The sequence below is a fragment of the Aegilops tauschii genome, chromosome 4 (genome assembly GCF_002575655.3).
Source record: "Aegilops tauschii subsp. strangulata cultivar AL8/78 chromosome 4, Aet v6.0, whole genome shotgun sequence".
In the NCBI taxonomy this organism is placed as follows: Eukaryota; Viridiplantae; Streptophyta; class Magnoliopsida; order Poales; family Poaceae; genus Aegilops; species Aegilops tauschii.
Window position 1 is genome coordinate 444,847,359 of NC_053038.3, and position 71,725 is coordinate 444,919,083.

A 71,725-nucleotide genomic window follows, 5' to 3' on the forward strand; every position below is an offset into this window, starting at 1 on the left:
TTTCCCGGCGGTTCGGCGCTGCTCCGGCGGCTTCGTGGGAAGGGCGGATCAGGGGAAAGGGATATGGCCATGGTTAACTGATCGGCGGCACCTCCAGTCAGATCTGATCTAGCCGGTGCCACTGGCGGTGGTGGCCATCTCCTCCGTCGGAGGTGGTTGGCCTGAGGCTGGATGGTCAGATCTCGAGATCCGCCATCTAGTTCCGACTGCGAGTCGGGAAGACATAGTTTCCGGTGAAAACCGAGCCGATGGCAGGCGATGGCGGCGTTCTGCGTCGTTACCTTGATGAAGGCAACGCCGTGTAACTACTGTCTACCCACTCGTACTGCTCCGGGGGATCGTTTGTGGTACTGCGGTACACTTTTGGCTTCCAGATCGGACGATGGCGGTACTGCGGTGTCGTTTTCTCTTTTGGGAGCATCATTTGTGGAGCAGAGCTGGAAGACAGAGGCAGGAGGTGGAGCGGCTTCATCTTGCATGGAGATTTCGGTGGAGATGTCAAGTCATGCCTGGCCGACAGGTGCTATGTTGTGTCATGCCTGGTCGGCAGGTACTACGCACGACAGATCTTCCAAAGTCTTCGCGTCTGGACGGACAAGCACGGGGTGGTGGCGCCGTTGGGCGCCGTGGTGGCGTTGACGGATGGACGGACTGGCAAGGATGATGCAGATCTCTCTCGTGAAGATGGGTCAGCGGTTCGATGATAATGGTGGCATCTAAAACGTGTGCATGTGGTGTACGCTTTAGGTCTGCTGCACCGGCTGTGCGTTCCGATACGTTATGTGGATGGATTAGTGACGACACCGGTTTTAGATATGAGGAATGAGAGCACTCCACATTATCGAGTTTTGTAGGTGTGAGTGATGGCTTCGGGTGGCTTGATTATATTCTTGTTAGACCTATGTTGAATAATAAATAAATATGGCCGTATGCATCGATTGATGCAGAGGCCAGGGGTCTTAACCTCCATTTTCAAAAAAATACCCTTGTACATGTTGGAAATATTAGCACTTTCCCGATTAGACTAATCCACGAGTAAACAGTAAGCATGGCATAAAAGGTATGCAGCTCATAGCAATACCTAAGCATACTAGCACGTACAGAACATAGAATCGAACCATCTATGAGCAGCACATATACGGCTAGCATAAGTAAGAGTAAACGAGGGATGAACAGATCATACCCTCCGGTTGGCCAGGCCAACGCGGCGGCGGCAACAGCAGCCTTGGCGTCGTCCGTGGCCTTCTTCTTAGCGGCGGCGGCGGCGGCCATGGTGTCGATGCAGTGGAAGCAGAGGAAGCAGGGGCGAACAGAGTTGGGGACGGATCGGGAGCAGTCGCGTCGAGACGCTCCCCAAAAACCTTATTGCCATTCTCCCGGGCAGGATCTCGAACGACAGGGTTTCGGAGGCACCTGCTCTCCCGACCAGCCGTACACGCGGTCGTCGGGATGGGATCGCCGGAGGCAGCACAGAGTGAGGAACAGTAGATGACGGCTAGGTCACGCGAGAGGGAGTGAGTGAACCGAACTAGGTTACTTCACTGGCCAGAGCCTTCTTATATAGTCCGTAAGGAAGAAAGTCGTGGGCCTTGCGGAGGCCCACGACCGAGTCGACCCACTCCCGGCAAGGGAGTCGACGAATCCCGGCAACGCAAGTCCCGGCAAGGGTCGCACTCCTGGCAAGGGAGTCGACGAATCCCAGCAACACAAGTCAGCCCACAATCCAACGTCTCGGACAGTGGCCCACCTGTTAGCGACTCGTTAATTAATCCCTAATTAATTAATTCGTTCCTGAGCGGCAAAAATAAGCTTTGGCTCGGCTCATTCCCGCAACCCGCAACCCGTGGCGCGCGCGCGCGTCGTGACGAGGCGGGCGAGGAGGAGGAGCGCGCGTGTACCACTCCTCTTCCCAAGCTCCCAATGGCAAGTGGTAGAGCAGCCCTTATAAAGGGGTCTCAACTCTCCTCAACTAGCAAGGTGGGACTAAACTTCCCACCACCTGCCATCTCATACATGGGCCTCAAGATTAACCAGGGATTAGTGTCTTATATGGGCCTAAGCCCATCCATAATCCAACAATCCCTCACCAGATCTCGAGGCACATAAGTTTGTCAACTGTTCCAAACAATGTTTGATATATCAGAAATTTTAGTGGAGACTGTTAAGTTGAACTTCCACCTAGAGCAACAGGATTAGACTTCTTCACAACTGAACAATGGACTATGCCTTGAATGTCAGTTTGGCGTGCAGATTTTCGCCTATTGTCAGCTGATACGTGGCTGCCGAAGGCTAAACCCCACGGGTGGAGCTTATTAGTCATACTCCGTACCTTCTCATGAGCTTACTAGAGATTACCCAATCTCATAGACTGTGACCAACAGTCGGGCTCACATAGGTGTGTTCCTCCAAAGAATGTTCTGTAGGTTAGCATCTTGCTTACATAAGCTTTGGAACACATTGAGACAAAAGTCAGCCTGCCTTACAGAATTGAGAGTATTGTGCATCTCCAACGGAGTGGGTTAATTAAGGATACTCTCCTCAGTTGACCGCTGGATTGTTTTCCCAGGTCCTAATTCACGGGATCTCCGACCACATAAGTTGGGTTACCCCCATGGCAACTTACGTGGGTCTCATACCCATCTCCCTCGATGCATTTTCTATCACAATTCATGATAGCCCTTTCGTAAAAGGGTCTGCCAGATTCTTAGCCGTCTGGATATAATCCAACACTATACTCCGGAGTTTCTTGATTTTCTGACAGATTTCAATCTTTTTCTTATGTGCTTTGTGGATTTCATGTTGTCCTTTGAACTCTTAGCCTTGGCAATCACCGTTTGATTGTCACAGTTCATAAGGACAGCCGGCACTGGTTTATCAACCACCGGCAAATCCATCAAAAGCTCTCGAAGCCATTCTGCTTCGACGCATGATGTGTCTAATGATGTGAGTTATGCTTCCATAGTCGATCTGGTTAAGATCGTCTGCTTGCAAGACTTCTAGGAAACAGCACCACCACCAAGTGTGAAGACATGTCCACTTGTGGCTTTCATCTCATCAGCATCACATATCCAATTCGAATCACTATACCCCTCAAGTACTGTCGGGTACCCAGAATAGTGAATTCCATAGTTCGCGGTACCTTGCAAATAACGCATCACTCGCTCAACAGCATGCCAATGCACATCTCCCGGATTGGAAACAAACCGGCCAGTTTGCACACAGCAAATGAGATGTTAGGACGAGTAGCACATGCTAGGTACATCAGTGAACCAACCACTTGAGAATATCTCAATTGATCTATAGTCGTGCCTTCGAACTTTCGAATCCGCACGCTAGGATCATATGGTGTTGCAGAAGGTTTGCAGTCCGAATATCCAAAACGGCTCAAAATCTTCTCAACATAGTGGGATTGCAGAAGTGTAATTCCACCCTCGGAATTTCTCAGTAGCTTGATGTTCAAGATAACATCAGCCACGCCCAGGTCTTTCATCTCAAAGTTATGAGATAGAAAATCCTTGACCTCCTCAATGACCTTGAGGTGGGTCCCAAATATCAGTATGTCATCGACATACAGACACAGTATAACTCCTTCGCCCCCACCATAGCGATAGTATACACATTTGTCAGCTTCGTTCACAACAAAGCCAGCAGATGTCAGAGTAGTGATGAACTTCTCATGCCATTGCTTAGGCGCTTGTTTCAGGCCATACAGAGATTTCACTAGCTTGCACATCTTTCTTCCTGACCATTTACTACAAAGCCATCCGGCTGTTGCATGTAAATTTCCTCGTCTATCTCTCTGTTAAGGAAAGTCGTCTTAACGTCCATCTGATGAACGAGAAGACCATGCGAGGCAGCCAAAGCGAGTAACACTCGAATGGTTGTCAGCCTAGCCACAGGTGAGTAAGTGTCGAAGAAATCCTCTTCTTCCTTGTGGGTATAACCCTTGGCCACAAGCCTAGCCTTGTACTTCTCAACAGTACCATCGGGCCTAAGCTTCTTGAACACCCACTTACATCCTAATGGTCGACAACCATAAGGACGATCAGTGATCTCCCACGTCCCGTTAGCCAAGATGGAATCCATCTCACTACGGACCGCTTCCTGTAGTCAGCATCAGGAGATGCGTAAGCTTCTGAAATGGCTGGAAGTGTCATCATCCACGAGGTACACAAGGAAATCATCACCAAAAGACTTTGCAGTCCTCTGTCTCTTGCTCCTGACAGGAGCTTCCTCGTCATCCTCCGTGGAACTCTTATCACTTTTATGTACATAATATTCCATCGGAATAGCAGGTTCAGGAGTCTCATCAGATTCCAGTCTAGAATTGCTTTGCATATCTCTCATGGGGAAAATATCCTCAAAGAATGTAGCATCCCTAGACTCTATAATTGTACCGACCTTCTGTTCAGGTACCTCAGATTTCACTAGTAGAAATCTATAGCCAACGCTATGCTTGGCATAGCCACGAAAAACACAGTCCACGGCCTTTGGTCCCAACTTGCGCTTTTTGATTATCGGCACGTTGACTTTCGCCAAACAGCCCCAAGTGCGCAAGTAAGAGAGTGTAGTTCTTTTCTTTTCCCATTGCTCATAGGGAGTAGTCTCATTGTCCTTTGTGGGAACTCTATTCAGGACATGACATGATGTCAATACAACCTCCCCCCACCATGCCTTGGATAAACCCGATGTATCTAACATGGCGTTAACCAAATCAGTTAGAGTACGGTTTTTTCGTTCGGCAACCCCGTTTGATTGGGGTGAGTAGGGAGGCGTCCTCTCATGAATAATACCATGTTCCGCACAGAATAAATCAAACTCATTAGAAAAGTACTCTCCACCACGATCAGACTGGACTCGTTTTATTTTCTTCTCAAGTTGGTTCTCAACTTCAGCCTTATAGACTTTAAAGTAGTGTAGAGCCTCATCCTTAGTATTTAACAAATACACATAGCAGAATCTAGTGGAATCATCAATTAGAGTCATGAAGTATTTCTTTCCACCTTTAGTCAACACACCATTCATCTCACAGAGATCTGAATGTATGAGCTCTAATGGTGCCAGGTGTCTCTCCTTCGCAAGCTTGTGAGACTTACGAGGTTGCTTAGCTTGCACACACGCATGGCACTTAGAGCCTTTGGCTAAAGTGAAACTCGGGATTAAGTCCATCTTAGCAAGCCGCGTCATACAACCGAAATTTATGTGACAAAGACGTGAATGCCAAACCTCAGATTCGTTCACATTAGAATGAATTTGGTTCACGACTTTATTATAGAAATCCTCCAGGGAAAGGCGGAACAAACCACCACAATCATATCCTTTTCCAACAAATAGTCCATACCGAGATACGACTACTTTGTTAGACTCAAATACTAACTTAAACCCTTCTTTACATAGAAGGGAGCCACTGACGAGATTCTTCTTTATGGCGGGGACATGCTGCACGTTCTTCAGTTGCACGATCTTTTCCGAAGTAAACTTCAGATCTACCGTGCCAACACCATGAACAGAAGCATGCGAGCCATTCCCCATCAGGACGGAACAATCTCGTGCGACCTGGTAGGAAGAAAACAAAGACAAATCAGCACACACATGAATATTGGCCCCAGTGTCAACCCACCAATCGGTGGACTGACAAACTGAAAGTATGGTAAACAGATTACAATACCCAGATGCCGCATCATTGTTACTCAGAGTGACATTCACAGACTTGGAGTCCTGTGCTGGCTTCTTGTACTTGTTTGGGCACTTGTTTGCCCAATGTTCATCTGAACCACAAGTAAAGCAGCCATCTCTCTTCTTGTCTTTCTTCTTACCCTTCTTCTTAAAGGTAGTATTCTGCTGGACAGAGTTCTTTCCCTTGAACTTGTGGAAGTTCTTCTGCACCACATTGGCGCTAGAAGAACCCTCTGTCCCTTTCACGTGTGAGTCCTTTGCTCTCGAGTTCTGCTCAACACTGAGATGACCAATGACATCCTGAACAGAGAATTCACGTCTCAAGTGCTTGAGAGAAGTAGCAAAGTTCCTTCAACTAGGAGGGAGTTTTGCAATAATGCAACCCGCGACAAATTTGTCCAGCTCCAGCTCCTTAGCAATGCACTCTATCTCATGAGCCTGGTCCAATACAGAACGGTTATCAACCATCCTGTAATCATGGAACTGCTCCATGGCATACAGCTCGCTGCCAGCATCAGTTGCGCCGAATTTGACTTCGAGCGCATCCCACAAGTTTTTGGTAACCCCCATATGAATATAGGCGTCAACCAACTTGTCTCCAATCACACTCAGAATTGCTCCCACAAAGATTGTGGTTGCCTCCCTAAACGCCTTCTCCTGTTCAGGAGCAATCGTTTCTGTGAGGGACACACCACCAACCCAGAACACGTTCATCGCTATGAGCCACAAGGTGGTCCTAGTCTGCCAACGCTTAAAATGCGTCCCGGTAAACTTTTCCGGTTTCAGAGTAGCAGCAAAGCCTTGAATCGAAAAGTGCCTAAAATAAGGTTTTTGGATTGTTGGAAATATTAGCACTTTCCCGATTAGACTAATCCACAAGTAAACAGTAAGCATGGCATAAAAGGTATGCATCTCATAGCGATACCTAAGCATACTAGCACGTACAAAACATAGAATCGAACCATCTATGAGCAGCACATATACGGCTAGCATAAGTAAGAGTAAACGAGGGATGAACAGATCATACCCTCCGGTTGGCCAGGCCAACACGGCAGCGGCGGCAGCAGCCTCGGCGTCGTCCGTGGCCTTCTTCTTAGCGGCGGCGGCGTCGGCCATGGTGTCGATGCAGTGGAAGCAGAGGAAGCAGGGGCGAACGGGGTTGGGGACAGATCGGGAGCAGTCGCGTCGAGACGCTCCCCAAAAACCTTATTGCCGTTCTCCCGGGCAGGATCTCGAACGACAGGGTTCCGGAGGCACCTGCTCTCCGACCAGCCGTACACGCGGTCGTCGGGATGGGATCGCCGGAGGCAGCACAGAGTGAGGAACACTAGATGACGGCTAGGTCACGCGAGAGGGAGTGAGTGAACCGAACTAGGTTACTTCACTGGCCAGAGCCTTCTTATATAGTCCGTAAGGAAGAAAGTCGTGGGCCTTGCGGAGGCCCACGACCGAGTCGACCCACTCCCGGCAAGGGAGTCGACGAATCCCGGCAACACAAGTCAGCCCACAGTCCAACGTCTCAGGACAGTGGCCCACCGGTTAGCGACTCGTTAATTAATCCCTGATTAATTAATTTGTTCCTGAGCGGCAAAAATAAGCTTCGGCTCATTCCCGCGGCGCGCGTCGTGACGAGGCGGGCGGCGGCGGAGGAGGAGGAGCGTGCGTGTACCACTCCTCTTCCCAAGCTCCCAATGGTAAGTGGTAGAGCAGCCCTTATAAAGGGGTCTCAACTCTCCTCAACTAGCAAGGTGGGACTAAACTTCCCACCACCTGCCATCTCATACATGGGCCTCAAGATTAATCAGAGATTAGTGTCTTATATGGGCCTAAGCCCATCCATAATCCAACAGTACGGCGGCGAAGCGATGGGCTGCAAAGAGTTCCAGAGAGAACTGGACACACGAGAAGAAGAGAAAAAAAGGTTATCACCACAAAAATCACACACGTACATTTTTTGCTCCCAGGCGTCACCCATGTGTCAAATTCTTGTAAATAGTGGTGCAGACAAGTTTGACCAGTAAAGAAACAATGACCGGGTAGGACACACGTTATTTTCATAGCAACCATAAAAAAAATCAAAAAATCCACAAAAATCGATCCCTTACGGGCCTAGTATTCAGGTCATTACTTCCTCCGTTCTAAAATGCGTCACTTGTTTTGGAATGGAGGTAATATTAGTTTAAGCAAGCATGCATTACTTCGCGGATGGTCAAATGATATCTTTTCATTCGGGTTATTACTTCCTCCGTTCTAAAATGCGCCACTTATTTTGGAATGAAGGTAATATTAGTTTAAGCAAGCATGCATAACTTCACGGATGGTCAAACGATATCTTTTCATTGTGCACGGAACACTGCACGTATCCTCACGAGGACAAATTCACTCCCTGTTGGCGTTGAGGATGGGTCAAGGAAGAGGAAGGTAGCCCAAACTCTGCAATGGCTCGAGGCGAAGAGGAGGATCCTAGTTCAAGCCTGTTTAGCTAGGATCCCTACCTACCTTATCAGCCTGTTTGGCAAACGAACGGAAGGGGAATGGGAGTTTAACTCTAATTCCCTTTCCCCATCTCAATTACCAGCCCTCCCCCAGGTAATAAATAAATGGGACTTTTACACGTGAATTTCCCTTCCACTTCCCTGTTAAATTCCCATTCCACCTAAACAAACAAAGGAATAAAACTCCCTAAGCCTCAAACTCCCATTCCCTCTCTTCAATTCCACCAAACCAAACACGCTGTATGGGGTACATTAAATTCCCTAAGTGGGCTATTAAGCTTGTTAATTCTCAGCTGGCTCACTGTTTTTGGGATGGGTATGAGGGTCATCACAAATACCATTTGTCAGCTTGGGGTTCCCTCACTATGAGGAAAGAATTTGGGGGGGCTTGGTATTACTGACATTGGGGATATGAACTTGTGCCTGTTGGCCTCTTGGGTGAGTAGATACTATAAGTCTGAGGGTAAAATTTGGAAGAACATTATTGATTCCAAGTATGGCCTCCAGAATAATAACATTTTTGCTTGCTCTGCTGCTGGGGCTTCACCTTTCTGGAAAGGAGTGCTCTGGGCAGCTCAAGCTGCTAAACCTGGTTTCTCCTGGAACATAGGTAATGGCAAGAGAGCTAGATTCTGGGAGAATCATTGGTTTGGTAATGCTACCTTGGCTACTCAATATTGGGATTTGTATAATTTAGCTAATGAGCGTAATATAACTGTTGATAAAGCTTGGGATGGTAGCAATCTAAAAATTACTTTTAGAAGATGCTTTGACCAGGAGTTTATGAATCTTTGGTTTGAGCTCCTGGAGATTGCTAAATCTATCATGTACACTGATGTGGGTGACTCCCTAGTTTGGAATATGAATTCCAAAGGAGTTTATACAGTTGAATCCTTTTACAAATTTGTTAACTTAAGGGGAGTGTGGCCAGTTAGTACCCCTGCTGTTTGGGCTGTTGAGATCCCACCTAGGATTCAAATATTTTTGTGGCTCCTAGCTATTAATAAGCTTCTCACTAGAGATAACCTGGGCAAAAGACAGGATATACCTGATACAACCTGCGTATTCTGCTCAAAGTTGGAGTCTTGCCATCACTTATTTTTTGGGCGTGCCATTGCTGTGGAATTCTGAAAAGTTGTATCTAGACTAGTTGGATATGAAGGGGACATCAATATGGTGTCTTTCTCTTCCTGTTGGTCTAGAGGAGACAGATTCGCTGCAATTAATATCATTCATGCAGCGGGTTTGTGGGCTATCTGGCAAACCCGAAATGACATGGTTTTCAATTATGTTGCTTGGCCTGGAATGCAGGCTATATGGCGAAAAACTGCGCTGAATTTGTCTAAATGGGGATGCCTAACCTCAGGCCATGTCAAAGGCAGGCTGGAGAGATGCGCGGCAGAATTGGAGCTGCTGGCAAGAAGCCCTCCTCTTCTAACGTGGCCAGATCCTGGCTGAAGTTGGGAGGCCTTACGAAGATCAGCCAGAAGCTGGATTGAAGACACGTAAAAAAAACTCAAAAAAATGCTGCCGTCTTGATGTCTTAGCTGTGGGTGCTGTAATATTGAATTTATTTCGCTGTGAGAGCCTTCTTGTGTTGTTGCTTTTGAGTTGACTCTGTCAGGGCTAGTTGTGTGTGTTTTTCTTTAGTGCCTGTGTGGTGCTTTTGGCTGAAGCAGTGAGCTGCTGGCTTCCGCGTGCTACTTCTGCATAAGCATATCTTTGCCTCGTTATGAGTAATGGAGCAGGGGATGTGGCCCCTTTTCCTCTAAAAAAACGTTTCTGTGGAGGAAGTTGGACATTATCGATCGCATGGCTTCAGCATTCTGGATGGAATTTGGAGTTCACTGTATATGTTCAAAAAGGTAAATTGTATGTATGCGTTCAGAACTAGCCATGAAATGGTTTTGTTCACGGTTTCTATCAGGTGCCCTTGGGCAGTGATACTATTTTAGAAGGAAATGAAACAGAAAAAGGAAAATATCTAAAATGGAAGCTGACTATCTTTAATACCTTAATTGGTGATCCTTCCGTATGCAGGGATTTGTGTCTGGGTGTCGCCTATATCTATATGCAGTTATGCACATGAAAAATTAAGGTCAGAACTCCGCGTGAGTATCAGATCAGTTCAACTGATTATTCAGTTACAGGGATCATGAGGATATTGACTCAAAAATGCATTTCAAGAAACTAGATTATTCTCTCAGTGTCATAAGAATCAGTGGAGATAACTGTGCAGTGACCTGACTGCTTACTGTTTATCATAATCTCTAATCCCTGAAGACCACACAGCAAGCTAAAGAAAATCACATGAAACAGAGGTACAGTGGTCCGTAATTGCCAACTGAACAACAATGGTTGCCACACAATGGTAGTTGTGTTCATCAACACTGATACTACTAACTTCGACACTTAAGCTAATCATGTGCTAGAAGAAACAAGAGAACGGGCAAATATTCAACAGTAAAAACAAATCTTAACAACATTAATGTTGCATGCATGATGAAATACATAGGCACCTGCTGTGACTTCAGTAGTTCGCAAAAGGACCCTGAAGAGAAAATTCAGATCCTCTCTTGAAGCTCTGGATGAAACCTCCTTGAGGATCAGACCAGCCAGTGACCCGCACTATGGGGGTTTCACTGGCCCGTTTCCTGGACCCCAGACTCGCCACTTTGGAATGCACCTCCTCCGCCGAAGTGAAGCCAGCGGACAACCGAATCGACACCTCCTTCAGTACCAATGCACTCTCAAAGAAATATTTGAGGAAGGCGAGCTCACTCCGACCCCCTCGGAAATCATGGAAAACCAGCAGCTTGATGCGCGACCGGATGCATTCTATGGTACCAGACTCGTGCCAGAACTTTAGGTTGAGCTTGCCAGTGGATTGATCAGGCTTTCCGGACTGAAAATTCGATCAATTAAAATCACATACAGTTCATCAGCTATCAGCAGACATTAGCAACATGATGCTATTACATTATGCAAATGAAGGCTAAAAGAAGACCTTGATGTGGAGCGTCTCAACATTAGGAAAGCATCTGAGGACATTGGGAATTATTTTGGCATCATTGCGTACTCCGAAACGCACTTCCAATGCCAGGATTCTCACACTTGGTACCATGGTTCTTGGGCTCACCCTTGTCCCAGCCTGCAAACGCAATCGCATTCACATCACAAGCAGCCAATTAACAAGAGAAAGATCACAAATTTAACACTGATCAGTTGGGAATTTACGGTGAACAAGATGAATCACCTTGATGACGGTGTTGCCGACCTCTAGGACCTGATTTCCTGGGTCCAACTCCGAGTATGCCAACAGGCGCAGCTTGGGGGCATGGCCAATCTTGACCTTGGTGCAACTGCTATCATGGGTCCAGCCTTCCAGATTGATGAGCCGCTCAAGGCGTGGGGCGTTCACCACGAAGATTTCTTCGAAGAAGGACCCGATGATCTGCACGCACCGGAGGCTTTGGCTGACAAGGCGGAGCCGGAGCGTGAAAAAATTACCTTCGACACTGAGCGTCTCCAGCACGGGGCTCCTGTCGAGGATGAAGTCCAAATCCCTGCTCTCCACAAGGATGTTGCAGAGCCCGAGCTCACGGAGTTTGGGGAAAGAGGCGGAGCGCGGGAGGCCGGCCGTGTCCGGGAACTTCCAGGAGCCGAGGTGGAGCCGGGTGAGGGTGGCCATGCCGAAGAAGGTGCAGGGGAGGATGACGTCGAACGGACAGCAGCTGTTGAGGATGACGAGTTCCAGTATGCCCTTGGCGGCGAGAAGCTCGATCCAGCGCGTGAGCAGGCCATGGAACTCCTCCCTGCAGCTCTTGATCAGGTGGACGCAGCGGAAGGGCCCCGGGTGCGCCTCGAGCACGCGGGACAGGGCGTAGGTGGCGGGGGCGAGGTCGGCGTCGACGAGGACGAGCGGGGCGGAGCGCCAGACCCCGGGCCAGCGGTGGGAGAGCGCGGCGGTGCGCGCGGCGTCCTTGACGGGCAGGAGGGAGACGATGTGCCGGAGGAGCGCGTCTGGGAGGCGGCTGACGCGGTCGACGGCGTCGTGGGGCGGGGGGGCGGGGCGGGTGTGGTGGGTGCGGTGCGGTTCAGCAAGCGGCGGTAGAGCGCATCCATCTCGTGTACGTTGTTGGGTAAACTTCAAAGTTCAGGTTTAGGGTTTTAGGTGGCGATAGTTTTCAGTTTCGTCAGTAGTTGCGACTTGGTTTTGGTTAGAGTTTTTAGCGGCACCCTGACCCGATCGTGGGATGGCACGAAAGCACGATCAAGGCGCCATGGTGGGCGAAGCGCGAGGGGCGCTGGGATGGCGGCGTCCACTACTCGCACTAGCTCCGCGTTTCGTTGTAATTCAGTTAGCAAACTCTGAATAAATGAGAAGAAACAGAAAAGCTGCAGCAAGTTCGCAGCGCAAAGACTCTCTCCCTCTTTCGCACCCACTCTCGTGTAGAACTCCGGTGATCGCCGGAGCCAGAGCCATCGAGGTCTGCCTGACAATTGGTATCAGAGCCCCGTTGCTCGATCACCTGTGGAGATGGCAGGACCTGACAGCCCGGGCAAGACTGTGGTGGATTCAGGGAATAGTGGAGGCGACGGCGCCATGGTTGTACACCAGCGCGTCGTCCGCGACACCGGCGGGGCCTGGCCCATGCTGACGCGCACTAACTACGCGGTCTGGGCCCTCCTGATGCAAGTGATGCTGGAGGCGCGCCAGCTCTGGGTCGCCATCAATGACGGGACTCCGGAGCGAGAAACAAATCGCACGGCAATGGAGTGCCTGCTGCGATCGGTGCCGCCGGAGATGGTGTCCACGCTCGCCGTCAAGCCCACGGCGAAGGACGCCTGGGGCACGATCAAGACAATGCGGCTGGGCGTGGCGCGTGTTCGTGAGGCCAAGGCGACGTCCCTGCGCCGCCAGTACGAGGCAATCAAGTTCAACGACGGCGAGAGCATCGACGACTTCGGTATGCGCCTATCTTCTCTGGTAACTCAGCTTGAGCTGCTTGGTGACAAGATTGGCGAGCCCGCCGTCGTCCGCAAGTTCCTCTCGGTCGTCCCCAAGGCCTACTCGCAGATGGCGTGTGCGATCGAGACACTGGTCGACCTCAACACTCTGGCGCTCGAGGAGCTCATCGGGCGGCTGAAGGCCGCCGAGGAGAGGTACGATCTGGACGGCACTCCCTCCGGGGGTGATGGCGGCGGTGGCAAACTGCTCCTCACGGAGGAGGAGTGGTTCGCGCGTCTGAAGCTGCGTGAAGGGGACGGATCGTCCGGCAGCAACGGCCGTGGCCGTGGGCGCGGCAAAGGGCGCGGCCGCGGACGCGGCGGTCATGGCCAGAACGGCGGTCGTGGCACCAGCAGTGGGGACAAGTCTAAAGACATCTGCCGCTACTGCAAGCAGGCGGGGCACTGGGCGCGCGAGTGCAAGGCCCGGCTCAAGGAGCAGGTGAATCTCGTCCAGGCCGGCGGTGAGGACGAGGAGCAGAGCCTGCTGATGGCCCAAACCTGCGGGCTCTCCGACCACAACTCCGTCAGCACAGACGCCGCGCCGGTCCACCTCGTCGAGGACGCTGTCCAGGTTCTCCTCGGGCATGAGGGGAGCGGCGGCGCCGGAAGCGGCGTTTGGTACTTGGACATGGGCGCATCCAACCACATGACTGGCGATCGCGCCGTCTTCGCCGAGCTCGACACGGCCGTCACCGGCACCGTCAAGTTTGGCGACGGATCGGTCGTCAACATCTGCGGTCGAGGAACCATCCTCCTGGCGTGCAAGACCGGCGAGCACCGCGCGATCACGGGGGTGTATTACATCCCGCGGCTGTGCTCTCACATAATCAGCCTGGGCCAGCTCGACGAGAGCGGCTGCCAGGTGCTGATCCAGAACGGCGTCCTGCGCGTGCGCGACCGGGAGCGTCGCCTCCTCGTCAAGGTACAGAGAGCACCAAATCGTTTGTACTCTGTTGCGTTACGGATCGCGCAGCCCGTGTGTCTTGCAGCGCACAGCGGCGGTGACACGGCGTGGACCTGGCACGTGCGCTACGGGCATCTCAACTTCGACGCTCTGCGCAAGCTAGCGCGCCAGGACATGGTGCACGGCCTGCTCGTGGTTGAGCATGTGGATCAACTTTGCGACGCGTGCCTGGCGGGCAAGCAGCGGCACTCCGCGTTCACACAACAGGCCAAGCACCGTGCACAGGAGCGGCTGGAGCTCGTGCACGGCGATCTCTCCGGGCCGATCTCGCCAACGACACCGAGCGGGAAGAAATACTTCCTCCTACTGGTGGACGACGCCACCAGGTTCATGTGGCTCGTGCTACTCGCAACAAAGGACGAGGCCGCAGCGGCGATCAAGCGCGTACAAGCTCTCGCGGAGTCTGAATCAGGGCTCAAGCTGCGGACGGACCGCAGTGGAGAGTTCACGTCCGGCTCATTCACGGGTACTGCGCCGAGCTGGGCGTCAGCCGTCACCTCACCGCCCCGTACTCACCGCAGCAGAACGGTGTGGTGGAGCGCCGAAACGGCACGGTGGTGGGCATGGCCCGGAGTCTTCTGAAGGCCAAGCACGTCCCCGGTGAGTTCTGGGGCGAAGCGGTCACGACGGCGGTGTTCCTGCTGAACCGCGCACCCACCAAGAGCGTGGACGGCGTGACGCCATTCGAGGCATGGCATGGACGCAAGCCGAACGTGCATTATCTGCGCACCTTTGGGTGTGTAGTGCATGTGAAGGACACGTGCCCTGGACTGAAGAAACTCGACGATCGCAGCCGGCGATGATCGTCGTCGGCTACGAGCCCGGCACCAAGGGCTATAGAACCTATGACCCAACAACTGGGCGCGTGCACATCACACGCAACGCCGTGTTCGACGAAGGGGCGCACTGGGACTGGGCAAGAGAGGAAGGCGCCGTGAACACGTTCAGCGGGGCCGACACGTTCGTGGTCGAACACCTGGTGAGCAAACCTCCAGGGGCGACAGATGAGGGGGGGGGGTGCAGCCACCTCGCCTCCGACCACACCACCAGCGTCTCCAGCGCCGTCAACTGCAGCTTCGTCAACCCCAGCACCGACAACTCCAGTTTCTGTCAGTCCAGGAGGGGTGGAGCTGGTGTCGCCACCAACGTCGTTCAGCGACAACGTGCTCGACGCGGCAGACGACATAGAGCGAGAGCACCGTTTCCGCACCTTGCAGAACGTGCTGGATTTCGGCCCGGCGGACGACCCAGACGAAGAGCTACATCTGCTGGCCGCTGAGGAGCCGAGCTCGTTCACTGAGGCAGAACAAGAAGTGAGTTGGCGGGGCGCCATGATCGAAGAGTTGAGCCCGATCGAGGACAATCAAACATGGCAGCTCACTTCTCTCCCTCCTGGGCACCGCACCATTGGCTTGAAGTGGGTCTACAAGGTCAAGAAGGACGCGCGCGGGGAGGTACTCAAGCACAAAGCTCGGCTCGTGGCGAAGGGCTATGTACAGCAGCACGGCATCGACTACGACGAGGTGTTCGCCCCAGTAGCGCGCCTCGAGTCAGTACGGATGCTGCTGGCACTCGCGGCGAGCGCGGGCTGGGCCGTTCATCACATGGACATCAAATCGGCGTTCCTGAACGGCGAGCTCCAGGAAGAAGTCTATGTGCAGCAACCACCGGGATTTGTCGTCGCCGGCAAGGAGCATCTTGTCCTGCGCCTGAACAAGGCTCTGTACGGTCTGAAGCAGGCTCCCAGAGCATGGAACACCAAGCTAGACACTTGTCTGAGCAAGCTGGGGTTCACGCGCTGTCCGTCAGATCACGCGGTGTACGCACGGGGCACGGCGACCACATGCCTCATCGTGGGCGTGTACGTGGACGACCTGGTGATCACCGGATCCGACACAAAGGAGATCACCAAGTTCAAAGGAGAGATGCAGAAGCTGTTCAAGATGTCTGATCTGGGTCTGCTGAGTTTCTATCTCAGAATTGAAGTGAAGCAGACAGAGGATGGCATCGTCATTTCACAGAGCGCGTACGCACGGAAACTCCTGGAGAAGAGTGGCATGGCTGGCTGCAAACCTTGTCACATCCCCATGGAGCCTCGTTTCAAGCTATCAAAGGAGAGCACGGCGCCACCAGTGGATGCGACGGAGTACCGCAGCGGCGGCGGCGGCCTGCGCTATCTGGTGCACACGCGCCCTGACCTGACCTTCTCGGTTGGGTACGTCTCGCGCTTCATGGAGGCGCCAATTGAAGAGCACCGCACCACCGTCAAGCACATCTTGAGGTACATCGCCGGCACTCTGCATCTGGGCTGCAAGTACGGCAGAGGAGATGGTGAGCCTGAACTCACTGGTTACAGCGACAGTGACCTTGGCGGCGATGTGGACACACGCAAGAGCACCTCCGGGACCCTGTTCTTGCTCGGAGGAGGAGTGATAACCTGGCAGTCGCAGAAGCAGAAGATTGTGGCACTCTCCAGCTGCGAATCAGAGTACGTCGCAGCAACCACAGCAGCCTGTCAGGGAATCTGGCTCGCGCGCCTGCTCAGCGAGTTCAGAGAAAAGGAAGAGAAGACAGTGAGACTCAAGGTCGACAACAAATCTGCAATCTCTCTGGCAAAGAACCCTGTGATGCACGACAGATCGAAGCACATCGAGCTCAGGTATCATTTCATCAGAGATTGCGTGGAGACGAAGAAGGTCGAACTTGAGTATGTGGCAACAGAGTTTCAACTTGCAAACATGCTCACCAAGCCCCTTGGTCGTGTTCGACTGCAGCAGCTGCGCTCAAGCATCGGCATGATCGAGGCAACACCCTGAACGATCAGTTTAGGGGGTGATTGTTGGGTAAACTTCAAAGTTCAGGTTTAGGGTTTTAGGTGTCGATAGTTTTCAGTTTCGTCAGTAGTTGCAGTTTCGTCAGATAAGCCCGAGCTGCGACTCGGTTTTGGTTAGAGTTTTTAGCGGCGCCCTGACCCAATCGTGGGATGGCACGAAAGCACGGTCAAGGCGCCATGGCAGGCGAAGCGCGAGGGGCGCTGGGATGGCGGCGTCCACTACTCGCACTAGCTCCGTGTTTCGTTGTAATTCAGTTAGCAAACTCTGAATTAATGAGAAGAAACAGAAAAGCTGCAGCAAGTTCGCAGCGCAAAGACTCTCTCCCTCTTTCGCACCCACTCTCGTGTAGAACTCCGGTGATCGCCGAAGCAAGAGCCGTCGAGGTCTGCCTGACATACGTCATGCCCGTGGAGCAGCTTCTCGTTCATCACCGCGACCCCGAAGTTGCCCAAGCTTAAGGCCGCCGCCGGCGGCATCGCCTCGGTGGGGACGAGAGTTTTCAGCAGCGCGTGCTGTCTGTGGAGTGGAGCAGGAACGCAGCACATGGGCAAATAACTCTCCAGATAGCTTTCACAAGAACGGATTATTTGCAAGGGAACAACAACAAAATTAGCATGAGCTGCAAAGTTGCATATATATAAGTAATGTTTCATTACAACTAAAATACTTTGGTAGTCCCTGAAATACTACCTCATCCATCTAAAATACTATAAAAGAGAAATATTTATTGCGCCCATGTTCACTGGGAGGGCGTTTTTTATGATAATTTATGTTGTCATGAGAATGGCAAATTTCTTTACCAAGCACGACGAAACCCAGCGAAAAACTGAACTGAGCGGATTTTCCATTCATACTAAAGAAATTTGCCATCCGCGGACAATACAAATTGACATGAAAACGTTCGATTTGCCATGCCTTCCCAGCGAACTTCACTTGTTTTGAAAATCCAATATAGAATATAGGATGTACTATAATTTTCGAAAGTCAAACTTTTCATGCTTGGTCAAATTTGTAAAGAAAAAGTATTGGATTACCATCATTCCAAAGGTATTTTTCATTATTTCATATTTTATTTATTTGGTATTCCCTCTGTTCACAAATATAAGGTGTTTTGGATATGTCAATATAGAGTAGACATGGACTAAAATGAGTGAATAAACACACTAAAACTTCTCTGTATACATCCTAGAACAAAATTAGAACAACTTATATTTCTGAACGGGGAGAGCATTTTACATGTCGATATTATTTTTCTATGAAGTTGATCAAATATAGAAATCTTTGATTTTTGGAAAAAGATAATGCACCTTTTATTTTGAAACTAAAGGAGTCCAATTATCCCACAAATATGTCCTGAGCATTGCCCTGCCTACCACTTTCCCATCTTGCTTCTTGACGTGCACCGCAAAGTGAGACATTGAAACGTTGTCTCTTGTGATCTTGTACGAGAGAGCGGGAGTAAATAGCATAAAACTACCACTTTTCGTCCTATTGTTCCAAAAAACTACCACATTTTTGTTTGTGACTGATAACTACCAGAATTGGAGTTGGTTGTTTCAAAAAACCCAAATGACCGTATGTTTTACAATTGATTATGATTCTGACATGTCAGGCCCGCACGTAAGAGCTCTAATCGTTTGACCGTTTGTTGACCGTTATGTGGCATAAAAGCAATCAGGTCCCTGCCAAAAAATAAAAAAGCAATCGGGTCCCTGTACTTAATCAAAGAAAGCAATCGGGTCCCTATGGAGGTCGTCCTGCAGCTCACGCACCCGCGTAGTGACCTCGTCGGAGGGCCGGAGCAGGTGAGGAGGGAGCTTCCGGCCGTTGCTGCTGCTCCTTTGTGAGTCGGCGGAGGGCCTGGCGAGGGAGCTCCGTCGCCATCTCCTGGTGCCCAAGCTCCTCCCAGGTGCGTGCACGAGGGCGGGAGCGGCGCTCCTCCCAGGCGTGTGGACGAGGGCGCCGGTGGTAGGCGGCTCGATGCGGAGCAGGGGTCAACGCGGCGATGCGAAGCGGCTGCCGGCGAAGTGTGAGGACGCGGAGGAGGCGTGAGGGGGGGGGGGGGTTGGGGTTGCGCGAGTTCCGGCGGGATGGTTGCGCAAGTTCCGGCGGGATGGTTGCGCGAGTTCCGGCGGCGGATCCCGCCGGGTCGAGGCAGGCGGCTGACGGCGCTGGGACCCCGGCGAGGCGAGGAACGGAGGGGAGGCGCAAGGCGAAGGGTCAGAGCAGATCCGGTGACTTCCAGGCGCGGCGGCGCGCCGCAGGCTCGCGACGGTCGAGTGCATTGGATTCTCTCTGCCCCGATCCGATCGAAGGAAGAAGATAGGAACGAGCAGAGAAGATTTTTCTCATTGGGGATTTTTGAGAGGCTGACATATGGGGCCCATTTGTCAGTTAACGGTCAAACTGACGGTCAACCAGACGGTTCGTTTAGGAGCGGGCCACACCTGTCATAATCTTGATCAGTTGTAAAACACAAGGTCATTTGGGTTTTTTGAAACAACCGACTCCAATTCTGGTAGTTATCAGTCACAAACAAAAATGTGGTAGTTTTTTGGAACAATAGGACGAAAAGTGGTAGTTTTATGCTATTTACTCAGAGAGCGGCGATCAAGTTTTTGATGAGCTCTCTTGCAGGACTGCTGGGCTTTTCTTCGTCGTGGCTGCAGACGGCTGCTCGATTACATGGCGACCAATTCTTCTTCCACCGTGCCATACGTTCTCCTATCCCTTCTATTAATGATTTTTTTTAGATACTATAATACTAGCAATTGATATGGATATGATGTTTGTCTGCTATGTACCCGATGTCATGACTAATTACATAACTCTGTTAAGCTCATCATATAAATTATGGTTATCATGTTTCATCTACTTTTTTTCATTTTATAGATCAAACTCAATGAAAAATTGTTCAATTATTCAACATATTTTGGATGGAAAATTGGACTCTTTCTAAGGGCCTCGAGTACGTTCTGAACTCTTGAACCATCGTTTTCGCGATCCCCACACTCTACGTGCAGGTGCAGCCCAGGCCCTATGAGGTTATGAAGCTGCCAAACGGAAGACAAGGCAAGACAAGAAGAGAGGGTCCTCATTTTTGTTGCGTCAGTTGATGACGTTGACGCCCCTCTAGAAAACTCCCCTCTTTTCCCGTCTGACCGATGCATGGTTGGTTGAAGCCGACGTTGGCCGAAAGTCTACTTGGGTTATCTCGTCCGCGATCAAATCACGGCATCGATCGATGAAGAAGCAATCACGGGGCCATATGTAAATCGAAACCATACATACACTATGCATATAAATGAAAATAATCATACATCAGCTCGAAGAAAGAATGTATACAATGGCCACCAAAGAAGTCGAAGAAGAAGAAAAAGAAAGATCTACTACAGAAGAAGCAATACGAAAGATAAAAACATGGAGTTCATCGCTCAAACACGTCGCAGCATCAAAACTGCACGCCGATCCGATCCGATCCCGACGCTCATAGCTGCACGCCGGTCCCGTTGGCGCCGCCGTGGGCCTGGTTGCGCTTGCGCCGGCGGAGGACGATGGCCCAGGTGATGGCCTCGAGGACGAGCGCGACGCCGGCGAGCGTGGCGAGGATGACGATGTAGCTCGTCTTCCAGCCCGTCACCGGCTTGAGGATGTTGAGGCCCTTGAAGATGTTGACGGCGGCGAGGACGATGACGGAGTAGCCGACGGAGTGGTGGTAGGCATTCCAGTACACCCGGTACTTGTTCTTCTTGTCTGGCCTGAGGAAGAGCGCGAAGACCTGGAGCGTGGCCAGGCAGAAGATGGCGATGCCGATGTTGCGGTGGGTGCTGTAGGTGAGGCCCTTGGACTCGCTGCCCAGCTTCAGCCCCAGGCCCCAGCCGGCGACGCCCAGCGCGTAGCCGGAGATCTGGCAGGCGATGTGGAGGTAGAACCACGCCGGGTCGGCGGACTCGAACACGCGGAGGTAGCGCGCGATCATGGCGCCCAGCGGGATCAGGACGCCCCATCCCACGCCGTTGAGCACTCCGTGGAGCTGTTTGTGGATGAATCACATGGTTAGAAAGAAATTAATAATGAAACTGTGACCTAATTCAATCAAGAAGAGGAACATTGGTCAAAAAATACTAGTGAATTACTCTTCTACTTGCAATGCTTTATGATCAAATGATCAAGTGAGTCCATGATTGAACAGTTGTAGGCGGCTAACTTGCATAATAATATTAATATATTATTACTACTAGTACTAGTAAATCAAGTTGGGGTGGTGAAAATTCAGAGGTTTGGTGCAGGTGCAGCTCCCCCAGCCAGCAGGCTACTTGTTGCTTCTCAGAGTTGAGTTTGACCATGGTTCGTCAAGGAACGCATGAGCAGAACGAGGTATAGGTTTATGGCCATCCCTATCACTATCAGTGGATCAGGTCGCTGAACCCATCAAATCGTATCATTGAAATTCTAGGCCTTCTTTACATGTCACGTCCAAATTATATGAACTGACCAGCTCTCGATCATTATCTCCAACTATAGTATGCTGAATTTTTATGGTCTGAAATAATAATTAGTTGATCATAAACTATGTCGCCATCCGATTGATGGCTTATGATAACTCACCTAACATGTAAACAATTGGACAGCGAATCGAGCATTGAGCCGTTGAAGAAAACCAAGAGCATATTTGTCTTTGTTTACTAGAGTTGTTTGATTAAACTAGCAATCAAGCTGGAGACAGAGAGACTTACGTTTCGGCGGTGCAGCCTGGAGTTGGAGCCGCCGGTGCTGGTGCCGGAGAGGAAGTCGAGGTTCTGGGCGGACTGGAGGTTCTGCCCCGATACGGGGTGCGGCGAGATACGGCCGCCGGAGATGGGCCCGGCCTGCCACACCGTGTTCTGCGACGTGGTGTTGCCCGGCAGCGCCACGGTGGCGTAGATGGTGTAGGCGCCGCCGGCGTACTCGGCGCTGGCCGGGACGGGCACGTCGAAGGAGAGGGCGGTGTTGTCGAGGGTGGGGGCCGTGGTCCTCAGGATGGTGGTGAGCACGGACACGGCGCCGCCGCTCTGCGAGGCGACGAACACGTTGCTGCCGGCCATGCCGCTGCCGCTGGGGTTGATGCCCCAGCCGACCCACCCGTCGGCGCCGGACGGCGCCCGGAAGGCGATGTCGGCCGTGCCGTTCCCGGCGTGGTACGTCCAGTGGAGGCTGGCGCCGAGCACGGGCAGCTGGTTGCACTTGAGGAACGTCCGGCCCCCCGTGAAGGTCGCGGAGAGGCAGCCGCTCTGCGCCGCCGCGCCCGCCGCGAAGAGGAGCACCAGGAGGGGGAGCCACGCCGTGGAGTGGCCTGGCCGCGCCATGGCAGCGATGGAGGTCAGAGCAGGAGGTTGGAGGGGCGAAATGGAGCGCGGGAGGCGGAGGAGGTGGTGGAGCGGAGGGAGCTGGTGGTGGTGAGAGGAGGAGGCGGGGGGAGGAGGTATATGTACCGACCGGCGACGCGAGGGCGCGGTTGTTGGGGAGGCTGCCGTGCGGGTGGAAACTTCCATGCCGGTACGCGGGAGGGACAGAGTCTCCTTGGCTGCTGAACGATAAACCTTCGCTCGTCTAAATCTAAAAAAAGGCGCTGAATAACCGAGGCTGTACGTAGTACAGATACAGTTCATATCTCCGTTGAAAGTTCTAGGCCGGGAGACCGTTTCCTCCTATGATGTCTAGGCTGTATGCCCGCTGCAAAGCGCAAACTGTTTTAATTTTTAATTTTGGGGAGTTGAGAAAGAGGGCGGCAAAGCATATTCGGCAGCGTGCGTGAGCTTGCGAAGCCACCCACTGTTCCAGCACGAAAGGATTGCATGTAGTACGAAGGAATAGATGCCACAATCACACCGATGCTATGCCGTGCAAAGGGATTCATTCCAGTACGGACCATTTTGTGGTTGTTCCATTGCTTTTCCTTTTTTGAGGGGGTTGTTCCATTGCTGTGATTTCCGGTACGGGCATTTTAGCGAGATTAATTAGTACTCCCTCCGTCTCAAAATAAGTGTTTCAAACTTAGTATAACTTTGTATTACAGTTAATACAAAAGTTAAAACATTTATTTTGGGATGGAGGGAGTAGCTTTTTTGAGAAAATAGTATCAGTATACTACTAATAATCTACTAGCGTCATCGATGGTCGTGCACGCGTGCCCTGTGTGCGCCGTCGCGCTGGAGCATGTTGGGCGTAAAGGGTTCGCCTGACAGACAGAGCGCGACAAGGCGCATGGCCTCGAACTTTTTCCACGTTTAGTGGGTCGTGGCCTAGTCGCCTGCGGCCGAGTTGCCAGGAGTTGTTGAAGATTATTTGAGGATTAGGTAGCACACGCAGCAAGTTCAAGGCTGCGCGCCCCTCGGTCAACCTTCCTGCCACCGTCGCCGTCCCGCGATCCTTTTCCTATGCCACAGGCAAGGCAATACCAACATGTGTTCTTTCCAATTGTTTATCCTGCTCTGCTCGGGGCATGCATAGCCGTCGAGTCGACGACGGGTTCCTGCCCCATGCCCACGCAGAACGCGCACTCGGCACACGACGCCGCCGGAGAGACAGCCACGAGGCCCCTCACTTTTCACGGGTATTAAAATACTATTGCAGAGTTTTCACTGTGTTCCTCACTAGGACGGGCGGGCGCGTGCCGTATGGAGGCCTACCACGAGGTTGTGAGTTGTGAGTTGTGAGTTGTGACCGGCTTCCACAACTCAGAGGAGGCACTTGCGAGTGACTCGTTCAACAATGTTCATCGCGGAGACCAGTACGTCCATCGTCTTAGTGAGACTGGTGAGATCTTTTACTTTTTTGCGATGAATCTGGTGAGAGATGTGTGCATGCCTCACATTTCCGCGTGCATTTTGCTGGCTTGTGTATATCTACTCTGCTTTGACTGCGCGTACATTACATACCATCGGCGGATTGTATGCATGTACGTATGCTGGACCAGACGGTGACATTTGAAGCTGCACTGCGGCTTGCTTTGGTTGTGCGGCCAAGGCACAGTGGGTGGGTCGTTGACCCGGTCGCCCCTTTGACCGCTCGTGATAACTCTGGGAAGTGGGGACTCGTTTGCATGCAGGCAGGAGTACTCCCTGTTGCATGGGCGTACGTCGACCGTGTACTGATTCCCCGAATTTGACTGCATGTACTACTTGCTGAGGCAGACTCGAGGGTTCAGACTTCAGACTGCACAAGAATTTCGCCGGGCAAGTCGCCCTTGTTTAATTGCTGGATTTTACAAAGTTTTCATGTTTATTTTTTAGGCAACACTACATTTTGCAGTTGGACGGGATTCCACTTGCACGGTGCAAATCGGTTGCGAGAAGCAAGAAGAAAAACATACTAACATATGGTGCTCAGGAACTGAAAGTACACGTATACTACCACTACTCGCTCGGGAAGAGGTACCTACGCCTGTACTTCAGTTCAAGCATGTTCAGAAAGCAGTACGCTTGTACTTGAGTTCACGCATGAGCAAACCCACTTCGGTTTAAGCAAAGCCAGTACGATCATCGACGGTCATTTTCACCATAATTGAGCCCTTTTTAACACTATAATATAGCTCGGATCGGTCCTTTTCTCCGCGTGATGCAACCACAACACTCAAGAGCAAGTGTCAGGCTGTCAACCGCGCCAGGTAATAAAAGTTCTCCAAAGCCTCCACGTCTACGTATCACGCCACGCTTTGCGCAGGAGACATCCTTCTCCGATGTTCATGTGGCCATCTTTAGTCTTTACCGCCGTTTCACGCAATTGAATTACTCGGCAGACGTCTGTTTCCACCTTCCCTTATTAATTAACTTGCGAGTACTGCCCAATGAAACTCGACGGAGGAAAATGAAGGCCTTGTGACAACCTGCTCGCCTCATCTCTCGGTCAAACCGGAAATCCTAGTACTATATATTTTGGCCATAAATATCTGCGAATTTGATAAGCCAACAGTCTATTATAGCAGCCGCTGTGAAAGCTCGATGCATGCAAATTGCCAACGACGTGTTCAACTATGGAAGAAAACTGGAAAATTTGAAGGATGAGACAAAACTTGAATGGTTGGTGGCTGTATGCACAATCCCTTTGAAGATATGATATCATACCGGTAACTTGGAAAGTAGTACAGTCCCGAAAGAACAAAGGCGGCGCTGAGATGTATATCTGCATAGGGAGAACATCCATGCGTTCTGTTAATCAAATAGTGCTAGGGATATACACTAGTAGAAAATAGGGCTTAGGTCACAGGACAGTTTTCACATTAGTCCCGGTTCAGTTAAGAACCGGGACTAATGTGAGCATTGGTCCCGGTTCGTGCGGCCAGGGACCTGCCGGGCCTCGTGGGGCATTGGTCCCGGTTCGTCCGGACCCTTTGGTCCCGGTTGGTAGGACAAACCGGGACCAATGGGCCACGCTCCTGGCCCACCACCCTTTAGTCCCGGTTCATACCACAAACCGGGACTAAAGGGCTGGTCCTAGTTGCGGCCAGTGTTTCGTCCCACTTCGCCAACCGAAGGGCGCTCACAGCAGTTTATAAGCCCGTCCCCTATGCCTTGTTGAGCTTCTCTTAAAGTAAAAATAGATGCCCTTATACAGGGAATTTGACCTAAATTCACAGTAAATTTCATAGAAATTTACTATGAATTTAGGTTTCATTTTCTCTATAAGCGCATCTATGTTCATTTTTTTATATTTATAAAATAAATAAACCTTAATAAAATAAATAAAACTAAATAAACCTTAATAAAATAAAATAAAATAAACTATAGTAACTACAATAAATAAATCTTAATAAATTAAGTAAAAATAGCAGCAGTAAAATAAATAAAAATAAAATAATTAAAGTAAAATACATAAGTAATTAGAAATAAAATAAATAAGTTTTTTGTTGTAAGTAGAAACAAAACAAAACAAATAAAGCAAAAGAGGAAAAAAACAGAGGAAAAAAAATTATGCCACCTACTGGGCCACAACGGCCTGAATACGACTAGAAACCCATCCATGGGCCAGGATTTAGGCCCGTAGAAGGCCCAGTAGGCCCCATAGGCAAAGAGAACAGTTAGGCCCGAAAGCCTGCAGTTGAGAGGAGTTCGAGAGGGTGGGCGCAGCAGCGCTTATAAACCACTCTCGAGCTCTCTCAACTAGCGAGGTGGGACTAAACTTTTGACGCGGGGCAGCACAAGGCCTTTGGTCCCGGTTGGTGCCACCAACCGGGACTAAAGGGGGCATTGGTCCCGGTTCGTGGCACCAACCGGGACCAAAGGCCTTTAGTCCCGGTTGGTGCCACCAACCGGGACCAAAGTGTTCCCTATATATACCCCATCGCCACAGCAGAGCACTCCACAGTGCTCTGTTTTTTCTGGCCGGCGAGGGGAGGGCATTTGGGTGCTCTAGCTCACCTCCTATGCACATGAGGTGTTCGATGAAATGTCTGAGCCACACTAGTTAATCTTTGTCCTCTCGAAACTCGACCTCCGAGCTCCATTTTCCCCGAGATTTGTTTAGGTTTAGCGGTCCGTCACGTCCCGTCCCCGTCTTCACCGCCGTCGATCGCCCGCGCCGATCTCGTCGCCAGCACCACCGTGGTGAGCCTCTTGTTCTTATATTCTTTCTGAAAGGAAAAAATTCTTACTTTAGATAGTTACTTGTCTAATTTTGTTACTTTTATTATTCCTTCTTATTACATAGTGCGATGGTTTTGGTATCCGCCCCCGTCGGCCCTCGTCCTGTCTATGATTCAGATGTGGTATATATTATCTTTTTATAACTATTTGGTTCATTTATTGTTTATGACAAATATACCGACCAACGTGACATAGATTTTATTTATCTAGGAGGTGGTTGAACCGGAAATTCTAACCGACCCTATTGTCGAGAGGTTAAATTTAGTTGAAGAAGAAAACAATTACTTGAAGAAAAAAATAAAAAAATTGAGGAGGAGAAGATGATATTGGAGTTGCATGTTGCGGATGTCGTCGATGATCACAAGATCAAGATGGATGCAATGCGCTTGAAGATTAGAAAGATTAGAAAATATGCCATTCATACCGAGGCTTGGTATCATTATGCCGTTGGATCAATTGTTACCTTGGTTGCGATTATGATCGCATTTGTTTTCGCATTGAAATGTTTTACATAGTTTCAATGTATGGTTTAATTAATTAGATGCTCTGGAGAGCTATATATATGTTGTTAGATGAGAACTATGTATGTACTTTGGTTCTAATGTGATGATGAACTTCTATTAATTTGGTCACTTAATTATCTATTCATGATGTTCTGTAATGGTTTTTGACACACTTAATTATATATAATGCACGCAGATGAACCGGCAATGGATGTACGGTGACAGACACACCTCCGAGTACATTAAGGGCGTGCATGATTTTCTCGAAGTGGCTGAGGCAAACAAGCAGAATGGTTTTATGTGTTGTCCATGCCCTATATGTGGGAATATGAAGACTTACTCTCACCGGAAAATCCTTCACACCCACCTGCTTTACAAGGGTTTCATGCCACACTATAATATTTGGACGAGGCACGGAGAAATAGGGGTTATGATGGAAGACGGCGAAGAAGAAGAGGACGATGACAACTATGTGCCCCCTGAATACGGTGATGCTGCAACGGGGGAAGCTGCTGAAGATCAAGAGGAACCAGACGATGTGCCCAATGATGCTTCAAGGGGGGAAGCTGCTGAAGATCAAGAGGAACCAGTGCCCGATGATGATGATCTCCGCCGGGTCATAGTCGATGCAAGGACGCAATGCGAAAGTCAAAAGGAGAAGCTGAAGTTCGATCGCATGTTAGAGGATCACAAAAAAGGGTTGTACCCCAATTGCGAAGATGGCAACACAAAGCTCGGTACCGTACTGGAATTGCTGCAGTGGAAGGCAGAGAATGCTGTGCCTGACAAAGGATTTGAGAAGCTATTGAAAATATTGAAGAAGAAGCTTCCAAAGGATAACGAATTGCCCGACAGTACATACGCAACAAAGAAGGTCGTATGCCCTCTAGGATTGGAGGTGCAGAAGATACATGCATGCCCTAATGACTGCATCCTCTACCGCGGTGCGTACAAGGATCTGAACGCATGCCCGGTATGCGGTGCATTGCGGTATAAGATCAGACGAGATGACCCTGGTGATGTTGATGGCGAGCCCCCCAGGAAGAGGGTTCCTGCGAAGGTGATGTGGTATGCTCCTATAATACCACGGTTGAAACGTCTGTTCAGAAACGAAGAGCATGCCAAGTTGATGCGATGGCACAGTGAGGACCATAAGAAAGACGGGAAGTTGAGAGCACCTGCTGACGGGTCGCAGTGGAGAAAAATCGAGAGAAAGTACTGGGCTGAGTTTGCAGCTGACCCAAGGAACGTATGGTTTGGTTTAAGCGCGGATGGCATTAATCCTTTCGGGGAGCAGAGCAGCAATCACAGCACCTGACCCGTGACTCTATGTATGTATAACCTTCCTCCTTGGATGTGCATGAAGCGGAAGTTCATTATGATGCCAGTTCTCATCCAAGGCCCTAAGCAACCCGGCAACGACATTGATGTGTACCTAAGGCCATTAGTTGAAGAACTTTTACAGCTGTGGAATGGAAACGGTGTACGTACGTGGGATGAGCACAAACAGGAGGAATTTAACCTGCACGCGTTGCTGTTTGTAACCATCAACGATTGGCCCGCTCTCAGTAACCTTTCAGGACAGACAAACAAGGGATACCACGCATGCACGCACTGTTTAGATGACACTGAAAGTATATACCTGGACAAAAGCAGGAAGAATGTGTACCTGGGCCATCGTCGATTTCTTCCGACCAACCATCAATGTCGAAAGAAAGGCAAGCATTTCAAAGGCGAGGCAGATCACCGGAAGAAGCCCGCCATGCGTACCGGTGATCACGTACTTGCTATGGTCAATGATTTACACGTAATCTTTGGAAAGGGTCCCGGCGGACTAGCTGTTCCGAATGACGCTGAGGGACACGCACCCATGTGGAAGAAGAAATCTATATTTTGGGACCTACCCTACTGGAAAGAGCTAGAGGTCCGCTCTTCAATCGACGTGATGCACGTGACGAAGAACCTTTGCGTGAACCTGCTAGGCTTCTTGGGCATGTATGGGAAGACAAAAGATACACCTGAGGCATGGGAGGACCTGCAACGTTTGCACGAAAAAGACGGCATGCCTCCGAAGCAGTATGAAGGTCCTGCCAGCTACGCTCTTACGAAAGAAGAGAAAGAAATCTTCTTTGAATGCCTGCTCAGTATGAAGGTCCCGACTGGCTTCTCGTCGAATATAAAGGGAATAATAAATATGCCAGAGAAAAAGTTCCAGAACCTAAAGTCTCATGACTGCCACGTGATTATGACGCAACTGCTTCCGGTTGCATTGAGGGGGCTTCTACCGGAAAACGTCCGATTAGCCATTGTGAAGCTATGTGCATTCCTCAATGCAATCTCTCAGAAGGTGATCGATCCAGAAATCATACCAAGGCTAAGGAGTGATGTGGCGCAATGTCTTGTCAGTTTCGAGCTGGTGTTCCCACCATCCTTCTTCAATATCATGACGCACGTCCTAGTTCATCTAGTCGACGAGATTGTCATTCTGGGGCCCGTATTTCTACACAATATGTTCCCCTTTGAGAGGTTCATGGGAGTCCTAAAGAAATATGTCCGTAACTGCGCTAGGCCAGAAGGAAGCATCTCCATGGGCCATCAAACAGAGGATGTCATTGGGTTTTGTGTTGACTTCATTCCTGGCCTTAAGAAGATAGGTCTCCCTAAATCGCGGTATGAGGGGAGACTGACTGGAAAAGGCACGCTTGGAGGGGGGACTCAATAATATGCAGGGACGGATATTCTTGGTCTCAAGCACACTACATAGTTCTACAGAACTCTACCTTGGTGACCCCGTATGTCGATGAACACAAGAATAGTCTGCGCTCCAAACACCCGGAGCAGTGTGACGATTGGATTACATGTGAACACATCAGGACTTTCAGCAGTTGGTTGGAAACACGTCTCAGAGGTGACACCACTGTTTGTGATGAGTTGTACTCGTTGTCCAGGGGACCATCTTCGACTGTATTGACTTACAAAGGATACGAGATAAATGGGAATACTTTTACACGATCGCCCAAGATCAAAAGAGCACCAACCAAAACAGCGGTGTCCACTTTGATGCAGCAACCGAGAGGGGAAAGGACACATATTATGGTTACATAATGGACATATGGGAACTTGACTACGGACATGATTTTAAGGTCCCTTTGTTTAAGTGCAAATGGGTCAATCTGTCAGGAGGCGGGGTACAGGTAGACCCACAGTACGGAATGACAACAGTGGATCTGAACAATCTTGGGTACACTGACGAACCGTTCGTCCTAGCCAATGATGTGGCACAGGTTATCTATGTGAAGGACATGTCTACCAGACCGAGGAAAAGAAAAGATAAGGAAGCGAATACATCATACGATGAGCCAAAGCGCCACATAGTTCTTTCAGGAAAAAGGGACATTGTGGGAGTGGAGGGCAAGACAGACATGTCTGAAGATTATGAAAAGTTTCATGAAATTCCTCCCTTCAAAGTCAAGGCTGACCCAAGCATCCTGATAAACGATGAAGATTATCCATGGTTACGGCGCAATAAGCAAATGACACAAGCGAAGAAAAAGTGAAGACTTTCTCCCGCAACTATTATGATGATACCATGCCAACTTTGTAATAGACGAGTATGATACCATTGTCCGTTTTGTACAAGAAGTGCATCTAGTTTTGCCGTAACCCTCTCAACTTTTTTGCACATGCTATGTGGATGAAATGATGATACCATGCCAACTTTCAACCTTCTCAGAGTTCATTTGAAATGCTTTTCAATTTTAGGGTCTTATAGCTCAAAATAATTAGTAAATGCATGAAAAATAACAAGCCAAAAATTAAAAATTATGCCACCTACTGGGCCACCACGGCCTGAATACGATTAGAAACCCATCCATGGGCCAGGATTCAGGCCCGCAGAAGGCCATTGGTCCCGGTTGGTGGCACGAACCGGGACCAATTCCACCCTTTGGTCCCTGTTGGTGCCACGAACCGGTACTAATGAGGCTGTGGCCCCACGAGCACCTTTAGTACCGGTTCGTGGCACGAACCGGTACTAGATTTTCTTACTAAGCAGTTTTTTAGTCCCACCTCGCTAGCTGAGAGGCACTACGAGCGGTTTATAAGCCCTGAGTGCAGAGACGATGAAGAAGAGGCGCAATGCTCACGTTGCTTAGCTTCAAGCCTTGAGGAATAAGATAGACTGCATGGAGCTATGTGCAGTGCAGTCTACACTATTCCGAAAGGCTTGAAGCAAATCAATGAGCATTGCGCCTCTTTTTTATTTTTAATAACTTATTACAACTCCGGACTTCTTGTGTTTCGACAAAATAAAATAAACTTTAATAAAATTTATGAAACTAAAATTAACAAAGTATTTTCTGTTCAAAACATTATAAGAAACCTCTATTATTATTGAAACTAAAATCATATAAAATTGATGCAACTAAAATTATCGAAGTATTTTCTGTTCAAAATCATTAAAAGCAAAAAGAATTTTCATAAAGAACTTTTTTTGATAGAAACTTTAATAGCAAAAAGAATTATCATAAAGTAAAATAAATAAGTAATTAGAAACAAAATAAAATAAAATAAATAAGTTTTTTGTTGTAAGTAGAAACAAAACAAAATAAATAAAGCAAAAAAGAAAACAAAAAAAACTAAATACAGCAAAAAAAATTATAAAGAACTTTTTTTGATAGAAACTTTAATAGCAAAAAGAATTATCATAAAGTAAAATATTAATTAGAAATAAAATAAAATAAAATAAATAAGTTTTTTGTTGTAAGTAGAAACAAAACAAAATAAATAAAGCAAAAAAGAAAACAAAAAAACTAAATACAGCAAAAAAATTGTTGGGGCGCTGCCCGCTTAGCCTTCCAACCCTCAGGTTTGCAAATACAGGCCCAGAAGGGCTAGGAGGCTAAACGGGCAGCACGCCAAAGTTAGGCCCATTGATGCCTCACGGGCGGCGCAGTGAAGGCGTGACGACGCGCGTCCCCGCGCATGCCACGCGTAACGCGGCGGCCACGCGTGCACGCGGCGCCTCCGCCTATATAAGCCGACCCGCAGCGCCCCGGTGGCACGCACAGAGTCTCCACCGCCGACGCGCCCTCTCTCCCCCTTCCTCCCTCTCCCCTCGCCGTCCCCAGTTCAAAGAAATGGCCGAACGCTTCCCAGGCGACGGCGCGGCCGCCGTCACCTTCACGAGTACGAAGCTCGGCTCCTCTTCGAGGTCGAGTACCCGGTCCCGCCGGACATGTGGGTGCCCGGGGCGTGGAGAATCAGCGCCGGCGGGGTCCCGGTGCCACCACCGCCCACCGGGGCGGCGCGGCGTGCGGAGATCGCGCGTATCCACACCTCCCTGCCGCGAGCGGCGAGGAAGGGGCCGCGCTTCCCCGACAGCCCGCTCTGGGAGCCGTACTTCCGCCGCAGTCACGCCGAGCAGCTCGAGGCCACCAACGGCGTCGTGCCCTCCGGCAGGCTCAACTCCGAGGGGCGGCGCCGATGGTGGGGCGTGCCCGGCCGCACGCTGGAGGCCGTCCTCGAGTACATCGAGGGCAGCAACACGCCGAGGCTGGAGTACCCCGAGCCCCCATCCTTCTCTCGCCGCCGTGGGAGCTCGTGGACGCCGAGGCACATGGACCCCGGGGCGTCCTCCTCCTCGTCCGGTCGGTCGGCCGGCTCTCCTGCCTCCGCCCCGTCAAGCCGGAGCCCCAGGACACGCCTGTCAACCGGCGCACCCGCAGCTCCGGCGCCCGCATCGCCGACTCCACCCCCGCCCCGGAACGCCTCATCCTCGTCGCGCCCAAACCGGAGCCCAGCCCCCCCGGAGTACGAGGAGATAGCCGGCGCGGCTTCTCCGACGAGGATGCCCTACGGTGGGCGCGCGACGACTACCTCCGCGACGAGATGGTCCGGCAGCGCCGGGCCCTGGAGGAGATCGCCGCCCGCAAGCGTGGGCGCGAGGACGAGCACGGCGTCGTGATCCTCGACAGTGACGACGACGAGGACGCCGCCGAACCGTCCAACCCGCCGCGCCAACCAGGGGAGGGTTGCAGCAGGGACGGCGGCGGCGGCGGAGGCGACGACGACGGCGGCGGCGACTACACGCGGTTCTACAGCCTCATCGGCATGTAGAACTGCAAGGGCGGCGGGCGGCGAGGCGAGGGAGACGGCGGGCGGGGCCTAGTAGTGTGTTTTTTTCTTTTTCGTAAAATATTTTAAATATGTATGAGTGGGCGTGTTTGTGCCGTGTTTGGTTGAATTTGGTTTGAACTCGCCAAAAATGATTGAATTTGCGCCATGTTTGTGCCGCACTTTAGTTTTCCAAAAAATCCGTGGGCGCCGCGACTGGGTGGCATCACGCCCCCAGCGCGCGTTTTGCGCCGGTGCGTCCCAAAAGACGAGTTTTAGCGCCTTCTGGGAGGCCAACGGCTGGAGATGCTGGATGAAGCTCGAGCAGGAGGAGCAGGGGCCGAAGCCGGGGGGAGGAGGGTCTGGCGAGAAGAGCGAGGTCTGGTGCGCTCAGGATGGACGAATCTGGGAATAAGGAGAGAATCACGCGCGGACGTTGCCAGGTTATCTCCCGGCCAATTGTTTCTTTATTATTTCCTTAATTACAAAAGAAGGACAAATCTTGAGCGTCGGATTTCAGTCGACGAAGAAGGAATGGTCTGACGCTGGAGAGTTATCAGACTATAGATACAAAGCGTTTCCCTTTTAAGATTGTGAGCCCTCCGAGGAACAATAAAGTATGGAGCACCAAATAAATCTGAACAATTGTACACACTCCTGGAAATACTCTATAATTTAAGAAATATACGACAGAATAAAAATCAAAGTTTACTCATGAAAAAATAAATTCCATTCAATAAAACAAATTTAAACTATTGATAATAAAGCATAATTTTTGTAAATGTCACTAAAAGTATATGTTTTTACATTAAAATTCATAAGCACAAGAAATAGTTTATATAAATATGAATTTATGATGGTATATAATTTCTTTAGCATTTGTCATTAATTGTGGAAATTTTACTTTTAATATTCATAGCAATATATGCTAGGAATCAGTTTACCTCATGAAAAACTTATATTGCCACCACCTCAATAATTTCTGAATACATTATTACAAAACTATTTCCAAATAATGTTCTCTTGTGTTTTGCTATGACCCAAATTGTTTCCACCATATTAGATTTCCACTTGTTAATCCACCATATAAATATCTTTTATAAAACTAATGGGATGAGTTGCATAACATCCATTGGTTTGTAACACTTTTGCTGATATAACTAAGTTAACCTTTAAGCACCCGTCATAAAAGTTATAGGTAACTTATTTCTATTTGACTTCATATTTTTATTTTCCATTTCTAACATCTCCATAGAGAACTTTTGGCGATCCACTACATCCCATGTGAGGATATGCACACTATTAAAAGGTCACACTCTTACTAAGGAAGAACCGACTTAATTCGATGGTACAAAAGTAGCTAACTATTTTAACTTTTACATATTCATGACCATACCTAGCACACTCGTGTACTTATTAGAGCAACTCTAGCACACCCCGTAAAACGTCCCGACCCGCAAAATAACCGCCAAATTGCGGGTCGGGGCCGAAAAATCTGCACGAGCAGACACCGCAAAACGCCCCGGCCCGCAAAATTTTCTGCGGGGCGCGGCAAATCTTCTCCCCCAACCTCTATCTTCACGGGCTGGGAGGCCGACCCGAGCTCAAACCCCATCCGGCGCGAGATTTGGCGGGAGGGACATTTCCGCGCCCCCTTTCCCGCTTCCCGCACCCTCCGCCACCATTGCCCCCCCTCCGAAAGCTCCGGCTGCTCCTCCCCAGCCGTCCCTCGCCGCCATGGACGACCCCATGCTGCCCCCGTCACCGTTGAGGTCGCGCACGCCCCTTCCCCTCGGGCGGATCTCGTCGCCGGCCATGTAGGCCCCGCCGGCGTCGCCCAAGCACACGCTACGCCTGCCCGCAAGCGGCAGGGAAACATGCTTGTGCAAGGCGGGAATCCGGCTGCCCCCGCCGCGATGGCCCGCGCTCCGGGCGGCAATGCCGCTGTGCGATCCCGGCCGGCGGCGGAGAAGGCCGGCATGGCCGCGGGCGCAGAGCGGAGGAAGGTTCCAACTTCAAGGAACAAATCTTCTTCAACCTCTCACTCCATCCCCCCGCAAGGAGGTGCTCCGGCGATGCCGTTCAACAGTGCCGCTCCCCCCGCGAGCGAGGTGTTCGACGAAATGGCCGGAAGGTATATCTCTTCGGACTTTGGTGATTCTCTTTCATTTTCGCCATTGTTTTTCGATAGCTCGTGACTTGTTATCGTTCGGTATAGCGGTGGTTCGAACAATGCAACAACCGAGTTCGTGAACTTGTTGGACACGAACGCGGTTGACATTGATCAAGCCCCCTTCAAACCTTTCGACTACAATGAAACAGAGTGCGGCGTGGACGATCATGGTTGTGCGGACGACTTGGCGGAGATCGAAGCGGAAGCGTTTGAGAATTTACAAGCAAAAGCTGGGAAAAGCCAAAGATCAAAGAACTACACCATCTTGGAAGATCAAGCTTTGATCAAAGCATGGATTGCGGTGTCTCTTGATGCATGCACGGGTACTAATCAAACCTCCAAGAGATATTGGCAAAGGATCGAAGATCAATACTTCCGCATTATGAAAAACTACCCCAACAAGACTCCACGCACATTTCGGTCGCTTCAAGGTCGTTGGGAGAACATCAAGCCTATGTGCAGCCGTTGGGCAGCTTGCTTGGAGCAAGTACGCAATGCACCTCCAAGTGGCACCGTGGAGTCCGATTATGTGAGTTTGCTTTGCCTTTGTTCAAGTTGTGCATTATCATTATGTATCATGAAAAATGATTGCAACATCTTGTTCGCATTGTGTAGGACAAGATTGCTCAACATAGATACAAGGACATGGAAGCTTCGGAAGGCAGATTCTTCAAATTAGAGCATTGTTGGGAGTTGCTCCAAAAGTGCGACAAGTGGAAGTTGATCGACAAAGAGTCCCCACCAAAGAGAGTCTCACTTACAAACATGGATGAAGATGAGGATGATGATGGCCCAAGAAATTTGAACAAGCCCGATGGCGACAAGAAGACTAGAGAGAAGATAAAGAGAGAGCAACAAGCATCGAGCTTGAGGGAGAAGATTGATGCCATGGTGCAATCAACCGAGTTAATGTTGTTGAAGTCGTTGGAGATCAAGAAAGAGTTGGCCGAAAAGAAGGCAAAAGAGAAGCAAGAAAAATGGCAAATGCTCAAGGAAGAGGGGCTGCGCAGAGCTGCCATTGAGGAGAGAAAAGTACACGCCTCTGAAAACAAATCGCTGTCATTGTTCCTCGCCGAAGAGAACAAGATCATGTCAATGAACCGCAATGACATGGACGACGTCACCAAAACATGGCATGATATGGCAAGGAGAGAGATCTTGAAGAGGAGAATGGTCGCCTCGGCCGGTCCGTCTGCCAGTTCCGGTGATGTTTTCTCTGCTCCATACAGTGGCAATGTGGATGATTTCGGTGCGGGAGTTGGAACAAGCGACGGAGGTGGCTACGGTGGCGCCGATGAACTTCAAGATGGACTCCATGGCGCTGAGTGAAGATCGACCCCAAGATGATGCCGGACATGGGCGCATACCTTTGCATGCCCTCTTTTGTGTAATGAACTTCGCTTTTATTCGCGCGCAAACTGTTTATGTCATTTGAATTTGAACTTGTTTGTGAAGCCCTATGACAAATTTCAGATTTGCAGTTTTTCTGTTTGCGGGTCGTTGCGCTGTTGCCCGAGCAAAACCCGCATAGCCGACCCGTAAAAAAGCATATTCCGCGAATATACTTTTTTACGGGTCCGTTTGGGGGGTCTGCATCTGTGCTAGCCCTCGCCGGCCCGCAAAAGCGGTTTTGCGCGAACTGCAAACGCGTTTTGCGGGCCGGCGTTTTGTGGGGTCTGCTAGAGTTGCTCTTAGATCCTCATTTGCTCTGTAGGTTGGCTAAATGAGTGGAGGGGGTGAGGGGGGGACACCTATTATGAATACAACACCGATATTCGTAGATTAGTGACAAGTTCGACCTTGGGTACTTTATGATCAGAAATATCTACTCGATTGAATTCTCTTGTAAAAAAACCTAAGCCTACATGTTTCCTACTTATCCATGGAAAATTATCTGCAGCATTTTCCATGGTACATGTCTAGCTATAGATATTTCTTTGTTGCCATGAAACTTGCTAACCGGATATTCTAAAACCCACATGAATCAGTATCTTGTTGATTTTTCAGTGTTAGAAGCTTCTCAAACATGCATTGCACATTTCTCAACGGTTAAAGAAATAGCAAACCAAAAAGTAAATAAATGTGATGCATGCGCTAAGATGACATGTTAGTTATTTCAAGAAAAAAGGTACTGTAGTATTTCTTTTTTTGCATGCCCAATCTATATATACTTTCACATATATTTTCTCTGTACACAAATGTAAGATGCTTTGACAGTTTAAATTAAACTTCCAAAAAGGTCTTCAATTTGTGAACAGAGGGAGTAATTATTAACCATAGGCATATACTCATGTGTCTCATATTCTGGAATTGAACAAGGACCTGATACTTTTATCTTATATTGCACACACTATCCATTACTAAGTTTTTTGTTGTTGTTGCCTGAAGATTGATGCAGGCCCCTAGTCCTAATGATTGACTTGGACCGGCAGGTAAGCCTGGTAGTTAGTCTCCGAACAAGCAGTTTGTGCCATGTCTATATCCTGTCAATCCTCTGACCAAAAACCCAACAGCTGATTTCAACCCTAAAATAACTTGCAGCGATCAAACTACGGAGCAAAGCGCTTTCATTCATTGCCCCTAGTCGCCCGAGGCACCGTGTTCCTATTTTTAAATTGCTGGGCCGTGAACAAATATGCCGAGTGTTGCTTTCGGTTTCAGACATGAACTGCGTTTTTTTTTCCTATCAGTTGTATATTTTGTTGCTTGCTCGTGGCTGCTTGACTGCTTCCCTTTTCGCTTCGTCCTTGGTGACCGCGGAAGAGCAGTTGGTTCACCTACTCCTAACGAACCTTAACTAAGCTATAAGAATTTTCTGCAGACTCGGACTCCTCAGACATCTGATAATTAAAATATTTCCCTGTGGAACTCGAAATGGAAAAGAAATCGATTAACGTAGTCCTCATTTGGAAGGCAAGTTATGTGAGCTTCTCGAAGGATTTTTGTTCTCTCGACACCTGCAGCCTACAGAGCTACAGTGGTGCTGTGCACGATGACTTCATCTGTCATATCGTGGCCACGTTTTTCTCCATCATGGCTGCAATTGATCTAGGTCATCTAGCATCGCCGCAAAAGATCTCCTGCTGCCGTGTGCCCGTCACGTAGTCGACGATGCTTCACACAAGCGACCACGCCAGCTCCCATTTTTTTCAACACCGGCCAGGGGTATCCTGCTGTACGTGGCGGCAAAATGACGCATGAGACGGAGAAGTGAATTTGCCTTTGCCACACGGTCATCAATTGCCTTCGGCGGTAAGACACGAACCTCGCACCATCATGCTTTGATTCACACGTGCATGAACCAGAGCGCAAAGTTTAATTTACAGGTGCTGGAAACATATCCTATCGGCCCCCTTGCTGCTTTTTTCTAATGCTTAAGCTTGCTGCTTCGATCCAGGCTGCTAGCGGTTGGATCTTCGTCAGTGGGGATAGGATAAAGGTGGCGGCTTCTCGCGTTGCAGCACGCGGAATGATGCTTCAGTCACGCGACGCGACTAGACCGTGCGCGCTTTGGGGGCGCCCCAGTTTCTTTCCTTTTGTTTTGTTTTATCTTTCTGCTATTTTGGCTTTTAAAAAAGGTTTGGTATTCAATATATTTTTTGAATTTCAAAATTTACTAAAATTTGGAAAAAAAATCGGGAAATATAAAAATTCATGAATCTTAAAATGTGCTTACTACTTTGAAAAATGTTCTGAATTACAAAAACTGTTCAAAAAATTTAAAACAATGTTCGTGAATTCAAAAAAGGTTCAAAATTTTTATAAAATGCTCGTTCATTCAGAAAATCGACTCTAATTTCAAAAATTGTTCCCAATTTTCATAAAAACATTATTGATTCAAAATATTCCCAAATTTCAACATATGTTCATGGGTAGAAATTTTCAAAATTTTGAAAAAAGTTCTCTAATCTAAAAAAAATTCATGAATTTGAAAATTGTTCACATATTTTACAAAAAGTCCATAAATTCTAAATTATTATGGTTTTGAAGAATATTCACAAATTTAAAAATTCTTCATGATTTTCCAAACGGTTCACGAATTTAGAAAAAGTTCACGTATTTGAAAAAAGATCATTAGTTTGAAAAAAGGTCACGAGTTTGAAAAAAATCACATATTTGAAAAGAAGATAAAAGGATAATGGAAAGGAAAAAAAAGAAGAAAAGGATAAAGGAAAAAAATGAAAGCCCGAAAAAAAAACAATTCAGGGAAGGTTCTACAATGGTGGGGACGAAAATTGGAATGTGCCGGGCGTTTATACCTCGCTTATAACGAGGTGAAGGCAACCGCTCCTACAGGCAGCACGTGCTGGGCTGTCCAGTAAGATTGTGGGTTCGCCACGCTGCCGTCGCCCTAATTTAATTTCTTCTTCCTTTATATATATATATTTGAATTTAAGTGAATATATTTAAAAATATATATATTTTTAAAAACCATGAATTTTAAAAATATTAACACAAAAAAATATTACCACAACTAAATATTTTGACAGCTTACAAAATAAATGTTTGTGCAATAAAAAATGTCCCTGTGTTTCAAAAAGTTATACTTGATTTTTTTAAATGTATATACAGCTATAAAAATGTTTGCATACTATAAACAATAATCCGTACCATTTAAATAAAATTACGTGACATTTAAAATAATATTCATGTTTCAAAACAAATATTTTCAACATTTAAAAAATGTTTATACAATGTAAGAAAATGTCTGTGTAGCTTTAAAAAAACTTATTACCACAAAAATAGTCAACCTGCTTTTGAAAAAATGTTGACCATGTTTTAGATGTATATAAAAATAATATAAAATGTGCCTGAAACAGAACACATCAAAGAGTGTATATGAAAAATGACAAAACAGTATTAATATAATATTTGAGGTGTATACCAAAAATGTAAATTGTGTTCGAAAAAGAATAGACATCAAAACAAGCATTTAAAAAATTAATCATGTATAAACATAATGTTTCAGCTGTACTAAAAATTGTAAAATGCGTGTGAGAAAAGTCGACATGAAAACATGTATTTTAAAAAATGTTAAACCAGTATAAAAATAATGTTTCAGGTGTATAGAAAAAATATATAATGTGTAGTAAAAAATTGACATCAAAACATGCATTAGAAAACTATGTTAGCGTGTATTTAAAAAGTAAAACATGTCTAAAAATAATGTTTCAGTTATATAAAAAAAAATATACAATGTGTATGACAAAAATTAGACATCAAAACATGTATTTAAGAAATATGTTAATCATGTATTAATATAATGTTAAACATGTATTAAAAAATGTTTCTGATGTATACAGAAAATGAACATTGTGTGCAAAGAAATAGACATGCGTTGAAAAAGCGGCCAAGAAAGAAATGGAGAAAACAATGAAAAAAAGAATGGAACAATGAAAAACGAAAAAGAAAAACTAAAGTAAAACCACTGGAAAACAAACGAAATATGGAAAACCAAAGAAAATCATAGAAAACCAAAGCAAAAAAGAGTGGAAACAATGAAACCAAAGAAAATTCACTAAATCCAAAAAGGCCAAAGAATATCAGTACAAAATAGTAAAAATAGTGAAAACGATGCCATAGTACCGGGTCGGCCAAGTACTATAGCGAGAGGAGAAATGCTTCAAGTGAGGGGAGGGTATATCTTGCTATAAGCGAGATATAACTCCCACATGTCTCATTGCGGAGGGAAGTGCTTTGAGTGTTGAGCTATCAGTTTGAAGTTGGAAGTTGGCTATTAATGTGGCATGTTGCTTTCAATTTCTCACTTAACGAGAACTAACATAATAGTATTCACTCTTGTGGTTTCCTCTTCCTCGGTTTCCATTTTCTTATTCGGGATCTTGCTTTACATGGTTCTCACCTCCGCAACTCGTGATTTTCGGGAGAGAACAAAATCCAAGTCGGTGAAGATCATGATTTGGGCTGGCATGGTAGCACGAGAGAAAGAAGCGAAGAATTATGTTTTCAACTCTGACTCCCCCACTCCAGATGCTGCATTTCTTTCTGTTACTTCAAAAGTAGTTGCTTCCGCTTCAGGCACTAGAATTCTCGATATTTATTTTTATTTCTCATCAAATGAATGGATCTTCTTCTGAAAATCCTATCGATTCTTAGCATGATTTTGGGAAAATCTCCTTGCTATTACTCAAACAAGCATGAAATGTATGCTTGCATATTCGTCCACGGGGCAAATCGGATATGTACTTATTGGAATAATTGTTGGAGACTCAAATGATGGATATGCAAGCATGATAACTATTAGGTGGTGGTAGTTTTAACGGGCCAATTCATAACCCATTTTGAATTAATACCAGAAATAATAGAAATCACCCCAAACCCACCCCAAATGGAGCCATGTCATCGTGGAGTTAGTTCTGGTATTGTTTTTACCATTAAATATATAAAACCATATAAATCACTCCATTAAGTGGTTTTGAAGCTAACATGTCCCATTTTGGACGATTTTGGCCATTGTTTGAAACGTTGTCTCCCTCCTTTTTCCCAAAGCTTTCCCAAGGCCGATCTCAAGCGAGCCGAGGACTCCGCTACCCAAGTGATCAAAGTAGAGACCCTATAACTTGTAGTGGCTAACAAACCTCAATAATGAACAGACACAGGCTCCGAGGACGTGTACCTGAGGAGTTGATGACTTCATCACCCAAGTACCAGAAATGACACCCGGCAGCACAAAGGCGCTCTCCGGAGCCATAACTTTGGCTTCCACACTGGTCCTGATGGCTGGAAGTTGGAGTGCGACACATATGAAATAAAATATCTCACTTCTTCACCAGAGTTGAGTATATGGTTATCATAGCTTATCCCATGAAGCCGTTAAGAAACTCAATAGTTTGTTTCATTGTCTTTCTTTCACAAATCATACTTCTACAAACAACTATCCAACGTGAAGTAACTTTTGAGAAACTTGCCTTTCTAGTGCACATCTCAGGTCAATCATAGTGCGTTTAAATGATATTAGGTTATCACTCTTACTGTCGGTGGCTCATTTAGATTTTCAAAAATTTAAGAAGTCTTTGCGCATGTTTGGTTTTCTACAACTTCATTGCGGAAGATATGGTGGAATGTTGAGGTGTGAATTACGAAACTAGAAACGAGTACCTAACTAAGCCCTATTCCCGATTTCTCTGAATTTTCATAACTTTTTTTTTTGTAAGAAAAGCGCAAGAAGCGCCCGACTTTAGATCAGTAGAGCCAAAACCGACAAAACTACATAGTTCAAATACGGTAGAAAAATAAGGTAACCCCGTATTAAAGACCAGGGCTCAATCAAGGAGCAAATGTCTAGTGGAAGATAAAAATTAATATCAATAGATGGCACAGAATTTTAAGCTTCATGCCTGTTCATGGGATGGATTGTTCTAATCTTGCTCAGCCCGACACTCGTTTCGATTTGTCCTTCGTCTTTCCCAGAGGCAACCACAACTAAAAGATAGCAGACCATTTAAAGATGTAGCTAGAGGGGTGATTCAAAATAATACCTTCAATCACAAACTTTTTATGACACATCCAAAGAACCTAAGATAAAGTTGCAAAGTCCTTTCAAGCCATTCTAGGGTTTTACCCATTAAAGCCATGAGCAACTCTAGATCCTGAGAAGAGTGGAGTCCTGTTTGCACCCAAATCTCTCCCTAATGCAACTCCATAGAAATTTGGTCGACGCATAACTGAATAAGATGCGGCTCACATCTTTCGGTTCTCTACAGAATGTACAAGTACCATCGCCAAGAGGTATTGTCGTCGACCAAAGGAACTTAGCGTGACAGATGGAAGGGCCTATAATAAGATTATGGTATTTGTGTTTTATGGTGTCTCCTTTTTTTGATAATAACCTCGACCTAATCTTATTAAATTGGTGGTGAGTCCCTTTTTTTCCTAAAAGCAATAAGTCCATTGTGTATGATGGGATGACCGAGAGACAAGGTTTCAAAGAATAAATCTAGCGCCCGAAGACATCAGCTTTCATTGTCACATGTCAACGCTTTTAGCCACACCTTCTAGCCATGGGCTCCAAGTCCAGGCTAAATTTCCATAACTCGTGTTTGTTTATGTTTTATTCTGGTCTATTATACCGAATATCTTTTAATCAATCAAATCAAATCTAAAAAAAGGAAAAATGATAGGAGATAAATGTTCGAACATATTTGTAACCGGAATCATGTCCTAAATTTGGTGGCTGTGTATATACATTGCTAGCACGTACTTTATTGATATACACGAAGTGTAATAGCAGGAATCACGAGAAATATGTCGTGTGATTTATTTATAAATGAGACCAACCCAAGGGTTAACCTTTGTTGGTAATTTTTTATAGGAGAAACTCCACGAGCATCGCGTGTCCAAACCAGGACTCGAACTTAAGTGGGCTGGCAGCAACACCAGCTGCCCAGACAATGGGCCGACGCCCCGTCCTCGTGATTTATTTATATATAGTACTACATGATGTTGAGGATGACACTAACGGATAATTACACCGTGACTATGCGGCGTGGCGCGGAGACCTCGACCTCGGCGCCGAGGGTGCTCTAGCCGGACAGGAAGTCCAGCCTCATAAGGCTCTGCAAGTTGGGCCCGGACGTCGGGTGCGGCAATATGTCCCCGCCGCTGAGCGGCCCCGCCTGCCACACCGTGTTCTGCTGCGTGGAGTTCCCCGGCAGCGCCACCGTGGTGTAGATCGTGTACGCGCCGGCCGCGTACTCCGCGGTGGGCGGCACCGGCACGTCGAACTGGAGGGTGGTGTTGTCCAGGGCCGGGGCCGTGGACCTCAGGATGGTGGTGAGCACAGACACGGCGCCTCTGCCGCCCTGCGAGGCGACGAAGACGTTGCTGCCGGGCATGCCGGCGCCGCTGGGGTTTATGCCCCAGGCGACCCACCCGGCGCTGCCCGACGTCGCGCGGAACGCGAGCTCGGCGGTGCCGTTCGCCGCGTGGTACGTCCAGTGCAGGCTGGCCCCGAGCACGGGCAGGGTGTTGCACCGCTCGAACGACCGGCCGGCCGGGAACGTCGCGTTCTCGCAGCCCTGCCGCTGGGCCGTCGCGCCGGCCACGAGCAGCAGCACGGCGGTGGCCACGGTTACGAGGAGTTGCACCATGGTATGGTAGTAGAGCGCACGCCCTACGGGGAGTCTTGCTCGTGCCGGGGTTGCTTGGTTTCGGCCCCGGTCGAGCTGGCCGGAGTTGCAAGCGCGGCGTGTGGTGGAGGCGTGAAGGTAGAGAGAAGGATATTTGTAGTGTACGGCGAGGTGAAAGCTGGGATGTTGGAGTAGGTTCGTGTACGGGTGGAAAGCTTCAGAGTTGACGGCCAGTTATCCCTTTCGCTAAGCATCCCATTTTGACCAGCTCAAAAACATGTCCCGTTTTGACATTTCGCCGGATGAGTGAGTGACCACGTGTGAGAAATGAGATCTCTACCGTATGCACGTACGCCGGTTTCGTGGCAGGCAGTCAGGCAAACGAAACGATGTAGTGGTCGGCGAATTTCGCAGCCCGCTGTCGCGGTCACCATAAGAAATTCTCTGCAATACACGAGCCGCGTGTCCAGAAAAATGGAGGACGACGATCGGCAGGTGCATGCCTTGCCGAAGCAACCCATTCGTCCTGATTAGGTCTGGAAACTGAACTCTAATTAGCTCATGAGCTAAACGAGTAGCTCGTGACTTGGGTCGACTGGTTTGAACTCGTGGACTAACGAGTCCAGTCGATGTAATCCGAGCTCGTTAACAAAATAAGCTTAATGACTCGAGCTAACAAGTTACTCATTTAACTCATTAATATTAGTAAGAAGGGACAGGAGATAACCAAATATCCGATTCGGTTCCCGAGCTCATCTACACCTTATGAATAATACATTAAAAAGGAAAAAGTATATTTTTCGTCCCTCAACTCTTTCGAAAGTTTAGATTTAGTCCCTTAACTTTAAAACCGGCAATACTTAGTCCCTCAACTCTTCAAACCGGGTAAGTTTAGTCCCTCAACTCTTCAAACCGAGTAAGTTTAGTCCCTCGTCTCAGCCAAGCCAGTACTGATGCTGACTCAACACGGTTTTGACCGGTCTTCGCTGACGTGGCAAAAGTTCTCTCTCCTATTCATCATATCTCTTCTTCCTCTCATCTCCCTCTAGTGGGAATTTGATCGAACAACTCGTGTGCGCGCCTGCACTTACGCCACCGGAACCACTTCGTCGTCCGACTAGGCAAGACCAGCTAGGAACACGCTGACGACACCGCCGACCAGATCTACACGTGTTGGCTGGTCGTCGACGATAGCCGCCGGGTCCCAGGGCTCGGCCTCTCGGCACGTCTACGATGGCCACCTGTTGTACTTGTAGACGTTGCGGAGGCACAGAGCACTCTTGCGTCCTCGACAAATGTCACTGCGGCCAGCCTTCCACACCGCATCGCAACTAGCGCTCCTCGTGACCCTGCAAGCGGGCCGTCTCAATGGACACCACGCATGGTATAACCTCCAGAAGCACGCGGCCAACAGCTCCTCAACAAGATGTACACGAGGCTGCACCGGTGCTTCGTGCCTAATAAGGAACAAGGAGTCGACCTCCAACACTCTGGACTTCGGCTTGGCCGATATGAACACAGTTGTGCAGGTCTGTCGGGGCTCCGAACTGTCCCCGGAGTCGCTGGCTCATGCGTCTGCTGTCTACTGACGAGCAAACCATCGCCATGCAGCGGCCTCTGCAGTCTGCACCTGAAGTCTCCGCTCCGCGGGGCCGAGGCTTCTCCGCCGAACCGGCTATCCCCGCGCAGCACTCGCCGCTGCCGTAGGTGCACCCGCGGTTGCCATTGCCGTGCCACAACTCTCATCCGTTACCGCATGCTGGAGCGTCGCCGCTGTCGTTTTCATGTCGTCTCCATCACTGGATGGAGCGCCCAGGAGGGTGCAGCCAGGCCTGTGCCTACGCTGCTGGAAAAGTACAGGGCATGTCTCAACAGTGGCTGGGTCAACGGGTCGTCCCTGGCTGCAGGGTTGGTCGTGAGTGCAGCGCTTCCGTCGGTGCTGGCCTGGACTGTCCAATACCGCTTTGACCATGCAGCTAAACAGGGTTTGACCGAGGTAAGGACTAAACTTATCCGGTTTTAAGAGTTAAGGGACTAAGCTTTGTTGGTATTGGAGTTGAGGGACCAAAGCTATACTTGCGAAAGAGTTGAGGGAAAAAAAATATACTTTTCCCTAAAAAAAGCTAGAAATATTCAAATATTAAAACAAAATTATGGTATAAGATGCTTGAGTGTGTGATGTCTGTGCCAAGTTTCAAGTCATTCGGACATCTGAGTATCTCTAAAAAAAAGTCTAAACAGTGCAAAACACTAAACTTTTTTGCAGACCGCAAATTTGTCTTTTTTGCTGAGAGTTCGTCAGATGTTCAAATGCGCTGAATTTTTTTACTTCCTCCGTCCCATGATGTTCAAATGCGCTGAATTTTTTTACTTCCTCCGTCCCATGATGTAAGCCGTTTTATATTATGGGATGGAGTACTACTATTTTTGGTGAATTTATCGCTCACTCTCAGGCTCATCTGAGCATGGGTGCCAAAACGCCCCGTCCGTGTCGATTGCTATCATTTGTAGATTGCATCATGCGCCCTTTCGATGTGTACTGTTATTGCTATGATTTGTCGAAAAAAAAATACATGGCCATGACTATCTTTTATAGATTATTGTGTATATCTTCTATCTTCGTATATAACACACATACTTTTTTGCCCATGTTTATAATGAGTTAAACGAGCCAACTCGTATGTTAAATGAGTCGAGCCGAGTTAGAATTTGAATTGGTTATGTTAACGAGCCGAGCCAAGCTAGCTTGTTAGCTTGACGAGCTCTAGCGAGTCGAGTCGAGTCGAGTTCGACTCAGCTCGAATTCCAGCCCTAGTCCCACTACTGCCACCTTTGCCAGACGTTATCTACTAGTGACCGAAGAAGATGACATAGAGCTCTTGTAGGAGATCCTCACAGCTAAACCATAAGAGAGCAGTACCCGATCACGGCTTGAATCCGAGCCCATCTTCTTGCGAGAGGTACTCATGGCTCATTGCTCTAAGCAACCTAATTCCCCTTCGCAGGCCTAGGCATCACCCGCTGATCAGCATGTGAACCGACTGCTAAGAGCATTGGTCCACTCATGAGCAGCCCATGGTACGGTCTACTATCATTGGTCATCAGCTTGTGCCACTGTATGCTCGGATGGTGCCCACTGTTGAAGCGACTACCGATCAACAGGTCGACGCAATGACGCCGCCTATCACAGTGGAAACTCACAACAAGGGTATTGGTCATAGTGCGACAAAGCCGGCGACCAAGCACAAATAGAGCCATAATGAAAAGACCACACAGCAACACAACAACATAGAGATTATCTAAAATAACAGTTAGATGCTCCATCAACAAAACTGCTCAAACAGCGGATCAATGTAGAAGCTCTCACATGTTCGTAGTACGCCAAATATTTGCCCGCTAGAATATAGTGTGATTGTGCATGTCTCTACATACGTGTACACCCAATTTTTTTCTTGAAGAAAACGTCAAGAAGAAAGGTAAAAATTGCAAGAGGTTACACAATTTTAGCATGAAGATACGGGTCTTGTGGCGTACTACGAGTCACATTTCCTTACTAAACCAAGTTTTACCGATATGCACTTTGAGGAGTTGCCTCTCCATTATAACTTTAGTAAAATCAATGTGTCTCTAAACCAAGTTTTACCGCTATGCACTTTGAGGAGTTGCCTCTCCATTATAACTTTAGTAAAATCAATGTGTCTCTTGTGCGATGCTTCACATACTGAGTACTTCAAAACTCTATCAACTTTTCTCTAAAAGGTTGTAAATGATAGACGATAACTCTTTTTGTTTTTCTATCATGATATCGGCCGATCAAAAAGCAAAGAGGGAGATGGTGGGTTCCTTAGACCCACAATGAATCGGGCGTATAGTAATCTATAGCGATAGGGTTGGTACCTTCAACTATGTCGTGAAGGCATTCGTCCACCTACAATGGGCAAATTTCATTCTACTTCCATACTACAAGAAGTAAGTTAATTATACAACCATATCAAGTTGATTGTGTTTGATTAACATAGCTTGTAAGTTCGTGGTTTTCTTCTTTGTAGGGACCATTGGTTTTGATTGCCACCGCAGGAATGACTTGAGAGGCACATGGGGGCAAACCTCTGGAGCACGTGTTCAGTATAGACAAGTGGATTGTGAATCCACCATGCACGGGTTCAATTGCCGTCGATCGCCCATCGCATTATTGCCAATTACAAAAATGCAATTTTCCATATTCCACATCTGCTAGACCAAGAGCCTCCTTAATGGCTCAAAGTGTAGAGTTGCCTGCTAAGAGAAGAAAAAAGCCATGTTCTCTAGTGGTCAAGTTCCTGCTTCTGATAGTGAACTTCCACAGTCCTCTGCTCAGGACATAAGGGTCATGATGACTTGGCATCATCCTCTCCTTCCTCCGCCTTAATACCGGTGATCTATTCAGGGTTTTTAACTCATAATTGTTGGTGAACGTAGCATGCAATTTCAAAAAATTTCCTACGATCACGCAAGATCTATCTAGGAGATGCATAGAAACGAGAGGGGGAGAGTGTGTCCACGTACCCTCGTAGACCGAAAGCGGAAGCATTAGGTTAACACGGTTGATGTAGTCGAACGTCTTCGCGATCCAACCGATCAACTACTGAACGTACGGCACCTCCGAGTTCAGCACACGTTCAGCTCGATGACGTCCCTCGAACTCTTGATCCAGCAAAGTGTCGAGGGAGAGTTTCGTCAGCACGACAGCGTGGTGACGGTGATGGTGATGTGATCCGCGCAGGGCTTCACCTAAGCTCTATGACAATATGACCGGAGGAGTAAACTGTGGAGGGGGGCACCACACACGGGTAAGAAACAACTGTTGTGCTTTGGGGTGCCCCCTGCCCCCGTATATAAAGGAGGAGGGGAGGAGGCCGGCCCTAGGGGCGCACCCAAGTGGGGGGAAACCGACTTGGACTCCCAATCCTAGTCGCCCCCCTTTCCTTTCTTGGGAAAAGGGGAAGGAGAGGGAGAGGGAGAAGGAAAGGGGGCAGCGCCCCCTCCCCCTTGTCCAATTCGGACTCCCTGGGGGGGGGGGGGCACCCCTTGCGGGCTCCCTTCTCTCTCCCCTATGGCCCATGTAGGCCCAATACTTCCCCGGGGGGTTCTAGTAACCCCTCGGTACTCCGATAAATATCCGAAACGTCCCGAAACCATTCCGATGTCCGAATACCATCGTCCAATATATCAATCTTTACCTCTTGACTATTTCGAGACTCCTCGTCATGGCCGAGATCTCATCCGGGACTCCGAACAATCTTCGGTCACCAAAACACATAACTCATAATACAAATCGTCATAGAATGTTAAGCGTGCGGACCCTACGGGTTCGAGAACTATGTAGACATGACCGAGACACATCTCCGATCAATAACCAACAACGGAACCTGGATGCTCATATTGGTTCCTACATATTCTACGAAGGTCTTTATCGGTCAAACCGCAATGACAACATACGTCATTTCCTTTGTCATCGGTATGTTACTTGCCCGAGATTCGATCGTCGGTATCCTTATACCTAGTTCAATCTCGTTACCGGCAAGTCTCTTTACTCGTCCCGTAATGCATCATCCCGCAACTAACTCATTAGTAACATTGCTTGCAAGGCTTATTGTGATGTGCATTACTGAGAGGGCCCAGAGATACCTCTCCGATACTCGGAGTGACAAATCATAATCTTGATCTATGCCAACCCAACAAACACCTTCGGAGACACCTGTAGAGCATCTTTATAATCACCCAGTTACATTGTGACGTTTGATAGCACACAAGGTGTTCCTCCGGTATTCGGGAGTTGCATAATCTCATAGTCAAAGGAATATGTATAAGTCATGAAGAAAGCAATAGCAATAAAACTTAACAATCATTATGCTAAGCTAACGGATGGGTCTTGTCCATCACATCATTCTCTAATGATGTGATCCCGTTCATCAAATGACAACACATGTCTATGGTTAGGAAACTTAACCATCTTTGATTAACGAGCTAGTCAAGTAGAGGCATACTAGGGACACTTTGTTTGTCTGTGTATTCACTCATGTATCAAGTTTCCGGTTAATACAATTCTAGCATGAATAATAAACATTTATCATGATATAAGGAAATATAAATAACAACTTTATTATTGCCTCTAGGGCATATTTCCTTCAGTCTCCCACTTGCACTAGAGTCAATAATCTAGATTACATTGTAATGGTTCTAACACCCATGGAGTCTTGGTGTTGATCATGTTTTGCTCATGGAAGAGGCTTAGTCAATGGCTCTGCAACATTCAGATACGTATGTATTTTGCAAATCTCTATGTCTCCCTCCTTGACTTGATCGCGGATGGAGTTGAAGCGTCTCTTGATGTGTTTGGTTCTCTTGTGAAATCTGGATTCCTTCGCTAAGGCAATTGCTCCTGTATTGTCACAAAAGATTTTCATTGGACCAGATGCACTAGGTATTACACCTAGATCGGATAAGAACTCCTTCATCCAGACTCCTTCATTTGCTACTTCCGAAGCAGCTATGTACTCCGCTTCACATGTAGATCCCGCCACGACGCTCTGCTTGGAACTGCACTAACTGACAGCTCCACCATTCAATGTAAACATGTATCCGGTTTGCGATTTAGAATCGTCCGGATCAGTGTCAAAGCTTGCATCGACGTAACCATTTACGACAAGCTCTTTGTCACCTCCATAAACGAGAAACATATCCTTAGTCCTTTTAAGGTATTTCAGGATGTTCTTGACCGCTGTCCAGTGATCCACTCCTGGATTACTTTGGTACCTCCCTGCTAAACTTATAGCAAGGCACACAACAGGTCTGGTACACAACATTGCATACACGATAGAACCTATGGCTGAGGCATAGGGAATGACTTTCATTTTCTCTCTATCTTCTACAGTGGTCGGGCATTGAGTCTGACTCAACTTCACACCTTGTAATACAGGCAAGAACCCTTTCTTTAACTGATCCATTTTGAACTTCTTCAAAACTTTATCAAGGTATGTCACTACTTCAGGATGCTGCTAACGCGACACTACGATTAGAGACCGTTCGATGAAACTGTGTGCAATGCCATAATCGCAAACAGTGGTGTAAAAAACCCGTCAAAAAAGGTGCAAAACGTTTGCGATGATGGATGCATCAAACACGGTTCAGATTTTAGTTCCGTGTGCGAAACAGGGCATACAGTTGATCCAGACGAACTGTTTGCCATTCGACAGAACAACAGAAACGGGCAGCCATATCAATGCGTGTGCGATATACGGCATACGGTTCGCTCCGATGAACTGTTTGCTATTAGGAAAAGCAACAGAAACGGTCAGTCAGATCAAGGCGTGTGTGATATACGGCATACGGTTCAGTCGCATGAACTATTTTCGATTAGGGAAGAGAACATAAATGGTTCAACTTAACAAGATGTGTGTGATACGTGGCAAAAAGGCCCGGAGGTTAATTCGAGAACAAGTACACAGAGGTTAATTTGACATACATGACTTATAAGTTTAACAGAAATCATATCACTTTTTTTGGAAAACATTTAATTGCGTTGAATGTATATAATGCTCCGTCCTATTAGTTGAATTAACCTCGAGGTCCATGTTTTGGAAACATGTCGTAAAGTAACGGGATAGACCTTCATTCAAGCCAATCAACATGCGTTCAAAAAACAAAAATTATCAAAAATTAACGAGATAGACCTTCTTCAAGCCAATCAACATGTGTACAAAAAATGAAAAAATTTACAAAACAAGGACCTCGAGGTTAATTCAACTAATATGATGGAGCACTATATACATTCAACGCAATTAACATCAGTTAAATTAACATCGAGGCCACTTCCCATCCGGTCACCCATCTGATGACTACTCCAGTCTCAGCACACTTAACTTGAGAGTTCTGTTAGATGAGCTATCGGTAGGGAAGCTGGTCCTTGCTGCTGTAGGATCCCTCTTTGCATCCTTTATTGGGCACCCGGATGGCCGACTATTGCCACCCAATGGTCAATGCCACGTCCCCCGCATGGCAGTTTTTGCAGGGGGTAAATAACTGCATCGTCGCGCCGCGCCCGGCGCAACTGCATGCACACGAACGTGCGTGATTGTGCGCCGGCCCCAAACACTGGCAGCACAACTTATAAATTGACGGATGGAGTACTAGTTACAGTGATGGATATAATTAAGCAAAGGGATCACACATGTCTGTATTGACTAGAACGAGAATGCAATAGCACAATAAGAATTAAGGCCACGATGATGCAATCGCAGTGGTGGTTACAGGAGGCAAGAAGAAAGATGCATCCATCGACGTACGACCTCCTCCTCCTCCTCAACTCAGTGCGCCGGGCCACCGACCGGCGGCTAAGGAGCGGCGGCTTTTGTGGCGAGGTCAAGGTGCTTCTCAGCAATGGCATCCAAGGCTTCCAGCCGGTTGAAGAAGACCAATGTCGTAGCGTCCTCACTGGCCTTGTAGATACCTATGTACACGATTCGCTCGTACACATGGATGTGTAGGTCGACGATTTCTTGCAGGGCGAGGCGCCTCGCGGCGAGCGCGACCTCCAGGTGGGCATTCTTTGTGGCGTCGACGTGCAGTCGTAGGGCCACCAGTGCTTGAAAGAGGTTCCGACCATGGAGGCCGATTAGGGTGGCAGGCAATGAGGAGCCCGGGCGCGCGAGCTGGAGGAGTACGACGATGTTGTCCGCGAGCTTCTTGACGACGGTGAACCAGTTGGTGGTGCCAACGACCATCTGGTCGTACTGAGAATCGTAGCTGGCGTCGACGGCGGCCATCCACTAGCCGGTCGCCAACACCGTGTGGAGACGATCCACGGTGCCATGTGATGTCTACTACGCAACCTTCTTCTTGTAGACATTGTTGGGCCTCCAAGTGCAGAGGTTTGTAGGACAGTAGCAAATTTCCCTCAAGTGGATGACCTAAGGTTTATCAATCCGTGGGAGGCGTAGGATGAAGATGGTCTCTCTCAAACAACCCTGCACTAAATAACAAAGAGTCTCTTGTGTCCCCAACACACCCAATACAATGGTAAATTGTATAGGCGCACTAGTTCAGTGAAGAGATGGTGATACAAGTGCAATATGGATGGTAGATATGGGTATTTGTAATCTGAAATTATAAAAACAGCAAGGTAACAAGTAATAAAAGTAAGCGTAAACGGTATTGCAATGCTAGGAAAGAAGGCCTAGGGTTCATACTTTCACTAGTGCAAGTTCTTTCAACAATAATAACATAATTGGATCATATAACTACCCCTCAACATGCAACAAAGAGTCACTCCAAAGTCACTAATAGCGGAGAACAAACGAACAGATTATTGTAGGGTATGAAACCACCTCAAAGTTATCCTTTCTGATCGATCTATTCAAGAGTCCGTAGTAAAATAACACGAAGCTAGTCTTTTCGTTCAATCTATCCTAGAGTTTGTACAAGAATAACACCTTAAGATACAAATCAACCAAAACCCTAATGTCACCTAGATACTCCAATGTCACCACAAGTATCCGTGGGTATGATTATACGATATGCATCACACAATCTCAGATTCATCTATTCAAACCAACACAAAGTACTTCAAAGCGTGCCCCAAAGTTTCTACCGGAGAGTTGATAACCCACAAGTATAGGGGATCAATTGTAGCCTCTTTCGATAAGTAAGAGTGTCGAACCCAACGAGGAGCTAAAGGTAGAACAAATATTCCCTCAAGTTCTATCGACCACCAATACAACTCTACGCACGCTTAACGTTCGCTTTACATAAAACAAGTATGAAACTAGAAGTACTTTGTAGGTGTTGTTGGATAGGTTTGCAAGAATATAAAGAGCACTTAAATAAAAACTAGGGGCTGTTTAGGTAAAGAAGCAATAAAGTTAGTATAGCGAGTGTGGAAAAGTGGTGGTAGGAGTTGCGAAATTGTCCCTAAGCAATTGACTACTTTACTAGACCGATAGCAAGTTTTATGTGGGAGAGGCCACTGCTAGCATGTCATCCCTGACTTGGAATTCTATGCACTTATGATTGGAACTATTAGCAAGCATCCGCAACTACTAACGTTCATGAAGGTAAAACCCAACCATAGCATTAAGATATATTGGTACCCCTTCAATCCCGTATGCATCAATTTCTATGCTAGGTTGAAGCTTCTGTCACTCTTGCCCTCCAATACATAGACCTGTCAACATACAACTAACCCTATGGTGTGATCCACGCGCGCGCTCATATGATGGGTACCAAAGGACAGCAACATAACCACAAGCAAATTAAACCAACCATAGCAATTCACCAATTACCGATAGGACAACGAAAATCTACTCAGACATCATAGGATGGCAACACATCATTGGATCATAATATGAAGCATAAAGCACCATGTTCAAGTAAAGGGTACAGCGGGTTGCGGGAGATTTGACCGCTGTAGATAGATGGGGGAAGGTGATGAAGATGTTGGTGAAGATGACGGAGGTGTTGATGTAGATTGTGGTGACGATGATGGCCCCGACAGTGTTCCGGCGCCACCGGGAGAGAGGGGGAGAGAGGCCCCCTTCTTCTTCTTCTTCTTCTTCTTCTTCTTCTTCTTCTTCCTTGACCTTCTCCCTAGATGGGAGAAGGGTTTCCCCTCTGGTCCTTGGCTTCCATGGCATGGGAGGGGCGAGAGCCCCTCCGAGATTGGATATGTCTCTCTGTCTCTCTCTGTTTCTGCATTCCCTGATTCTGCCCTTTCACCGTTTCTTAAATTCCCGGAGATCCGTAACTCCGATTGGGCTGAAACTTGGACACGATTTTTATCCGGATATTGGCTTTCTTGCGGCGAAAGAAGGGCACCAACCGCCTTATGGGGTGGCCACGAGGGCCCAGGACGCGCCCCTCACCCTCGTGGGCCCCTCGGGCATTGTTTCACGTTGATTCCACTTCCCAAAATTCACATATATTCCAAAAAAAATCTCCGTCAGTTTTTATCCCGTTTGGACTCCGTTTGATATGGATTTTCAGCGAAACAAAAAATATGCAACAAACAGGAACTGGCACTGGGCACTAGATCAATATGTTAGTCCCAAAAATAGTATAAAAAGTTGCCAAAAGTATGTAAAAGTTGTAGAATATTGGCATGGAACAATCAAAAATTATAGATACGACAGAGATGTATCAGCATCCCCAAGCTTAATTCCTGCTCGTTCTCGAGTAGGTAAATGATAAAAAAGATAATTTTTGATGTGGAATGCTACCTAGCATAATCTTGATCATGTAATCTAATCATGGCATGAATATTAAGACATGAGTGATTCAAAGCAATAGTCTATCATTCGACATTAAGACAATAATACTTCAAGCATACTAATAAAGCAATCATGTCTTTTCAAAATAAAATGGCCAAAGAAAGTTATCCCTACAAAATCATATTGTCTGGCTATGCTCCATCTTCACCACGCAAAATATTCAAATCATGCACAACCCCGGTGACAAGCCAAGCAATTGTTTCATACTTTTGACGTTCTCAAACCTTTTCAACTTTCACGCAATACATGAGCGTGAGCCATGTACATAGCACTATAGGTGGAATAGAATATGATGGTGGAGGTTGTGTGGAGAAGACAAAAAAGGGAGAAAGTCTCACATCGACGCGGCTAATCAACGGGTTATGGAGATGCCCATCAATTGATGTCAATGTGAGGAGTAGGGATTGTTATGCAACAGATGCACTAGAGCTATAAGTGTATGAAAGCTCAACAAAAGAAACTAAGTGGGTGTGCATCCAAGTTGCTTGGTCACGAAGACCTAGGGCATTTGCGGAAGCCCATTGTTGGAATATACAAGCCAAGTTCTATAATGAAAAATTCCCACTAGTATATGAAAGTGACAAAATAAGAGACTCTCTATCATGAAGATCATGGTGCTACTTTGAAGCACAAGTGTGGAAAAGGGATAGTAGCATTTCCCTTTTTTTTTCTTTTTTTGGGCCTTTCCTTTTTTTATTTGTCCTTTCTCCCCTTTTTTTATTTGGCCTTTCTCTTTTTTTTTCATGGGACAATGCTCTAATAATGATGATCATCAAACTTTTATTTACTTACAACTCAATGTTACAACTCGATACTAGAACAAAGATATGACTCTATATGAATGCCTCCGGCGGTGTACCGGGATGTGCAATGATCTAGCGTAGCAATGACATCAAAAAACGGACAAGCCATGAAAACATCATGCTAGCTATCTTACGATCATGCAAAGCAATATGACAATAAATGTTCAAGTCATGTATATGATGATGATGGAAGTTGCATGGCAATATATATCGGAATGGCTATGGAAATGCCATGATAGGTAGGTATGGTGGCTGTTTTGAGGAAGATATAAGGAGGCTTATGTGTGATAGAGCGTATCATATCACGGGGTTTGGATGCACCGGCGAAGTTTGCACCAACTCTCGAGGTGAGAAAGGGCAATGCACGGTACCGAAGAGGCTAGCAATGATGGAAGAGTGAGAGTGCGTATAATCCATGGACTCAACATTAGTCATAAAGAACTCACATACTTATTGCAAACATCTATTAGTCATTGAAACAAAGTACTACGCGCATGCTCCCAGGGGGATAGATTCGTAGGAAAATACCATCGCTCGTCCCCGACCGCCACTCATAAGGAAGACAATCAATAAATACCTCATGCTCCAACTTCGTTACATAACGGTTCACCATACGTGCATGCTACGGGAATCACAAACTTCAACACAAGTATTTCTACAATCCACAACTACCCACTAGCATGACTTTAATATCACCATCTTTATATAGCAAAACTATTGCAAGGAATCAAACATATCATATTCAGTGATCTAGAAGTTTTATGTAGGATTTTATGACTAACCATGTGAATGACCAGTTCCTGTCAAATCTCTAAATAGATATAATTGAAGAAAGAGAGTTTAATTATTTCTACAAAATATATGCCCATGCTCTAACAAATATAAGTGAAGAAAAAGAGCATTCTACAAATGGCGGTTTTCTATGTGAAGAGAAACAGGCAATCCAGACTTCAAATGATATAAGTGAAGCACATGAAGCATTCTATAAAGCCATACTCAAAAGATATAAGTGAAGTGCAAAGAGCATTCTATAAGTCAACCATGGACTGTCTCATACCAGCATGGTGCATCAAATAAAAGTGAAAACTAAATGCAAAAGACGCTCCAAGATTTGCACATATCGCATGAACGAAACAAAACCGAAAACATACCGATACTTGTTGAAGAAAGATGGGATGCCTTCCAGGGCATCCCCATGCTTAGAAGCTTGAGTCTCCTTGAATATTTAATTGGGGTGCCTTGGGCATCCCCAAGCTTGAGCTCTTGCCTCTCCTCCTTCTCCTCACATCGAGACCTCCTCGATCTTCGAACACTTCATCCACACAAAACTCAACAGAAAGCTCGGTAAGATCCGTTAGTATAATAAAGCAAATCACTACTCTAAGTACTGTTGCAAACCAATTCATATTTTGTTTTTGCATTGTAGCTACTGTAATATAACTTTTCCATGGCTTAATCCACTGATAGAAATCGATAGTTTCATCAAAACAAGCAAACAATGCATCAAAAACAGAATCTGTCGTAAACAGGACAATATGTAGTAATCTGAACATTCACCATACTTCTGGTACTCCGAAAATTCTAAAAAATAGGAAAAATAAACAATTTGTATAGAAAGACAGTGCAAAAAGTTTCAGAACCGTTTAACGTTCCAGTAAAAAATGTAAAATCGTGCACTACAGCCAAAGTTTCTGTTTTGCACCGCACAAACCAACAAGCAATGTAAACATCCTAAAGGCAAATCTTGGCACATTATTTTTGTTTTTAAACTTTATAAAAGCACACAACAGAAATAAATGACTCTCTAAAACTTCCAGGTTGTCTCCCTGGCAGCGCTTTCTTTAAAGCCATTAAGCTAGGCATATAGTGCTCAAGTAATGGATCCACCCGGATCCCAAGGTATATCAAAGCCAATTTTAATTAACAATGATTTGTGATTTAGTAGTGAGCACAAAGTAACATATAGCATGCAAAAACGAAGTCTAACTCTCTTCCTATGCATCGGCATGTCATAAAAGAACAATTCATGCACACATAGTAAAGGCAAATGCATAGTATAAACAGTTTCTTGCAATTTTATCATATTGGAAACATGGAGAGGCGGAGATTTAGTTCCTCTCTCATAATAATTGCAAGTAGGAGCAGCAAGCACATGCATATTATATCTATCAAAATCATCATGTGTAGTAGTGAAACGCAACCCATCAATATAATCCTTAATAAGGGCAAACTTCTCTGATATAGTGTAGTCGGGAGAATTCAAAATGATAATAGGACTATCATGCGTGGGTGCAATAGCAACAATTTCATGTTTAACATAAGGAACTATAGCAAGTTCATCTCCATAAGCATAATTCATATTGGCATCTTGGCCACAAGCATAGGAAGCATCATCAAAACGGGATATTTCAAAAGAATCAACGGGATCATAACAATCATCATAGCATTCATCCTTCGGTAAATTCGAAGGGAAATTAAACAATGTATGGGATAAAGAGTTACTCTCATTAGATGGTGGGAACGGATGATCAATCCGCTCTTCCTCCTTTTGTTCTTCGCTCTCCTCCTCATCTTTTTCATCCAATGAGCTCACAATGTCATTAATTTCTTCTTCCATAGACTCCTGCAAAATATTAATCTCTTCTTGGACAGCAGAGACTCTCTCAATAAAATCATCAATTTCGGAATTGAATTCATAATTCTCATAGCAATATTTAAGTATAGCAAAATTTTTAGGTCTGTAAACAGCATCATCAAGATTTTCACACTCTTTAAACAAAGATTCAATTTCATAAGCACCCATAAAAGCAACAAATTCTTCTATTTGTTCCACATCATTGTAATCATATATACCATTAGCATAAGAAGCCAAGGTTTCATCATCATTAAATTTGCATGAAAAGGGAAGGTGCGGAGCCTTCATCCTAGAGCAACAAGTATAATCGTATCTCAAGCATAGTTCCCGAGCATACCACTTCAATATTTGAATTTGATCCCATAATAGTTTCCCTTTTTGAGTCAAGCGATAATCCCTAAAGTATTCACGTTGATCCAACATTACTCCCATTATAAAGTTGAATGGGGTTTTCTCAGGATTATCAAAGCAGAACATAATATCTTTCACATAATGAGCATCGAGGGTTTTAGGAGGTTCCCCATCTCCATGAGCAGCAAGTAAACCTAATTTTTTGGTATTTCATGTTTCATACCCATAACTAAAGATAGAGAAAAACTTAGAACAACAAATAAAAACTAGTTAGTGATAAAGCAAACAAGCACACACGAGAATATTCACCCCATGCTATAACTCCCCGGCAACGGCGCTAGAAAAAGGTCTTGATAACCCACAAGTATAGGGGATCAATTGTAGCCTCTTTTGATAAGTAAGAGGTGTCGAACCCAGTGAGGAGCTAAAGGTAGAACAAATATTCCCTCAAGTTCTATCGACCACCGATACAACTCTACGCACGCTTAACGTTCGCTTTACCTAAAAAAAGTATGAAACTAGAAGTACTTTGTATGTGTTGTTGGATAGGTTTGCAAGAATATAAAGAGCACGTAAATAAAAACTAGGGGCTATTTAGGTAAAGAAGCAATAAAGTTAGTATAGCGAGTGTGGAAAAGTGGTGGTAGGATTTGCAAAATTGTCCCTAAGCAATTGACTACTTTACTAGACCGATAGCAATTTTTATGTGGGAGAGGCCACTGCTAGCATGTCATCCCTGACTTGGAATTCTATGCAATTATGATTGGAACTATTGGAAAGCATCCGCAACTACTAACCTTCATTAAGGTAAAACCCAACCATAGCATTAAGATATATTGGTCCCCCTTCAATCCCATATGCATCAGTTTCTGTGCTAGGTTGAATCTTCTGTCACTCTTGCCCTCCAATACATAGTCCTATCAACATACAACTAACCCTATGGTGTGATCCACGCGCGTGCTCATATGATGGGCACCAAAGGACAGCAACATAACCACAAGCAAATTAAACCAATCATAGCAATTCACCAATTACCGATAGGACAACGAAAATCTACTCAGACACACTACAAGAAATATGTCAACTAGTGACCTTCTGTCAGTGGCCCTGGAAGAATTGGTCATAGATCTACGACCATTTGAGACCAATTGGTCAAAAGCTGCTCGGGGGGCTCCAAACCCTCAACTATATCGACCATTTTGGCCATAAAGGTCGTAATTTCCTTACACGAAATGGTCATAAAGCAGACAACACTGATCCGCTGCCTTATTTCTAGCTGATCACGACCAATATAGATGGTCATAACCTTGTAAGTTGTGGTGGATTGCTATGACTAGGCGCCACCTCATCAGTTTTGCCAATGTGTCAATTTTTGCCCTAGGTTGTGAAGCAACCTATATTTTTGTCATTCCCAAAATTCCCCAAAAAAATTGGGCATTCTTTACTATCCAAATCATTGCCTCATGACAATATTCAACTCCATTTGCCTGGTAAATCTTCCTCGGCAAATTTCCAAAGTTTTTGTTCAACTCGAACTGTTGTGAAGGATGTACTAGCTAGGCATATCCTAATTAGCTGATTTTTTTTCCAATCTTCTATATTCCCAAATCATTGCTCTCCACAAAATTTGAGCCCCATCTAACAATACATGTGAGTGTGGCTTCAACATTCATATTTCCGTCCAATGTGGTACGTTGCAAAGCAAGTGACACCTAGGCTCCTCCATTTGAGTTGCAAATTTTCCAAGATAGTGTCCTTAGTAGATGATCATCCTCGGCCAAAACTCAGGCCCATTGGCCATGTGCATTTCCCATACCACTAATCAAACACTTGGGTGCTAATTCATGTTTGAGCATTGTTCAGTCTCCTCGTGAGATTCTTTTGTTGTTATTTTCTTCCAAGTATCTACCTGGGGAGTGCCAAACCTACTAGACATGCCTAGGCTTCCCAGAACGCATGGCAATGCCACGGTCACGCGGTGACCACGCGGCGGGCATGCGAGTCTACGCGCTTTGGAGTTGGGGCCCTGGGCCACCGTCCAAACCTCAACATATCACCACCAAACCATGTATTTATGCTTAAATAGATACTTATGTACCTACAAATGATTTTTGGAAAAAATAAAGAGAAAACTATAAGGCAGTTGCAGTTCAAATTTGACCCGCTTCCTACTAAATCAGCGAAAATTTGTCTTTTTCACCAAAGGTGGATAATTTTTTTTACACCCAACCATTTTGTCAACTATGCATTAAACATGGCCTAGTATTTTATAAAAATGATTTGGTCCGTTTCTGCAACAATTATTTGGTAGTTCCTTCACAAAAAAACCTCATTTCGGGCACTCGAAAAATGGAAAATGAATTTTCCATGCAAAGAAAATGAAAACTCCCTTAGGCAACATTGTTTGGAATTCCAAGATGCACCCTTGTGCACAATATGAGATCATTTGAACAAACTATGCCATGAATGTGGCCATAAGATTGATCATTTGGCTTGAAAGCCATGAATCTTCACACATGATAGCTCATTTCTGATAACACTTTTTTAAACTAATTGCCATATTATAAGTTTATTATTTTTCCTGGAAACTTGGCCACATATGATGAGACAATGCGAAGGTTTTCCAATTTTTTGTTTTTTTTTGAATTTTTTATGCCCGTTTCAAAATGCGGTCAAAACGGCGGGCTTGACCGTTCCTAGCTAGTTGTTGAATCTTGGAAACCTTTTGATGTTTCTCTGATTAAATAGATAGTTATGTATCTAGAAATGTTTTTTGGAAAAAATAAAGATCAAACTATGAGGCAGCTACAATTCAAATTTGACCCGCTTCCTACTGAATCAACGGAAATTTGTCTTTTTCACCAGAGGTGGATCAAGGCTTTTGACACCCAACCATTGTGTCAATTGTGAATTAAACATGGCCTAGTATTTAGAAAAATGATTTGGTCCATTTTTACAACATTTATTTGGTAGTTCCTTCACAAAAAACCTCATTTCAGGCAATCGAAAAATGGAAAATGAACTTTCCGTGCAAAGAAAATGAAAACTCCCTTAGGAAACATTGTTTTCCATTCCAAGATGCACCCTTGTGCACAATATGAGATCATTTGAACAAACTATGCCATGAATGTGGCCATAAGATTGATCATTTGACTTGAAAGCCATGAATCTTCACACATGATAGCTCATTTCTGAGAACACTTTTTTAGAAGAATTGCCGTATTACAAGTTTATTATTTTTCCTGGTAACTTGGTCACGTATAATGACACAATGCGAAGGTTTTCCAATTTTTTGATTTTTTTGAATTTTTTATGCCCGTTTCAAAATGCGACGGCGGGAATGACCGTTCCTAGCTAGTGGTTGAATCTTGGATTTTTTTGGTGTTTCTCTGATTAAATATATACTTTTGTACCTAGAAATGATTTTTGGAAAAAATAAAGAGCAAACTATGAGGCAGCTGCAGTTCAAATTTGACCCGCTTCCAGCTGAATCGGCAGAAACTTGTTTTTTTCACGAGAGGTGGATAAAAACTTTTGACACCCAACCATTTGGTCAATTATGCATTAAATATGTCCTAATAATTTATAAAATTGATTTGGTCGAATTTTACAACAATTATTTGGTAGGTTCTTCACAAAACCCCCTCATTTTGGGCACTCAGAAAATGGAAAATGATTTTTTCGTCCAAAGAAAATGAAAACTTCCTTAGGCAACATTGTTTTCCATTCCAATATGCACCCTTGTGCACAATATGAGATCATTTGAACAAACTATGCCATGAATGTGGCCATAAGATTGATCATTTGGCTTGAAAGCCATTGATCTCCACACATGATAGCTTGTTTCTGAGAACACTTTTTTTAAAATAATTGCTGTATTACAAGTTTATTATTTTTTCTGGCAACTTGGTCATATGTAATGACACAATGCAAAGGTTTTCCAATTTTTTGTTTTTTTTTGAATTTTTTATGCCCGTTTCAAAATGCGGTCAAAACGGCGGGAATGACCGTTCGTAGCTAGTGGTTGAATCTTGGATTTTTTGGTGTTTCTCTGATTAAATAGATGCTTATGTACCTATAAATAATTTTTGGAAAAAATAAAGAGTAAACTATGATGCTGCTGTAGTTTAAATTTGACCCGCTTCCTGCCGAATCGGCAGAAATTTGTCTTTTTCACGAGAGGTGGATCAAAGATTTTTGACACCATTTGGTCAATTGTATATTAAATATGGACTAGTATTTTATAAAATTGATGGAGTCCAATTTTGCAACAATTATTTGGTAGGTTCTTCACAAAAAAAACCCATTTTTGCCACTCGAAAAATGATTAAAAATAGCTAGAAAGATCAGAAATGCATACAAATTGGTACTTATCCATAAAATATGGTGTAACTCTAGTGAAAATTTTTGGGATGCCCTTTTGCAAAATATTTTTGATAGCTACTTCACAAAATCCCTCTATTTTTTTGTACTTGGAAACTATTTAAATCACTGGTTTTCCGAACCAATCAGAACTCTTCCCACGGATCGATGACATGGCGCCCATCCATCCATCCATCTCTCCATCCCACATCCATCCATCCATTTATCTACAGAAAAAAGAAAAAAATGAAAAAGAGATACCCCACCCGCAGCCCAAACCCTAGCTCAGATCTCCCTTCCTCCGTCTCATTCCCCTCGTCCCTGGCGGCGGCGCACCACTCGTATCTTCCTCTCTCCACCAAACCCTACCCACCAACGTGAGCTCCTCTCCCCCGCACCACTCCTCGCCGCCGCCACCACCACCACCTACGGCGCCCGATCCCTTTCTCCGGTGGCGCCGAGCTCACCACGGTGACCCCATCCCTCTGCTCCTTCCTCTCATCGGGCCAGATCGGGCGCGCGCGTCCTCCAGTGGCCAAGCGCGACCCCTGATTCAACCGAGCCCGCCGCCCGCGCCCGCGCGCCACCACCCGCTCCTCCTCGCCTCCCGTAGGACGCAGACCCCACACCGCTCTTCCTCCGTCCGCCCCGCGCGCCACCACCCGCTCCTCCTCGCCTCCCGTAGGACGCAGACTCCACGCCGCTCTTCCTCCGCCCGCCGACCCACCCTGTCCCTGATGCCTCACTCGCCGCCTTCCGTCGAAGGGCCGCCGCGCTCATCCCGCCCTCGGCGCCCGCACCTCCACCGCCACCTCCGCTGGCTCCTCACCGACGCCCCCGCCTCATGCACGAGCGGCCGGAGCACATAGTCCACCCCGCGCATGCGGCGCTCGACGCGCTCGACGTCTTCGGTAATGGAAGCGCCCGGATCCCTCGGTTTCCTTCTTTGGTTTTTTCCTCCATTGATTGGCTTAGCTTCACTGACTGACGGGGAACTGATTTGGGCGTTTGCAGATACGGTGCAGGACATCAAGGACCCGGAGCACCCCTACTCACTGGAGCAGATACGGTGTGTGCTCTCCCAGGAGTCTGCCTCCGTCTCCCAGTAGTCCGTCTCCGTCTCCATATCTGGTACGTATACTTGCAAGAATGTGCTGCTCAAGGTTTCTAGTGATTATTAGGAGTTCGGTTTGGGACTAGAAGGTGCTGCTCAAGGTTTCTAGTCCGTCTCAAGGTTTCTAGTGTTAATTTTCAATGTCAATTGCTTAGTTGCAGGCGTTCTCTCCTGCAGCATCTTGCACTCATCCACCTATGAGCCCTCCAATCTCTTCTCTATGATCCCCTTCCATTATAAGAAGCCAGAATCATTGTGGGTTTGTGGTGGAAATGCATATTTACATTCATGATAAGATAATTAGCACAAATGGCCATTTCTCATCGATATCACAGTAGAGATTCGGAGTGTGATCTTGAAAGCACGGTGCATACAGAAACACAATGTTGAGTGCCTTTATTAAATAGATTAAAAATAAGTCGCGCGAGTTTGCTTTCTTGTTGGGATTATATTTCCCCGTAGCTTGCTGATCCTACATAACTTCATTCTGTATACGGATCTGCGACCTTCAGGATGCATTTACTTATTGCGAGCAAAGCATCCTATATTATTCTCATTGCACTGTACACAGTCTGCTCGCACGAAATCTATTTTGTTTCATGCAAGAAGTCAAGAACTATCATCCAACTTGAACTTTTGGGGATCACTGTTCACACCTTACAATTGCTTTGCAGGATAACCTTCACCCCGACTGTGCAGCACTGCAGTATGGCTACGGTGATTGGCCTGTGCCTCAGGCTTAAGTTGATGCAAAACCCGCGAGACTACACCACTGGTCCTCGACCTGCCCCACAGCAGGCAGACCCTTGACATCATTTTCGTCATGGCCGGGACGCCAGGTGAGACGCGCCATTGCCAGCTTCCTTGTTCCTATTGGTCGATACTCTTTGCTGCATTGACATGACCAGCTTGTGTTGGAAGACAATGTAATGAAACTGTCTGAAGAACAATTTACTGAAACGGAACTGCTGCTAATCTTCAGTTAGAAATTGCAAGCTGTCTGGACTCTTGTAGTATTATACATAAGTAGAAGGAGTTGAATGGAAACAGTTGGTATTTGCATTATGCCTACTGTAAAGATGCTAGAAGGCAATCTGAACCAGTTTGCGAGAAATTATTTCATAGTACTATCCTTGATACAAATAATTCAATTTTCAGATACATATTTACACTACAGAACTCTGGCTAGTTCGCTCGGAAATGACAGTAGGATTATGCTGAATAAACTGAATGTATGTATGATGGCTGCAGGCTGGATACAGGCATGTGGACACAGCCACGGCCACAGCTCTACGGCAACCAAGACGGCGACAGCGTCGACGGGATCCTCAGACGACCTGCGTCCTTCCCCGACCACGCCCACGACCTGCATCCAGCTGCTCCTGCCCCGGCCCTCCTCAACTTCGCTCCTGTTGAGCTGCTATAGGTGAGACAATTGACTCGATCTATTGCTACCGGTAGAACTGCTGATGTAGTTTGGGTGTAGCCGCAACTGCTGTAGGTTGGGTGTATAGGAGGCTGACCTACTGCTCTTCTTAGTACCATGGCTGCTGTAGGTTGGTTTTATCTGCAATACATACTATCTTGGTTTAGTTTAGGGGCAAATAGAGATGTTTCTGTTGGACTGTGTTATGTGATTGATAGGTCACTGTCCCATTACATACTATCATGTAAACCTCATGTTTTCCTGAAATGCTATTATTGATAAGTCACCGTCCCATGACATACTACTCTATTTGAGCAGGAACAGGTGGTGCGAGCGGTGCTGGATGCAGCATGAGTGGTTTAGGTGAGTTTTTTGGTCCCTCCCCTTTCTTGCCTACGTGGTCTGCGATACCATGATCGTCTTGGCATGGCTGGCTTTTGTTACACTGTTATTTAAACGCATTGAAACTGTTATAACATCCAAGTAGTTCTCTTGAACTTTCAGTCTTTATGACCAGATAAAGTAAAACATTAAAGGGACCAGTGTCATTATAACTTAGTTCCTGTATTCGCAGCCATGACTTGGTTTCAACCTATTGTTTGCTAGCAGAAAATATGTGGCTTATTTTTTATCTTATCTTGTATTAAGCTGCCTTGTCTGTATTGAACTCTGTAATTTCGGCAGCGACCACCACATCTGCTAAAAGAGACACTCTCTCTGCTGTATTTTCTGTTTATTGTTTGTAGTGAATGACTTTCTATGTCTTAGTAGGTAATTGGTATCATGTCCATGTTTTTGTTGGCTAGATGGTAATGGTTATCAGAATATGTACACATGAGTGTATCATGTAACAAATGACAGGGTCACAAGAATATAAACACAGTAAATCCATTGTTCTATTTTATCATTATGCTTCATATGTTAACGTGTTGCAGTCAAGTTTTGGAAGTTTTGCTATGCCATGCTTAGTGCTTGCTGGACTGAGGCATTTGGGCATTTATGTATAATTTTTATTCTCTTGAATGGATATATTTTATTGGCAATGATTTAACTTCCACTGTATCTCACTAATAATTTATGTAGATCAAGATCTAATGTCGTCGAGGTGGCTGCTGCTCTAACCGAAGATCAAAAGAAGCCTGGAGATCTGCACCATAGTTTTAGTTGATGGTGCATGTGTATTTGCTTTTTATTGTATCGTGCAGACATGTATGTGTTGTTGTGAGTTTGTGGATTTGATCATTTAATTGAGATAATTATTGATTGTTTGCATTTGAAATGTGTAAAATGAAATATGTGAATGAAAAAGATGAATGTTCTACTGGATCGAATAGTATTTGGGCTCTAAAAAGGCTGTGGCCCAAACTATAGTGGACTGGAATATTCTGCATTTATGAAAAACCTGTAAAAAAGGCTTAATGAAATGGACAGCGAAATGGAATGAAATAAAAAGGCTGAATTGTTGGGTCAGGCCCATGTAGGTGATCATAATTGACTGGAAAAATAATAATAAATGGGCTGAATTAGTGGGCTCGGCCCATATAGACATCGAATCGGACCGGGCTGAATCTTATCAACGACCTTTTCAATTGGTCGCATTTTTGCCATGTCAGATTGTCACGTCGGATCCGACGTGGCCTGGGCAGACAGCCAGTGACCAAAACAGAAGGTCATGGGTTCAACGACCTTTTGTTTTGGTCGAAAACATCTACGACCTTATCCCGAAGAAGGTCGTTAATTTCAGTTTACGACCGCCAGCTTTTGACCTTCTGTTTTTGGTTAAAAAAAGGTCGCAAATGAAAAACAATGACCTTTCAGTGACCAATAGTGATGGTCGCAAGTTGACATATTTCTTGTAGTGACATCATAGGATGGCAACACATCATTGGATCATAATATGAAGCATAAAGCACCATGTTCATGTAGAGGGTACAGCGGGTTGCGGGAGAGTGGACCGCTGTAGATATATGGGGGAAGGTGATGAAGACGTTGGTGAAGATGACGGAGGTGTTGGTGTAGATTGCGGTGACGATGATGGCCCTGGCGGTGTTCCGGCGCCACCGGGAGAGAGCCCCCTTCTTCTTCTTCTTCTTCCTTGACCTTCTCCCTAGATGGGAGAAGGGTTTCCCCTCTGGTCCTTGGCTTCCATGGCATGGGAGGGGCGAGAGCCCCTCCGAGATTGGATCTATCTCTCTGTCTCTCTCTGTTTCTGCGTTCCCTGATTCTGCCCTTTCACCGTTTCTTAAATTCCCGGAGATCCGTAACTCCGATTGGGCTGAAATTTGGACACAATATTTATCCGGATATTGGCTTTCTTGCAGCGAAAGAAGGGCACCAACCGCCTTACGGGGTGGCCACGAGGGCCCAGGGCGTGCCTGACCCCCTGGGGCGCGCCCCTCACCCTCGTGGGCCCCTCGGGCATCATCTCGCGTTGATTCCACTTCCTAAAATTCACATATATTCCAAAAAAATATCCGTCAGTTTTTATCCCGTTTGGACTCTGTTTGATATGGATTTTCTGCGAAACAAAAAACATGCAACAAACAGGAACTCGTACTGGGCACTGGATCAATATGTTAGTCCCAAAAATAGTATAAAAAGTTGCCAAAAGTATGTAAAAGTTGTAGAATATTGGCATGGAACAATCAAAAATTATAGATACGACGGAGACGTATCAAGAGTCAAGACGAAAACGTGTGCCAACCCCTATGCATAAGTTCACAAGGTCCCTGAACCCGCAAGTTGATCACCGAAACATACATCAAGTAGATCACATGAATATCCCATTGTCACCACAGATAAGCACATGCAAAACATACATCAAGTGTTCTCAAATCCATAAAGACTCAATCCGATAAGATAACTTCAAAGGGAAAACTCAATCCATTACAAGAGAGTAGAGGGGGAGAAACATCATAAGATCCAACTATAATAGCAAAGCTCGCGATACATCGAGATCGTGCCAAATCAAGAACACGAGAGAGAGAGAGAGATCAAACACATAGCTACTGGTACATACCCTCAGCCCCGAGGGTGAACTACTCCCTCCTCGTCATGGAGAGCGCCGGGATGATGAATATGGCCACCGGTGAGGGATCCCCCCTCCGGCAGGGTGCCGGAATAGGGTCCCGATTGGTTTTTGGTGGCTACAGAGGCTTGCGGCGGCGGAACTCCCGATCTAGGTTATGTTCTGGAAGTTTGGGTATATATAAGAGGTGTTGGCGTCGGGAACAAGTCAGGGGGGTCTCCGAGGCGGCCACGAGGTAGGGGGCGCACCTAGGGGGGTAGGGCGCGCCCCCACCCTCGTGGGTGCCTCGGGACTCTTCTGGCCCATCTCCGATACTCCGTGGGCTTCTTTTGGTCCAAAAATAATCTCCGTGAATTTTCAGGTCAATTGGACACCGTTTGGTATTCCTTCTCTCCGATACTCAAAAACAAGGAAAAAACATAAACTGGCACTGGGCTCTGGGTTAATAGGTTAGTCCCAAAAATCATATAAAATATCATATAAATGCATATAAAACATCCTAGATGGGTAATATAATAGCATGGAACAATAAAAAAATTATAGATGCGTTGGAGACGTATCAAGCATCCCCAAGCTTAATTCCTGCTCGTCCTCAAGTAGGTAAATGATAAAAACAGAATTTTTGATGTGGAATGCTACGTAACATATTTATCAATGTAATCTTATTTATTGTGGCAAGAATATTCAGATCCATAAGATTCAAGACAAAAGTTTAATATTGACATAAAAATAATAATACTTCAAGCATACTAACCAAGCAATTATGTCCTCTCAAAATAACATAGCCAAAGAAAGCTCATCCCTACAAAATCATATAGTTTGGCCATGCTCCATCTTCGTCACACAAAATGCTCTCATCATGCACAACCCCGTTGACAAGCCAAGCAATTGTTTCATACTTTAGTATTCTCAAACTTTTCAACTTTCACGCAATACATGAGCGCGAGCCATGGACATAACACTATGGGTGGAATAGAATATGGTGATGGAGGTTGTGTGGAGAAGACAAAAAGGGAGAAAGTATCACATTGACGCGGCTAACCAACGGGCTATGGAGATGCCCATCAATTGATGTCAATGCGAGGAGTAGGGATTGCCATGCAACGGATGCAATATAGCTATAAATGTATGAAAGCTCAACAAAAGAAACTAAGTGGTTGTGCATCCAACTTGCTTGCTCACGAAGACCTAGGGCATTTGAGGAATCCCATTGTTGGAATGTACAAGCCAAGTTCTATAATGAAAAATTCCCACTAGTATATGAAAGTGACAAAATAAGAGACTCTCTATCATGAAGATCATGGTGCTACTTTGAAGCACAAGTGTGGAAAAGGATAGTAGCATTGTCCCTTCTCTCTTTTTCTCTCATTTTTTTGGGCCTTCTCTTTTTTTATTTGGCCTTTTTTGGGCCTTCTCTTTTTTATTTGGCCTTTCTCCTTTTTTTTCCTCACACGGGACAATGCTCTAATAATGATGATCATCACACTTCTATTTATTTACAACTAAAAGACTACAACTCGATACTAGAACAAAATATGACTCTATATGAGTGCCTCCGGCGGTGTACCGGGATGGGCAATGAATCAAGAGTGACATGTATGAAAAATTATGAATGATGGCCTTGCCACAAATACGATGTCAACTACATGATCATGCAAGGTAATATGACAATGATGAAGCGTGTCATAATAAACGGAACGGTGGAAAGTTGCATGCCAATATATCTCGGAAAGGCTATGGAAATGCCATGATAGGTAGGTATGGTGGCTATTTTGAGGAATATATAAGGAGGCTTATGTGTGATAGAGTGTATCATATCACAGGGGTTGGATGCATCGGCGAAGTTTGCACCAACTCTCGAGGTGAGAAAGGGAAATGCACGGTACCGAAGAGGCTAGCAATGATGGAAGGGTGAGAGTGCGTATAATCCATGGACTCAACATTAGTCATAAAGAACTCACATACTTATTGAAAAAATCTACAAGTCATCAAAACCAAGCACTACACGCATGCTCCTAGGGGGATAGATTGGTAGGAAAAGACCATCGCTCGTCCCCGACCGCTACTCATAAGGAAGGCAATCAAAGAACACCTCATGCTTCAAATTTATCACACAACGGTTACCATACGTGCATGCTATGGGACTTGCAAACCTCAACACAAGTATTTCTCAATTTCACAATTACTCAACTAGCACGACTCTAATATCACCATCTTCATAT

General features: G+C 46.5%; 4 protein-coding genes across 4 annotated transcripts; 1 reads left to right on the forward strand and 3 right to left on the reverse strand.

The window, feature by feature from the left end:
* Positions 1–10,397: 10,397 nt before the first annotated feature.
* On the reverse strand, positions 10,398–12,657 carry LOC109772875 (F-box/LRR-repeat protein At3g26922-like). The gene is made up of 5 exons (XM_073497808.1): positions 12,631–12,657; positions 12,417–12,542; positions 11,428–12,318; positions 11,179–11,322; positions 10,398–11,076 (listed from the first exon to the last, which is right to left on the reverse strand). Exons 1-5 carry the CDS (start codon positions 12,655–12,657, stop codon positions 10,702–10,704), a joined length of 1,563 nt encoding a protein of 520 aa, XP_073353909.1. The 3' UTR covers positions 10,398–10,701.
* Positions 12,658–20,253: 7,596 nt separating this feature from the next.
* LOC109772863 (cytochrome b561 and DOMON domain-containing protein At4g12980) lies at positions 20,254–22,634 on the reverse strand. The gene is made up of 2 exons (XM_020331568.4): positions 21,719–22,634; positions 20,254–21,015 (listed from the first exon to the last, which is right to left on the reverse strand). Exons 1-2 carry the CDS (start codon positions 22,628–22,630, stop codon positions 20,470–20,472), a joined length of 1,458 nt encoding a protein of 485 aa, XP_020187157.2. The 5' UTR covers positions 22,631–22,634; the 3' UTR covers positions 20,254–20,469.
* Positions 22,635–43,595: 20,961 nt separating this feature from the next.
* Positions 43,596–44,682, reverse strand: LOC109739628 (cytochrome b561 and DOMON domain-containing protein At5g47530). The gene has a single exon (XM_020298700.3). The coding sequence runs from the start codon at positions 44,500–44,502 to the stop codon at positions 43,936–43,938; it is 567 nt and encodes a 188-aa protein (XP_020154289.1). The 5' UTR covers positions 44,503–44,682; the 3' UTR covers positions 43,596–43,935.
* A 20,097-nt stretch (positions 44,683–64,779) lies between these two features.
* Positions 64,780–66,475, forward strand: LOC109739378 (uncharacterized). Its single transcript, XM_045227707.1, has 4 exons — positions 64,780–64,846; positions 64,950–65,040; positions 65,724–65,843; positions 66,301–66,475. Exons 1-4 carry the CDS (start codon positions 64,780–64,782, stop codon positions 66,473–66,475), a joined length of 453 nt encoding a protein of 150 aa, XP_045083642.1.
* The last annotated feature ends 5,250 nt before the right edge of the window (positions 66,476–71,725 follow it).

Excerpts from the sequence above, each read along its gene's own strand:
- LOC109772875 (XM_073497808.1), bottom strand. The coding sequence starts at position 12,657 with ATGGCTCTGGCTCCGGCGATCACCGGA. Across the intron at positions 12,319-12,416 it reads TCGTGCCATCCCACGATCGG|TTTACCCAACAACGTACACG; the intron begins GTCAGGGTGCCG and ends TGAACTTTGAAG. Across the intron at positions 11,323-11,427 it reads TCGGCAACACCGTCATCAAG|GCTGGGACAAGGGTGAGCCC; the intron begins GTGATTCATCTT and ends TTGCGTTTGCAG.
- LOC109739628 (XM_020298700.3), bottom strand. The coding sequence starts at position 44,502 with ATGGTGCAACTCCTCGTAACCGTGGCCACCGCCGTGCTGCTGCTCGTG.
- LOC109739378 (XM_045227707.1), top strand. The coding sequence starts at position 64,780 with ATGCACGAGCGGCCGGAGCACATAGTCCACCCCGCGCATGCGGCGCTC. Across the intron at positions 65,041-65,723 it reads GAGTCTGCCTCCGTCTCCCA|GATAACCTTCACCCCGACTG; the intron begins GTAGTCCGTCTC and ends ATTGCTTTGCAG. Across the intron at positions 65,844-66,300 it reads GGTCCTCGACCTGCCCCACA|GCTGGATACAGGCATGTGGA; the intron begins GCAGGCAGACCC and ends TGATGGCTGCAG.
- LOC109772863 (XM_020331568.4), bottom strand. The coding sequence starts at position 22,630 with ATGAACTGTATCTGTACTACGTACAGCCTCGGTTATTCAGCGCCTTTT. Across the intron at positions 21,016-21,718 it reads CCAGGCTGCACCGCCGAAAC|CTCCACGGAGTGCTCAACGG; the intron begins GTAAGTCTCTCT and ends ATCCACAAACAG.